The following is a 72089-nucleotide window of genomic DNA, read 5'->3' on the forward strand; positions in this document are numbered from 1 at the left end:
TGAGGACCAAGAAGGTTATGTTTAGCATAGGAACTCATGCTCTAAACGCAACATTTTCCTGCTACAATCAAAATACTAAAACGCGCGTCCAAATCTCCCGCATTTTCGGCGCCACTGACTTGGGTACTAAGTAAGTCATTCACCGGTCATTTTGTGTCCCATGCGCATTACAGATGGACGGACGTGAAATAATCAGTCAATCAAAATGACAGTCACTCAACCCGCGATGGGGTCACCTTCAGGGCTATTTACACCATTTGGTCGCTCGCTGGAGTTGTCACCCTGCCTGTGCGCGGTTGGTAACTGTACAGTTAGTTACCAACAGATAGTCACCAACCGTGCACAAGCACGGTCACAACTCCAGCGAGCGACCAAATGGTGGAAACTGCCCTGAAGGTGACCCCATCGAGGGTTGAAACCGGTTGGCGACAAAGTAAATAACGCGATTGTGACTGTCATTTTGATTCATTCTTTATAAGTAAACCAATCGCTGCTATCTCCACGCAACTATGTTGTCTAAAAATTAGACTTGAAATACTTGATTTACCAGACCTCCGTGGCAAACGAGGGAGACCTGCTGGAGCGCTTTATGGCGGCGGCAGGTTAGAGAACCGGGGAGAGATGATCACGTGTACATAAACATGCTACCGAGGTATACAGGGTGATTCAAAAAGAATACTACAACTTTAAAAATGTGTATTAATGAAAGAAACATAATATAACCTTCTGTAATACATCATTACAAAGAGTATTTAAAAAGGTTTTTTTTTCACTCAAAAACAAGTTCCGAGATGTTCAATATGGCCCCCTCCAGACACTCGAGCAATATCAACCCGATACTCCAACTCGTTCCACATTCTCTGTAGCATATCAGGCGTAACAGTTTGGATAGATGCTGTTATTTCTCGTTTCAAATCATCAATGGTGGCTGGGAGAGGTGGCCGAAACACCATATCCTTAACATACCCCCATAAGAAAAAATCGCAGGGGGTAAGATCAGGGCTTCTTGGAGGCCAGTGATGAAATGCTCTGTCACGGGCTGCCTGGCGGCCGATCCATCGCCTCGGGTAGTTGACGTTCAGGTAGTTCATAACTAACCTTTTTCGTAGGACTCTCCATACAGTTGATTGTGGAATTTGCAGCTCTCTGCTAGCTCTGCGAGTCGATTTTCCTGGGCTGCGAACAAATGTTTGCTTGATGCGTGCTACATTTTCATCACTCATTCTCGGCCGTCCAGAACTTTTCTCTTTGCACAAACACCCATTCTCTGTAAACTGTTCACACCAACGTTTAATACACCACCTATCAGGAGGTTTAACACCATACTTCGTTCGAATACTCAATAACACAAAAAGCTTTCTGTTGAGCGGTCGCCATCTTAGCATCAACTGACGCTGACGCCTAGTCAACAGCGCCTCAAGCGAACAAATGTACAACTAAATGAAGCTTTATAGCTTTATAGCCGACAGATTGTGCTTAGCTCTGCCTTTTGTCGTTGCAGAGTTTTAAATTCCTAAAGTTGTGGTATTCTTTTTGAATCACCCTGTAGTATCTGTGATGATGCGGATGGTCGTCACTTCAAGTCCTACTTGTGAGGGAACCCGGAAGACAAGCTGCAAGACTCAGAGAACAACGTGTATTATGATACTTTTCGTTAAGCGGGAAAACGGTACTTTCCCCGGACTTGATTTCATATGCCAAACTTAACCGTCTTGGTCCTCAAAGTCTGTGTAGGTAGTTTAGTTACACTCTTTATAAGTCAAGAGCTCATTCAACCTGTCGGTTCATGCACAGTGTTGTAAGTCTTATCACTTTACTAACACAGTTCGTATGCTGGAGTTGCATTTGCGATGAGATGAATTTTCAGTTCATCTGAGAATTGGTCTTGTGGCGCCCTAGTACGCATGATGTGTGATCATATGCATGCAATATTGTGGCGATTTGTGTACATAGTACTTTGAACTTTTACTTTTGATGTGCCAACACACCATTCGTGTCATAGTTTGTGCATCCGGAGGTTTAATGGAAAGATTTTGTGTGCATCTGGCACAAGATTTTTATAACAACCTATACGAGCGTCTGATGACGGTAACATAGTTTACCGAAACCGATCTTTCACAATACAGTGTTTTATGTCGATCTTGGCTAAGAAGTTTTTCTTCTCCTAAGAAAGTAAATACAGATCGCACCTTCATATTCACAAGGGAACCTCCCCATCGCACCCCCTTCAAATTTAGTTATAAGTTGGCACAGTGGATAGGCCTTGAAAAACTGAACACAGATCGATCGAGAAAACAGGAAGAAGTTGTGTGGAACTATGAAAAAAATAAGTAAAATATACAAACTGAGTTGTCCATGCGCAAGATAGGCAACATCCAGGAGACTGTAAGCTTAGGAGCGCCGTGGTCCCTTGGTTAGCGTGAGCAGCTGCGGAACGAGAGGTGCTTGGTTCAAGTCTCCCCTTGAGTGAAAAGTTTAATTTTTTATTTTCAGACAATTATGTGACGCACATACCGTTACCAGTGTCGTATAGAATATATCAGACGTGCTTTCCTGTGGAGGAATTGGTTGACCTATGACCTTGCGATCAAATGTTATCGGTTCCCATTGGAGAGACACGTCCTTTCGTCTACTAATCGCACGGTTTTGCGGTGCGGTCGCAAAACACAGACTTATTGCAGTGAACAGAGACGTCAATGAACGAACGGACAAATAATAACTTTGCGAAAATGAAGAAAGCAAACTTTTACCTCGAGGGAAGACTTGAACCAAGGACCTCTCGTTCCGCAAGCTGCTCACGTTAACCACGGGACCACGGCGGTCCTGAGCTCGGATTGTCCTTGATGTTGCCTATCTTGCGCATGGACTACTCAGTTTGTATATTTTACTTATTTTTTTCATAGTTCCACACAACTTCTGTTTTCTCGATTGATCTGTGTTCAGTTTTTCAAGACCTATCGACTGTGCCAACTTATAACTAAATATGAGGGGGGTGCGATGGGAAGGTTCCCTTGTCAGTATGGGTAAACTAATTTTTCCATCGGTTGTACTTTGAAACCTTGCTTCCTGTAAAATTTTGTGATTCTAGACGAACCGAGAGTACGCTATAGGTTTTGATGAGTGAGTTTGCAAGAGTCAAAATATGCAACATAAATGGCAATATCTTTGGATTTTATTGACTTAGAAGCTTCCATTATTTTACACTACCGAGGGACCGTAGACCTTAGTCTGTGAGAAAAATTTCAAGTTGATACGTCTAAACGTTCGAGAGAAAAGGAGTTTTTAATACCGTGATAGACAGAGACGGACAAAAAAGTTATCCTATAAGGTTTGTGTTTCTACCGACAGAGGAACAAAACCTTAAAAATTAAGTGTTTGCTGTAGTACAGAGTTGTATTGTATTGTATTGTATTGTTATATGGAACTGGGGCCCTAGAAACGACGGAGACGCTTCGTCCCCGCCGTAGCCCTCAGTGGTTCACAATCCCACAACAGGCTACAGCAGTCCACTCACCCCACCGCCGTCCCACACCGAACCTAGGGTTATTGTGCGGTTCGGCCCCCAGTGGACCCCCTCCGGGAACATCTCACACCAGACGAGTAACCCCTATGTTTGCGTGGTAGAGTAATTACGGTGTACGCGTTCGTGAAGAGAGTGTTCGCGCATCAATCGCTGACCTAGTGTAACTAGGCGGATTAAGGGGAACCAGCCCGCATTCGCCGAGGCAGATGGAAAACCACCTTAAAAACCATCCACACACTGGTCGGCACACCGGACCTCGACACTAATCCGCCGGGCGGATTCGTGCCGGGGACCGGCACGCCTTCCCGCCCGGAAAGCAGTGCGTTAGACCGCACGGCTAACCGTGCGGGCTTAGTACAGAGTTACTTGTTGTTCGCCATTCCACTCACACATAACGATTATGTGGTTCAGTAGCAAACTGCCAAGGATCCGTGGACCTTAGTAAGTGACATAAATTTCAATTTGATAGGTTTACTCCTTCTTGTTAGCGCACTGAATTCGCGGTCGAAAGGATGACTGTTCAGATTCGCGTCCGGCCATTCCGATTTAGATTTTGTGTGAGTTCCCTAAATCGCTTAAGGAACTTGCCGGGATGGTCCGTTTGAAAGGGCACGGCCGATTAGCTTCCCCATCCCTCCTTAATCCGATGGGACCTATGATCTCGGTGTTTGGAACCCGCCCCCAAATCAACAAACGAACCAACCGCTTCTTGATAAAAAGGGTTTTTAACAGTGAGACAGACTGATGGACAACGAAGTTATCCTATAGTATAAGGGCTCAGTTTCTGCGACTGAATCGCTTAAGGCACTTGCCGGGATGGTTCGTTTCAAAGGGCACGACCGATTTCATTCTTCATCGCTCCCTAATCCGACGGACCTACGATTCGGTATTTGAAACCGTCCCCCAAATCAACCAACCGCTTCTGGGGGGAAAGGGTTTTTAACAGTGAGACAGACTGATGGAGAACTAAGCTATCCTATAGTATAAGGGTTCCGTTTGTCCGACTGAATCGCTTAAGGCACTTGCCGGGGTGGTTCGTTTGAAAGGGCACGGCCGATTTCCTTCGCCATCTCTCCCTAATCCGATGGGACCTATGATCTCGGTTGTGGTGTCATCGCCAGACACCACACTTGCTAGGTGGTAGCTTTAAATCGGCCGCGGTCCATTAGTACATGTCGGACCCGCGTGTCGCCACTGTCAGTGATCGCAGACCGAGCGCCACCACACGGCAGGTCTAGAGAGACGGACTAGCACTCGCCCCAGTTGTACGGATGATTTTGCTAGCGACTATACTGACGAAGCTTTTCTCTCATTTGCCGAGAGATAGTTAGAATAACCTTCAGCTAAGTCCATGGCTACGACCTAGCAAGGCGCCATTAACCATTTCTAGAGAGAGTCTCACTTGTATCATCAAGAATGCTGTATAGAAATGATGGATTAAAGTTAAGTATTCCAGCAGCTACGTACTTTTCTTTATAGCATTCATTACGTATCCTGTTTCAGACCTAAGCAAGCCTGCGTGAATTAAGCGCGTGCCCTTTCGGCTTCCTCGCCCTGTGTCTAGACTGTCTTGTCTAGACACAACATCGGTATTTGGAATCCTCCCCCAAATCAACCAACCAACCAACCGCTTCTTGATGAAAAGGGGTTTAACAAGGAGACAGAGTGATGGACAACAAAGTTATCCTGTAGTATAAGGGTTCCGTTTCTCCGACTGAAGAAAAGGGAAAAAAATATACAAAAAGTACTTTTGTCGAGGCCCGAGTGAATCAGTACGTTGTTGCTACGTTCAGAACTCCTTACCTGCACTGAAATCTCCGGAGTTTGTACGATCTCGGTGATAAGGGCCGCTCGAGGGCTGGCCCTTAAAGCAGTGAGAGGCGACCCTCTGCTGTGGACGCAGCCAGCGAGCAAAGTAAAAAGCCGGCCGAGGATCGGCGCAATCTGTGCGGGCGATGAGCGGCAGAGGCAGCCGGTAAAATTCCGGCCGTGGCGCGGCTGGCGCGTGTGGTGCAGCTCTGGAGCTGGCCGGCGCCCCCCGCGGCGCATACCAAGGAGCCGGGGCGAGTGCCGGGCCGGCCTCGGCTTGGGCTTCGGGCTGCGGCGGCGAGGCGCGTCTGTAAACAAGAGCCGCGCCTGCCGGCCGGCCGGTATTGGAAAACTTGGGCCACGCGCCACTCCGCCCCGCCACGCCCCCCGCGCCGTTCCGTTCGGCGTTATGGAGTTCCGGCGCCCGCTCCTAACGCGTATTTACTGAGCCCGGCCAGAGTTACGACTTTAATTCCAGCGGCGGCGCGCCGATAATTTAAACACGGCCGACGCCGCCGCCGCTCCACGCCCCCGCCCCCAGTGTTCCGGAAACGTCTCTGTCGCAGATGCGCCGCCGCGGACGGCTGTGCGAGAAGCCGCGAACGTGCGACTACAAACCCAAAAGCCGTCCGCACGCGGGACGTGTTTGTCGTCGCGAAGAGCACCAGACGGTTTGTCCGTTGCAGTTGCTGCACGTTCTTGAAACGACCTGCTACCCCTCACTGACTCCTCGTCGAGATTTAATGGCCGCAGGGCGGCAGTTCTCGAATGCACGTCACGCGCTAATCACACTGTTTCTTTTGAAAAAGGTGCGTGTAAAATAACTGTATTAACTCTGTTAGCGATAGGAGAAAACTGCGAGGAAGAGTGAACAGTAGTTGGTAGATGAGCAAAACGCAATGCTTTACAGAGGTCTGAGATAGATATTCGTGAACTCAGTTGACTCTCCATCTCACTTTAGGTTTCAAATAGAATCTAGGAGCCGGCCGGGGCAGCCGAGCGGTTCTAGGTGCTACAGTCTGGAACCGCGCGACCACTACGGTCGCAGGTTCGAATCCTGCCTAAGGCATGGATGTGTGTGATGTCCTTAGGTTAGTTAGGTTTAAGTAATTCTAAGTTCTAGGGGACTAATGACCTCAGAATTTAAGTCTTATACTGCTCAGAGCCATTTGGACCATTTTAGAATCTAGGAGTATTAGGTTGCTGCGTAAGTTAGTAGCGTTCCCGTAAGTTTAATAAATACAACAGATACATACATAACAGAGACATTAGTCATCAACATCGTCAATGATATATTCTCTTTCACTACACTGGTGCCCACAAGTAAAGCAACAAGCCGCGCGGGATTAACCGAGCGGGATACGGCACGGTAGCTCAGCGGGTTAGAGGGTTAGCTGCCCTCTGTAATAAAAAAAAAACTGAGTTAATCGATCAACGACGAGCTTAAACTGATGTCTTACGACGTCCGCCCCGAGCAGATGCAACAAACAAAAGCGAACAAAATGAGATTTCAGAAAAAAAAGCGGTCTAAGGCGCTGCAGTCATGGACTGTGCGGCTGGTCCCGGCGGAAGTTCGAGTCCTCCCTCGGGCATGGGCGTGTGCGTTTTTCCTTAGGATAACTTAGGTTAAGTAGTGTGTAAGCTTAGGGACTGCTGACCTTACAAGGGAACCTCCCCATCGCACCCCCCTCAGATTTAGTTGCAAGTTGGCACAGGGATAGGCCTTGAAAAACTGAACACAGATCAATCGAGAAAACAGGAAGAAGTTGTGTGGAACTATGAATAAAATAAACAAAAAATACAAACTGAGTAGTCCATGTGCAAGGTAGGCAACATCAAGAAGTGTCTAACCTTACGAGCGACGTGGTCCCGGGGCTAGCGTGAGCAGTTGCGGAACGAGAGGTCCTAGGTTCAAATCTTCTCTCGAGTGAAAAGTTTAATTTTTTATTTTCAGACACTTATCAAAGTTCTGGCATTCACACATAATCAACTTCGCTCTCCAAAATTCCAGGACATGTTCAGATTTGCTTGGACATATGCAGGATTTGACGGTCTACACACGGAAACGTTTGAAAACGTAAAAAAAACATATGTTTTGAAAGAGCATAGGAAAAACTGTGCGACTGTGAAACTGTTGCATTCATTTGTTGCAGTTTATGTGACAAACTCTTATGTTTTCATCACTTTTTTGGGAGTGATTATCACATCCACAAGAAAACCTAAATCGGGCAAGGTAGAAGAATCTTTTTACCCATTCGCCAAGTGTGCAAGTTAGATGGGTCGACAACATATTCCTGTCATGTGACGCACATGCCGTCACCAGTGTCGTATACAATACATCAGACGTGTTTTCCTGTGGAGGAATCGTTTGACCTATGACCGTGCGATCAAATGTTTTCGGTTCCTATTGGAGAGGCACGTCCTTTCGTCTACTAATCGCACGGTTTTGCGGTGCGGTCGCAAAACACAGACACTAAACTTATTACAGTGAACAGAGACGTCAGTGAATGAACAGACAGATCGTAATTTTGCGAAAATAAAGAAAGTAAAATTTTCGATCGAGGTAAGACTCGAACCAAAGACCTCTCGTTCCACAGCTGCTCACTCTAATCACGGGACCACGGCGCTCCTCAGCTTACATTGTCCTTGATGTTGCCTATCTTGCACATGGACTACTCAGTTTGTATATTTTGGTTAGTTTTTCATAGTTCCACACAACTTCTTCCTGTTTTCTCGATTGATCTGTGTTCAGTTTTTCAAGGCCTATCCCTGTGCCAACTTACAACTAAATCTGAGGGGGTGCGATGGGGAGGTTCCCTTGTTAGAAGTTAAGTCCCATAAGATTTCACATGCATCTGAACATTTTTAAAGCAACAAACGGAAATTCTGCATGGTTGTTTTATGTCGTCTCGTTGTCTCTGTAGAGTTGTACGATGGGAAGCAAGGGGAGGATGTTGTTTGGTGGCCAGTCTCTTCTTTCTATAACACAAACTGAATGCAAACATTAACTGGGTGCTTTATTCGTAAGAATGGAAAGTTTACTTAAGGTATTCGTTGTAGTACAAGCTCTTCTGTATAGTCCACGTTAGCCTCATTGCTGTGAAGTACAAAGTCCGCTATGTTCACAGTTGTGGTTGTTATGTGGTGCCTGTCTCTGAGTTAGCGGCGAAACTAACTGATACTGCGATTCGCACAGGGCTGCGACTGATGACACTGGATCTTACTGCGACGGACTCGAACTAACTGGCCCTCCAGTTCGTGGCAGCTGTCTAAATAGTGGCGGCCGAGAGGGCGTTGGCGGCGAAATTCCTGCAAATCTGTTTTTTTGGCCTCTGTCGATCTTCGCGCAAACTCTATGCCGCATGGTGTGCTGGCACCAGCTTACGCCGGCACAGGTTGTGCACATAATAAAGTAAAAAAAAGTAAAAGAATACAAACGTATACAACTGCAGCATGCATGACTGTAGACAAAAATGTTCTTCGTTGTTTCCAACTTAACGGATTTGCACACACATTCCAAGAACTGGTTAATGTGCTCCGTATGGGATGTGACCACCTATGGCAGATTTACTGGACTGAGAGCCGGCCGCGGTGGCCGAGCGGTTCTAGGTGCTTCAGTCCGCAACCGCGCGACTACTACGGTCGCAGGTTTGAATCCTGCCTCGGGCATGGATGTGTGTGATGTCCTTAGGTTAGCTAGGTTCAAGTAGTTCTAAGTTCTAGGGGACTGATGACCTCGGATGTTAAGTCCCATAGTGCTCAGAGCCATTTGAACCATTTTTCTGGCCTGACAACGACGGGGCGTGCTCTGAACGGTATCGCCAATCTCATGCTGAGGCAATAACGCCCATTCTTCCTGGAGAGCTACTCGCAATTCTTGGAGTGATTGCTTGGTGGATGCTGACAAGATACAACCTTTCTCCCTAGTGCACCCCAAACATGCTCTATGGGATTCAAATGGGGAGAGCGAGCAGGCCACGCCATGCGAGCAATACCTTCCGCTTCCTAGAAAACATCAACCGCTCTTGCTCTATAAGGTTGATTTATTGCGAAGTCTGGGCCGGCACCATCTTGCAACAACCGCACATGAGGTCCCAATACCTGACAGCTGCTAAGCTCGCCGATTCATTCATACAATTTCATGAGGAGATATTCATGTGGTCAACATAATCCTTACCCGCAACATTAGGCATCCTCCTCGATATCGGTCTCTTTCCGTAATGTCTGCGTTCCGAAATCGTGTTCCACGTTACCTCCAGATGTGAATGCATCGACAGTCACTCTCTAGATCAAATCGGGAATCATCTGTGAAAAGAGTATTGTCCCACTGTTTGACCGCCCAGGTGGCATGTGGAAGACTTCACACTACACGTTCCCTTCTCTTCAGACGCATCAGAGGTACACGTCAGCAGGTCTCCGATAATAAAGGCCGCTCTGCCGAAGCCTTCTGGGCATCGTTTGTCTCGACACAACATGTCCAGTGGATGCTGCGAGATCAGATGCCAGGTCCCGTGCAGTACTAAGGCGGTACTGTCGTGCCCTTACATCAAAATAACGGTCCTCTCTTTCTGATATCAAACGTGGTCGGCCCTGCCGTGGTCTTTGGGGTACTATTCCGGTGTCTATAAATTGTTGCCACATCCGAGAAACAACAGAACAATTCACATTAAGCCATCAGGCCTTATCAGTTTGTGACTGTCCTGCTTTCATTCTTGTGGCCCTTTACAGCAGTGAATCTGGTAGGCGTCTTGTGTGTACCATACTACACCGTCAGCGATTGTGGATGTGGGACTACCTGACAAATACTATCCCGTTTGATAGGTGCCCTGGCGTCATCGTTCATGTGGTTGTCCGTTGACCGGAACCCCATTTTCCGTGGAGAACACGATTGTACGGAAATCTATTAACTGCTTGTGTGGTTACATTGTGAATTAGATACAGGATGGGGAAATAACGCTTCGTTGCTTTAATCTTGAACGCCTGTGTATTTACAAAGTTCTAGCGTAAGGGTTGTAAACTGTAAACAGAAAGGCGGCAGGTTCGTGTCTAGGTTCATCTACTTTTTTTTATCTTTTGCTTTCTGAAGGTCTTCGGACTTTCTTATTGAGTTAGTAGACGCATCGTCTGCAATCGTCGACTTCATTTATTGAAAATAACGTAATCTGTCGCAATTCTTCTTGCATAGGCCAACGACTAGAATGTTTCCCCTATGACCGGTATTCTTAGCACGACTACCAACCTATGTCAGAAAGTAAAGAGAAGTTACACACTGGAAGTTGTTGCTCTAATGAAACTTTGTATAGCATAGAGTACCTCGTCTCCTACCTTCCAAACTTTAGAGAAGCTCTCCTGCGAACCTGGCAGAAGTAAAGCTGTGAGGACGGGGCGTGAGTCGTGCTTGGGTAGCTCAGATGGTAGAGCACTCGCGTGTTCGGTCAGAGGGTTAGCTGCCCTCTGGAATAAAAAAAACCTGAGAAAAACTGAGTTAATCGATCAGCAACGAACTTAAACGGATGTCGTACGACGTCCGTCCCCAGCAGATGCAACGAAAAAAAGAAAAAAGAAAGAAAAACGGAATCCGGTTTACATTCTTACCATGCCCCTACGTATTTTCGACAGGGAGTGAGGGAGTGACAATTACTTCTTCGACGATATGAACTTTGTAGCGGTTTTGGAGGCACGTAGTTCGAGCATTTTTTGCAAGAAACGCGACTGAAAAAAACGTGTGATCTGGAACCTCAACCTGGGACCTTCGTTTTTCGCAGGCACGTGCTGGTCCCGTAATGTATGCAGGAGAACTTCAGCGACTTTTGGAATTTGGAAGATGTGGTATTGAAGAAAGTAAAACTAAGATCAAATCGTGATTCCCGCTTGGATAGCTCAGTCGGTAGAACATTTGCCCACGAAAGGCAAAGATCAAAGGTTCGAGTCCTTGTCCAGCACACGGCTTTAATGCGCCTGGAAGTTTAAAATCCGTGCACACTCCGCTGCAGAATGTACATACAGTGTTACTAGGAAAAAAGAGTTTAAAATTGTATACCCGTCTTCTTTTTTGCCATTGTCTTATTTTACACTCACTGACCATACCGTACTTGTTAAAGTTCATTAATACTCACTGTACATTAGCAAAAATTAAAACATTTGGTCTTCAAATTCCGTTATTAATAGCATTATTACACCTTACAGCATCGCATGTTGATTATCTTACTGCAGGGCCATTTCTGCCGTACCGCTTATTATGTTAATAAATTAATGTCATTACGGTAATTTTAGCGTAGTTGATTTAATAGCCAAGGTTTACTCAGGAAACATAACAGAAAATTGACATCTACCATATCCCGCCATGGATATGAATTAAATTTTGCTTAGCTTTGATTGTTCAGCTGAAACCATTACCTTCAGCTAATTTAACAGTTATTAGCAGTGGCAAGGTAGTTTGAATGTACACTCTTACGTGTGGTCATCGCTGATTGAATGTTGTTTTATGACTGTAGCTTCATAGCGGTGCTACATTCTATATCTCATACCTGCTTGCGATACTACATTTATTTTGTTAGAGAATTAACTCAAAAATTAAAATTCAATAAACACTTTCTTGCGATTTTCTGTTTATCCTCAAAAGGAGAGTGCAATGGAAATTACATTCTCTCTGTACAGGAGTAGCTTTGGGCCAGGTTAATTTTAATGAACCGCCTTGCAAACTATAAATATTGGTCGTTACCATGATGGTGGTGACCATTAGGACGGCATGAACAAGGATGCCAGCTGCGTAGGGATACTATCCTGAGATATTTGATGCTTAGGACCAATCAGATCCAAGTAATGGCAACCTAAAATATCCAGAGTATTCCTTCTAAACTCTGGTTCTAAGTCCTCACGCTCTTATGACGAGTTGGAAGAACCTTTGAAATTCAAGAATGACGTTTGCCATTCGCGAGACTTACATGAGGTGACAAAAGTAGCGGGATAGCGACATGCACATATGTTACAGATGGCGGAATTATCGCATACACAAGATTCAAATGGCTCTGAGCACCAAGGGACTTAACATTTGAGGTCATCAGTCCCCTAGAACGTAGAACTACTTCGACCTAACTACCGTAAGGACATCACACACATCCATGCCCGAGGCAGGATTCGAACCTGCGACCGTAGCAGTTGCGCGATTCCGGACTGAAGCGCCTAGAGCCGTTCGGCCACCGCGGCCGGCACAAACACAAGGTATAAAAGGGCAGTGAATTGGCAGAGATGTCATTTGTATTCGGAAGATTCTTGTGAAACTGCTTCTGACGTGACAGTGCCCGTAAGATGAGAATTAACAGACTCTGAACGCAGAATGGTAGTTGGGGGACATTCCACTTCAGAAATCGATAGGGAATTCAATATTCCGGTATCCACACTTTAAGGGTGCGTCGAGGATACCAAATTTCAGGCATAACCTCTCACCACGGACAATGCAGTGGCCAACGGCCTTCACTTAACGGCCCAGAGCAGCGGCGTTTATGTAGACTTGCAAGCAGTAACAGACAAGCAACTCGGCGTGAAATAACCGCAGAAATCAACGTGGGACGTACGACAAACTAATCCGTTAGGACAGTGCGTCGAAATTTGTCAATGGGCTGTGACAGCAGACGACAGAGCCATTTCTAACAGCACATCACCTCCCAGTGCCTCTTCTGAGCTCGTGAATATATCGCTGAACTCTAGATGATTGGAAAACTATGGTCTGGTCAGATGAGTCGCGACTTCAGTTGGTAAGAGCTGATGTCAGGGTTCAAGTGTGGGGCAGATGCCATGGTCAACAAGGCACTGTGCAATCTGATGGCGACTCCCTAATGGTTTGGCTGTATTTACATTGAATGTACTGGGTCCTCTGGCCCAACTGAACCTATCGTTGACTTGAAATAGTTATGTTCGACAAGCTGAAGACCATTTGCAGACATTCATGGGCCTCATGTTCCCAAGCAACGATGGAATTGTAACTGGGCCACAATTGTTCGCGATTGGTTTGAAGATCATTGAGGACGGCTTGAGCGATTGATCTGGCCACCTAGATAGCTCAACGCGTATCCTGTCGAACATTTATGGGACATAATCGAGAGGTCAGTTCGTGCACAAAATCCTGCACCGGGATCTCTTCCGCATTTATGGACGGCTTTAGAGGCAGCCTGGCTCAGTATTTCTGCAGGGGACTTCCAACGACTTGAGTCCATGCCACGTCTAGTTGCCGCACTACAAAGGACAAAACGAGGTCCGACACGGTATCAGAAGGTATCCCATGGCTTTTGCACCTCAGTGTAAATGATCTACGTGAATCACGCGAATGGGCGACAACCGCCGGCGGCCTTCTGCAAAACATGGCGAGATGCTACTGCGTATAGGCTAGATAACATGTCACCACCCTCCGTTGTTGTTGTTCACTGCTAGCATTTCTCTCTCTCGTTAGTCTGAATCTTGTACTGGTTTCCTTGATATAATGCTGTAAGGTTTTTTTAACTGCTGCTGAGTACACGTAAAATCCGTTATTGAACAGTAGTGCACTCTTTCCTCCCAATTTCAGTGCTTACTATTAGTTTTCCTGTTTCTTTGTGAATCTGAAATGCAGATTATATTTAAACTGAAGAGTCAGATTTGGCAATCTCTTTTTCATTACTGTGGTACGAGCTTTCGCTGTTCACCTGGAAGCTCTGATTAATCAATGTTCAGATTGATTAATGCAAGCGTGTAGGTAGGATCGAGTTAGATGTTTCTAAGGCCGTACAATACGGCATCAGCTTCTTCGGGTTCCACTCGCAAAGGTGAGAAAGTGGTAGTCAGGTGATGTGTACCAGGACAGGTTCTGATCTTATTATCAGGTTCCTTTTCCACTCCCTGCATCCGAGACTGGCACGTGTAATATTAGTAATTTTCGCCTCACAAACATTAATATACGCTCAATAGTAAACGCCTGATGGCCTAAAGTTATCGAACAATTGTAAAGTAAAAGAAATGAACCATCGCATAGCAGTGACAGAATCTATTATTCTTTATCTTTGCCGTTCTTGCGCGATGCCAGTAAATCTCTATGTACATGTATCGATTAATGGTGTAAAAAAAAAAAAAAAAGAATTCTGTTGTTTCAAGACAAATGAGGCTTTTGGGGCCTCACCTTTTACTGTTTGTATTCCATGAGAGGCGGACGCGGACTTGCTGCGTTCCGCAACTGTATTTTATATTCTATGTGAAAGTATTGAGTGAATATGCTAATTGTTATTTTTTCCAATCAGGAAACATGTAGTTTCTTGTAACTGATATCGAACAGACAGCGTCAAGAGGACATTTTGCCTGTTATGTATAAAGTATCTAACCACAATGGTCATCTATTGTAATTTAATATGAAAAGGTACGTAGCATTAAAAAACGTGTGTTAAAGATAAGTGTGCTTATTTTCGTAAATTAACCTTGATGATTCCATCTCCTTAATTAACTGAATGATAATTATTGTTTGTGTTACTTCATCATCAGAAATTACGATCACGCTGATGGGCCGAACGCAGCATGAGGCAGAAGGAACATTATCGTTTTCCTATTATTTCTGAACCAACTTTTTTTGTGTAGTGTTGCATTTTTTTAAAAGTCTATAAATCTTCTGGTCCCTTAGTGTTGATCCGGGTATGACTACATCGCGACTATAAAAATGCACAGAAATGATAATGTTTCTTCCGAACGATCTCAAATATATATATCAATATGCTGCTCTTATTCAGGTATATAATGGTCAACGTATGTTATTATAATAGCGTAATAAATCCCAGATTCTGTTGCCAAGTGGCCCACCAAAATATTCACTTTTTCGACATTAAAAAAACGTAACAGTTCTTTTTATTTTCGTCCCCCAAGAGCAACCCTACACACGAAGAAGGAAGGGCATTTTCTGCAAGTGACTCTGTTGTGAGAATACACGCACTTTGCGGATCCGCTGTGACGAAGGGCAATGCAGATGTTCCAGCCAACTTAGTGCAGCCATTTAGCCAGTGCCTGGAGCCTAGCTGACACACTTACCATGCACTGCGTGTTAGCGAGCCAGGTGGCGCAGTTGTATCACAGTGTATTCGTATTCTGGAGGTCGTCGGTTCAAATCCTCTTCCGGCCATCCAGATTTAGATTACTCTAAACGTGCATTTGCAATTTCTTGGCAATACGTGGCCGCAGTAGTGTTGATGACGTCAACCTTGCTGCAGTGTGGTTGCAATACGGACGAATATTGCCGTACGGCCCGGCAGTACTGCTGATGGAGCAGTCTGTTGCAGGTAGATGGGGCCGAGGTGTTGCCAGTGTTGTCCGCCTGGGATACAGAATGTCTTGTGTGGCCGCGACGTACCTACTTCTGTTGTTTCACGACTAAAGAGGTCATTCGGATTGCCCTGACACAGGTGCAACACTACCGCTGCTGCCGAAAACAAATAATCGCAGCATACTCTTCTTTATCAATGGCCTGCGCAATTTTGTTTGGGCTGCTCTAACCGATCGCTGAGGTACAGTGTGAAGTATCACAACGTACTAGAACCAAAACCACCAGCAGTGAACAGCAAGAACTCTGAAATGGCAAATTGGTTAAATTCTCGTGATACCCAATTCGACCAGGAAAGCATGGAAACTGAGTTACACGCCGTATACTAAAAGACAACAAGCCTGAAAAAGTATTTATTATAGACGAAGTTCTGCCGCACTATGGACATCATACCGTATTCATTGGTTGCCACAAAATCACTCATAGCTAAACGAATTGCAAATATCTTAAACACAAGAAGAGAACCTGGTGACTGTCAACAGTGCCACTTTGAAGCTCGAGGATGTCTGGAAGCCATCTAAAGAAAAGTTTTAGTCCATTACTGAGCTAGGATATATGATAGTTTGCAACCATGTGGAATGCGTCGGAAATAAATATAGTGAGCATTGTAACTTAACGGACGAATTACTTGCTATTGCTCTTCATGTTAGCGATAGTGGTTTCAGCCACTATATTCTGATGAGAGCAGGAAACGGTAGGTCAGTAATTAATAAAATGGCTCTGAGCACTATGGGACTCAACTTCTAAGATCATCAGTCCCCTAGCACTTAGAACTACTTAAACCTAACTAACCTATGGACATCACACACACCCATGCCCGAGGCAGGATTCGGACCTGCGACCTGCGACCGTAGCGCCTAGAACCGCTCGGCCAATCCGGCCGCCTGTAATTAATACTCCATATATTGTTTATTTTACACTGACAGTGTCACTTATGCGCTATGATACACTACATTTTCGCCTATTTTTTGTTATGTGAGATTTCCTTGTTGCTTTGATCGGTCCATCATTTATGCAATGAATTTTTTCAGCACGCTAGTCAAAAACTATTTATCCTGACATTTTGTCCACAATTTTAGGTGGTAATGACATAACCAGTTAAATCGACCGTTTTGCAGTCACTAGCTGTAGCTTGGAAGTTCTTTGAGATATGCGTTCGTGTGGAGACTTCAACTGCCGCCGCGCGGGGTAGCCGCGTGGTCTGGGGCGCCTTGACACGGTCCGCGCGGTTCCCCCCCGTCGGAGGTTCGAGTCCTCCCTCGGGCATGGGTGTGTGGGTTGTCCTTAGCGTAAGTTAGTTTAAGTTAGATTAAGTAGCGCGTAAGCTCAGGAATTGATGACCTCAGCAGTTTGGTCCCATAAGACCTTACCTCAAATTAAAAAAAAAAAAAGAAAAAAAATTCAACTGTGGGACCGCACCTTCCCCAACGCACGGTGGCCGCTGACGACGGAGCCTCTACTTCTAGGGTTGTCCCCTCCCTTACTGAATCGTCTGCTCAGACAGGGTCCAAGTCGTTTCGAAGTTCGTGCCGGTCTTACAGAGTGACAGAATGTGTTGTTTCCACGGACCCAACCAACAAACCAACTTGCGCACGCGCGCCCTGACCGTGACATCGCTGGCCACAGTTCCTGTCGCGGCCGTCGGCGTCTCAGGGCGTTACGGCCGACGGAAGAGGTCGCGCCATGGCTGAGCACGGGTCCGGAGCGCCCTCTGCCTTTTGCATATAAGGAGCAGCGCTGGCCCCGAGATGGACAGTCTATTGTCGATTGTCTATTGCTAACCTTTCGTGGAGTTTGTAGCGGAGCCATTGCAGTGTGATATTTGCTATTGTATTCGACTAGGCTCAGTACACGGACTACTCTTGGATATTACTTGGACTTGTATTGCTGGTGCACGTTTCGTCACAAATAGAGATAAGTTATCTCTTCATTCTAGCTGGCGCAATTCTTGTCATTAATTATTTTTCGGCCAACGGAAATAGCTACATCCTGGTCACTACCCACGCTTTATACAATTTGTGGTGGCTGCCCCAAAAGAACCGCCGAGGACCTTGGGTTTGGGAGCCATCACAAAAGAATGTGTTGAAGTTTCTGAGGGGTCACGACATTTCAGGAAGTTATCTGCTGTCACATTCGTTGGCTTCGCCATGTCACAACCAAATTGTCAAATTTCAGTTTAACTGACACCTCAAGCTAAGCTTCAGATCAGTCTGTCACCACAACCAGGTTTCTTACTTCCTCAACCCACAAACCTGCGAAAAGCTGCTCACCCCAGAAAGAGCTGCTGGCTCCGCAGAAGTGTCACTTCACATAGTTCTTGCAACCTCATTATTTTGTGTGTACGATACGAGGACTGCAGAATGTACTTTCTAACAAAAATATTAATTACGTATTTTTCTGAGGTGCTAATTAAAGCTTTATGACTACACCTCGTAAATAGCCGAACATTATTGTAATATCCCGAAAAAAAACTCATTTTTTTAGCATCGAAGCGGGATATTTATTACTGGAACGAACTGCAGGTACGTCGTTTATCTGATCCTCGGACACAGCCTTAACGCCGTAGAGAAGGGGTTGTAACGGACATAGGAAGAAGGCAGCTGGCCTCTAACCCCTCCCCCACCACCACCTTCCCACACACACACACACCCACGGCGATAAGCGGCCGCGGCTAGCTCCATCAGCGCCGACCCACCCACGGTCGATGCCTGGCAGCGCCTCTAAAACTTCATGGCACCCCACCCCACCCCACCGCACACCATCCCTCACCCTCACCTCCCCCCCCCCCCAGCCATCGCCCTGGCCGGCGTGGAGAGGGCGAGACGCCAGCAGCCCTCCGGGGCGTGACGGAAGCCCAGCTTCCGTTGGCTCACACTCTGTGGGCATTCTTATGGCTTAGAGCACCACGACGCAGAGGAAGTTACGCTTCAACGCTCCATAGAAACTATAGCGTCACGGCCTAATTGACAGTAACCAAAACGTGTTGCTTGGAGAAATGCATGGTACACACTATGTTGTCTTACAGTACATTTCTTCACTACCGGTTTCGATCATGGACCATCTTCACAGTGGAAAAACATCTATTGTGACATGTTCACAAGGCATACAAATTCTATTTAACCAGGAAATTATGTTTCATTACTGACTTGAAGATGGTACACGGTCAAAACCGCTAGTAAATACAGTCAATTCCACAAGAAAGTGTACACCATTATCTGTGTGAAATAAAAGACGCTATTATAAACATATGTTTTCATGAAAATATATGTTATTACTTCAAAATGAAATTTTCACTCTGCAGCGGAGTGTGCGCTGATATGAAACTTCCTGGCAGATTAAAACTGTGTGCCCGACCGAGACTCGAACTCGGGACCTTTGCCTTTCGCGGGCAAGTGCTCTACCAACTGAGCTACCAAAGGTAGGAGACGAGATACTGGCAGAAGTAAAGCTGTGAGTACCGGACGTGAGTCGTGCTTCGGTAGCTCAGTTGGTAGAGCACTTGCCCGCGAAAGGCAAAGGTCCCGAGTTCGAGTCTCGGTCGGGCACACAGTTTTAATCTGCCAGGAAGTTTCATATGTTATTACTAATTGCACAAGTAAAAATAAACTAAACTCCTCCCGAACAGGCCATAAAGGCCCAAGGGTACCGACCGGCCGCCGTGTCATCCTCAGCCCACAGGCGTCACTGGACGTGGATAGGGAGGGGCATGTGGTCAGCACACCGCTCTCCGCCCGCATCTCGTGGTCGTGCGGTAGCGTTCTCGCTTCCCACGCCCGGGTTCCCGGGTTCGATTCCCGGCGGGGTCAGGGATTTTCTCTGCCTCGTGATGGCTGGGTGTCCTGTGTTGTCCTTAGGTTAGTTAGGTTTAAGTAGTTCTAAGTTCTAGGGGACTGATGACCATAGATGTTAAGTCCCATAGTGCTCAGAGCCATTTGAACCATTTGAATACCGCTCTCCCGGCCGTATGTCAGTTTACGAGACCGGAGCCGCTACTTCTCAATCAAGTAGCTCCTCAGTTTGCCTCACAAGGGCTGAGTGCACCCCGCTTGCCAACAGCGCTCGGCAGACCGGATGGTCACCCATCCAAGTGCTATCCCAGTCCGAGAGCGCTTAACTTCGGTGATCTGACGGGAACCGGTGTTACCACTGCGGCAAGGCCGTTGGCAATTGCACAAGTGCCTACTCGTTAATCCAATCACCGCCATTATCGGTTATAGCTTGGCAACTTTTTGGCATGCTTTTCACGAGATTTTCTGCATATTCTCTCGGTAACGATCGCCATATCGTCCGATTTTATATGATAGCTGCTTCAAAGTAAATATTGGCTTTCCTTTAAACTTCAACCAAACCATCGTGGACGCCCTCACTGCCTCGTTTCCACGCTGTACCGAGACGGCTGCGATGTTTCGGATCATTATCCTCTTGAAGCACCTAGTTCCTCGTTCGAACCAAGTTTTTGATAATTGCTGCACATTTTTTCAGAGTTTAAATTGGCTGTAAGTAATTGCAAATAGCCAAAACTCCATCGACAAAACAAGACATTAACTCTCACACTGTTTATCTATACATCGTGCAAAAGCGCATCAACTACAGATTCGAGACCACTAACAGAGATGTCACTGCAAACTTTACATTTAAAATTATGGCATACACCTACTTGTGGAACTGACTAAATGTATTGTGAGACAGAACTGTGGTTATCACGCATTCCTTCAAGTGTATCGATGCTGCTGTCAGTTGCCTGAAAAAAATTTCAACGCATGTTGCCCGGCTAGATGGGGACATACATCCCAATTGGGCGGATAGAAACGTATATCAACATACGGGACAACGTAATAGTGACGCGTTTGCGAAGAATGCCAATTCAGGATCATAAAAAAGACTACAAACCAGTGTCGTCGGGAGACTTTATCCATTGTATCCTGTACGATGTTTACTCACGCTCGTTCAAACAACAGCTCCACCACGTCAATATCAGACCATCTCCTCTGTACAACTGCGTTCAAGACGAGGCCCAATATTACAGTTTTTTTGCCTGGATATACCGGAAGGACATCAGAACATAGAAACCATATTGATAAAGGGTGATTTTGTAATATGGGGACAACCTGCAGGGAAACCATCCCTGAGAGAATAGGGAATAAAATATTTCATATGGACTTATTGGCTGAAATGCGTCGCAAAGGAGATACTCACTCTTGATCGTGGAAGTAAAATATCTTTGTCGTTAATCCCGATTTGAGCACCAGGTAGGTGGCATACCAGCGTGGGTGACGATGAAGGTTAGTGGTTTAGGGCGCTGAGCGGCGAGGTCATCAGCGCTCTCGAGTAAAATAAATACAAAGGGCGGTGAAAATGTATTACAAATAACATGTTAAACGTAAGTCGTACCCTCATACAAGTATTGAAAACACAACCCTGGCATTGTGAGAGCTATAAAAGAGCAACCATAAATTCAGACAATACACAGGAGAATAACTTGATAAAATGAAGGATAAAACGTAAGTACAGACACAGTTAAAAGGGGGGCACATAACTGTGGCTGGGTGACTGCTTGGAATTAATTGGTGATCGAGGTTCTCTGCGACACATTAAAATCTCACACCCCATAGCTAGCAAGGGATAAGCCAAACTGCCGTGTGAAAGATTGTCCACAATTGCCACTGTCTGATCACTTACAAGAGGTGCTGGCCTTACTATCTATGACCTCCGCAGCGACAGTTTTGTCTCTGTTCATCACAAAGGCCACCGCGGTGCTGGGATATCTGTTACCTGTCATATTTACAGATGAGGTTACCTTGGGGGTGGATGGTATCGTCAACCTTCACAACACCCACCAGTGGGCTATGGAGAATTGTCATGGTACGCTGGCTGCGAAGCATCAGCACCGGTTCAGCCTGACTAAAAGGTCAATAACTATTGGCGACCACCGCATGAGACCATTCTTCCACAACGCCTCACTTGCGAGCCGTATCTGCACTTCCCGTGGGTGAGCCTCCGTCCCCTGCTGGAAGGCTTGTCTCTGGTAGTACGAAGGGTAATGTAGCCACCATACGACGGTACGCCAACTTACTGCCGTGTTCAGTAGCTGAAAGACTAGTACAAACAGAATATTCTCATTTACCTAGTTTGTTCTCGAGTGTTCTTACAACCACTGAAAGCTACACTGTCGATGACGTTTTATCTCCTCCTTTAAGTGGGTGTACCTCCCTTGGAACGCATTTCTTGCCAGAAGTCCATACGATATTTTTTTCTGCTTGTCCTCTCAGGGTTGATTTCCTGCAGTTTGTGCCCATTTAACAGAAACACCCCGCACCGGCACGTGCGACCAATTTATGTGATTGGAGCCAAGTGTATTTGAAAGGGTACGTGATTCATTGCGATGAAGAGCTCAAGGATGATTGAGGATTTGTAGTAACCAAGTTCAGCGCTATCTATAGTGTCTGTTACTATGTCACAGGCAGAAAGTAATGTTCAAAAATGGTTCAAATGGCTCTGAGCACTATGGGACTCAACTGCTGTGGTCATAAGTCCCCTAGAACTTAGAACTACTAAAACCTAACTAACCTAAGGACATCACACACATCCATGCCCGAGGCAGGATTCGAACCTGCGACCGTAGCGGTCGTGCGGTTCCAGGCTGTAGCGCCTTTAACCGCTCGGCCACTCCGGCCGGCTAAGGTTCAAAAATGTGTGTGAAATCTTATGGGACTTAACTGCTAAGGTCATCAGTCCCTAAGCTTACACACCACTTAACCTAAATTATCCTAAGGACACCCATGCCCGAGGGAGGACTCGAAACTTTGCCGGGACCAGTCGCACAGTCCATGACTGCAGCGCCTTAAACCGCTTGGATAATCCCGCGCGGCAGAAAGTAATGAGATGAAAAGTTTGCCTGAAACATCATTATAGGAACTTTTGTGTTAGTTTTGCCAATCTCGAACCGGAATATATGGCAGTTTCATTAATCACCTTGTATAACAAAAATGAAATAATTCATAAAACCATCACAGGCGCAGCACCTGCAGTACCTCAAGCAGTGGCTTGTGTTCAAACTTTCATGCTTAAAATTTTCGTTACTGTCACTTTAATTATTTACGGTTCCTTGAACATTGCATTAATCTGAAATGAAATAGATAACATTGTTTGTTAAATTTGGAAACGGAGGACGGAAAGAAATTGGTTGGAGCTTCTGTTATTCTAGTTTTGTTACCGTGATATGACTGACCCCTTGGAGTTATACGCCCTCAGACCGTCACCGGAAATATAACGATGGGAAATTCCGCGCTACAGGCTTCGGCTCGGAAATGAAAAGGGAGGGAACGGTGGGCTGAAAAAATCCTTTGTCAGCAGAAATCTGGCCAGCGAGGACCGATAGCGGGGGCGCCGACAGCAGTGCGCGAGATTTAAGAGTCGCGTCGACCGACTCGTAATTTACGTACGCCAGCGGACCGGGTCGGGCCGTCCGAGGAACCCCCCTCCCGCGACTGGGTGCAGTCGGCAGCCGAAAGCCGCAAACATAGCGGGGCTGTTCGGGGGCGGGTTCGCCGAGGTCGGCGGCGTGTGTGTGTGTGTGTGTGTGTTTGTGGGAGGGGGGAGGGCGGTAATCTGGCGCACTTGATTTGCGGCGGCGGCGGCGGCGTGCCTGCGTTGCAATCAGCGGAACGCAAGTCGCGCTCTGCCAGGGTAAATAAAAGGGGACCGCGAGAGTGTGCGGTCCGTCCACGTCTGCGTCGTGAGCGCTCCGCCTCTGCCGTGAGCGGACACGAGCGAGGCCAGCCCGGCAGTTTACAAAAGCAAGCAGCTACAAAGGAAATTCGTGTCCAGGTACATGAGTTCCCGTGCTGATAACACCCAAAACAATGTAATAAGATGTCTTGGTTGAGCAGGTGACAGCTAATTAGACTGAAAAGCCGGTCGCGGTGGCCGAGTGGTCCTAGGGGTTTCAGTCCAGAACCGCGCGACTGGTACGGTCGAAGGTTCGAATCCTGCCTCGGGCATTGATGTGTGTGATGTCCTTAGGTGAGTTAGCTTTAAGTAGTTCTAAGTTCTAGGGGACTTATGACCTCCGATGTTAAGTCCCATAGTGCTCACAGCCATTTTTTTAGACCGAGTAATCGGCTGCAACATTGTGCAGTTTATTGTTCAGTTCAACCATATACATTCTGATGAGCCAATACACTATGACCAGCTGCTCGAGAATCCACTATCCGGAGGCAGCCTGTATTACAACCCATTTTAGGCCTTTGTTTGGAAAAAGTAATGAAGCAATGAACGTAAATCTTTTTGGAATAGTTCAGCCAAATCTCTAAGAGATATTTCTGTTAGTGTGCCCACAGTCCTTTCCAACAGCTTGAGTTGTTTGTTGTTGTTGTCTGGTTTTTGCGGCGCTCAACTGCGCGGTCATCAGCGCCCGTACGAAGTCCCAATTTTTTCACACTCCAATTTTTTACGCAGTCCAAACTACCCACTATCACGAATGGTGATAATGATGAAGTGATGGGGACAACACAAACAGCCAGTCTCCGGGCATAGAAAAATCCCCAATCCAGCCGGGAACCGAACCCGGGACCCCGTGATCCAGAGCTAGCCACTAGACCTCGGGCTGCTCACCCGTATTTCTGATACTCCCAGAGCATGTCCACAAGGAGTAATAGGACAATTTGTTTTAAATTTTAATTCATTCATTAGTTATTGCAAAAAACGCGACCAAAGCACACGACAAAACTACACCTTTGTATCTGAAACGTCCCCTTAGAAAAATTAATGAATTACCGTGCTGATAAACCTCTACGTTATTTAATTTTCAAACAGCTGAGCAAAACTGAACGTACTCAGACATTACTCTCTTTACTTATTCTGATCATCACTAAACTGACACACAATATTTTTAGCGCAACGTAGTCTAACTTTCAAAAATTCCTACAAAAGAATGGCACTGACTAACAATAACCTATACGTTTCATGAATCACTTACCTCACAAAAATCTTCGTTACTGAAACTACTGCAATACAGCGAGCGCCAATACTGCCAGCTAAATAAAAGATTCTAACTACTGAAGGCACTAACTACTGATAGGCATATTTAGCAAATGAAAGATTTTGATAGAGAACAAACAATGTATTTACCTTAATAATATTCAAAAGTCATCATATAAATATATCTGTTCATGATATCCAGTATTACAAATTTACTCTTTCTGATGGACACATGTTCAGATCGTCTTCTCTCAAAATTCTGCCAATCTCTCTCCCCACATCCACCACTGCTGGCGGTTCACCTCCAACTGCCCAACGCTACGCGATGTTCACATCCAACTGCCCAACACTACAATATCGAATATTACAACAATAACAATCAGCCACAGACTGCACACAGCACAGCCAGTGATTTTCATATAGAGCGCTACGTGGCGTTACCAATATAAAAACCTAAACAGCCTACTTACATATCAAACGTCCGATCTTATATTACTTTTTAAAAATTTTTCAAGGAACCGTGCTATTACTCAGTGCTCAATATTCTATAAAGAAAACTGTTTGTTTTTTGGTTTCAGATAAGATTTGCAGACTGCAGGATTTCGGTCTTGGACACACAATTTGTAGGAAGTTCCTATGGGAGCAAACTGCTGATGTCATCAATCCCTAGGACTAAACACTGCTTGATCTAACTTAAACTAACTTACGCTAAGGACAACACAAACACCCAGGCCCGAGGGATGACTCGAACCTCCGACGGGGGCAGCCGCGCGAACCGTTTCAAGGCGCCCTACACATCGCGGCTATACCGCACGGCGTCTCACTTGACAAAGCAACTTTAACCCCCCGGACGGTAGGCTTAATGATGACCGAATGTCCTTAAAACATCAGAAAATCTTCTCCAAGAACCAAGAAATGAATTGCTTCATTAGTTTTTCCAAAAAAAAAAAAAATGGTGGCCGGCCGCGGTGGTCTAGTGGTTCTAGGCGCGCAGTCCGGAACCGCGGGACTGCTACAGTCGCAGGTTCGAATCCTGCCTAGGGCATGGATGTGTGTGATGTCCTTAGGTTAGTTAGGTTTACGTAGTTCTAAGTTCTAGGGGACTGATGACCACAGTAGTTAAGTCCCATAGTGCTCAGAGCCATTTGAACCATTTTTTGAAAAAATAGTGGAAGTCGTTTATTTTTTAGGCTGTCTAAGAGTAACTAACACTTAATAGCGTTTTGGTGCACCTTTGGAACGTAATAGTGTAGTGGTAGTGCCTGGAATCGATTTGATAAGTTCTTAGTAGGTTTTCGGAGGTGCGTAGCACCGGATGTCTATGCACAGGTCACGCAGTTCCCGTAAATCACGGACTGGTGGTCTGTGAGCGCGGCGCAGGTGCTCGATAGGTACCCAGACGTGGTGCATGTGGTCCGTATCAGGCGGATTTGGTGGGAGACTTCTCACTTGGTGGGAGACACTATTTTCTCGTAAACTCTACTCGCTTACTGTGTGTTCAGAACTAAAACGTGCGACATTACGCGATGGACGGGCACACTAGAGACACTGAATACTGGATCTACGCAGAGCTTTACTGGATTTTCAATCTGGTTTCAATTTCGCGATCGATTGGATGTTGATAAAAAAAAGAAAGCTCTCGTAATGATATGTCTGGTGAACCAACGTTAGAGCCACGAATCCACGAGTGCTTCTTACGGTTTGTCCGTGACAGCATGAGTGCATGATTGTCTAATACACTACTGGCCATTAAAATTGCTACACCACGAAGAGGACGTGCTACAGACGCGAAATTTAACCGACAGGAGAAAGATGCTGTGATATGCAAATGATTAGCTTTTCAGAGCAATCACACAAGGTTGGCGCCGGTGGCGACACCTACAACGTGCTGACATGAGGAAAGTTTCCGACCGATTTCTCATACACAAACAGCAGTTGACCGGCGTTTCCTGTTGAAACGATGTTGTGATGCCTCGTGTAAGGAGGAGAAATGCGTACCATCACGTTTCCGATTTTGACAAAGGTCGGATTGTAGCCTATCACGATTGCTGCTCGCGTTCGTCGAGATCCAATGACTGTAGCAGAATATGGAATCGGTGGGTTCAGGAGGGTAATGCGGAACGCCGTGCTGGATCGCAACGGCCTCGTATCACTAGCAGTCGACATGACAGGCATCTTATCCGCATGGCTGTAACGGATCGTGCAGCCACGTCTCGATCCCTGAGTCAGCAGATGGGGACGTTGCAAGACAACAACCATCTGCACGAACAGTTGGACGGCGTTTTACAGCAGCATGGACTATCAGCTCAGAGACTGTGGCTGCGGTTATCCTTGACGCTGCATCACAGACAGAAGCGCCTGCGATGGTGTACTCAACGACGACCCTGGATGCACGAATGGCAGAACGTCATTTTTTCGGATGAATTCACGTTCTGTTTTACACCAGCATGATGGTTGCACCCGTCTTTGGCGACATAGCGGTGTACGCACATTGGAAGCGTGTATTCGTCATCGCCATACTGGCGTATCACGCGGCGTGATGGTATGGGGTGCCATTGGTTACACGTGTCGGTCAGCTCTTGTTCGCATTAACGGCAGTTTGAACAGTGAACGTTACATTTCAGATGTGTTATGACCCGTGGCTCTACCCTTCATTTGATCCCTGCGAAACCCTACATTTCAGCAGGATAAAGCACGACCGCATGTTGCAGGTCATGTACGGGCCTTTCTGGATACAGAAAATGTTCGACTGCTGCCCTGGCCAGCAAATTCTCCAGATCTCTCACCAATTGAAAACGTCTGATCAATGGTGCCCGAGCAACTGGCTCGTCACAATTCGCCAGTCACTAATCCTGATGAACTGTGGTATCGTGTTGAAGCTGCACGGGCAGCTGTACCTGTACACGCCATCCAAGCTGTGTTTGACTCAATGCCCAGGCGTATCAAGGCCTCTATTACGGCCAGAGGTGGTTGTTTTGGGTACTGATTTCTCAGTTTTGGGTGCATACCCAAATTGCGTGAAAATGTAATCACATGTCAGTTCTAGTATAATATATTTTTTCCAATGAATACCCGTTTATCATTTGCATTTCTTCTTGGTGTATCAATTTTAATGGCCAGTAGTGTATTATAGTATTCACATAGGTACTATTACAATGTTGTTATTGATATGCCGCCGATGCGATAGTTGGCGAACGCGCTGCGCCCTGGCGGGCGGATTACGTAACGCCGTCCCGAACCGGTGTGGGGTCATTCCGGAGAAGGCAGCGCTGCTTCCGCCGCCGCCACCGTTGCCTGTCGACATCCGCTTGGCGGCGCAAGTTTGCTTTAATCACTTAATCGAACGGGCGGCGGGGCGACCCAATTAAGTGTAAGCTCCCGAAAAGAGTCAGGAGAACCCAATTTCGCAGCCGGAACCTCGAGTATGCTGATAATGACATCAATCAGATCGCTATAATCGAATCCTTCCGCGGCGGTGCCGGCGGACGCCCAAGTGTCGCGCGACTCGAAAGCGAAAAAAGGGGAAAGGAAGGGGAAAATGGGCGGGGGTGGGGGGCAACTCGTCGATAAACAGCGCGGCGCGATCTCCGTTTAATTGGCCGGCTAAAACTGTCGGCACCTCCACTTCCGAGGCCGTGCCGTTTAATCAGCAGGCATTACCCTACCTAAGCCGGCAGAAGCAATTTAAAACTTTCTCTACCGCTTGCAGCAGCTGCGATCAAGGGTAGCCGCTCCTAGCCACTTGTGCCGTCGGACTATCTTCCATCTCTCCCGAGGGCAATTTTTTGGTCTGTCGTAGTCCGTTTACGAAACTGGCAATCGCCAGTGGAAAAGTGGTCTGTAAGTAGATTCCCTCCATCACAAATACACTGTTTATTCCGTCTCCCTTACTCCTCCTCTCACTTCGGCTGTATGAGTCACACTAGCACACACATGTTAAGTTCAGACACGGAGTGGGAGAGGGAATAAACACTTTTATCATAAATGTGGCACACCGTGGATCAAATTATTGCTTTTCCACATCTGCTCTGGATAATCATGTAGGAAACATTCACTTGCTACTGTAACGTAATCAGGAAAGAAAACTGTATCTGAACTCACTACCTTGCATCGTATTCAGAAAAGTCAGTAATGAAATTCAAATGATCGTCACAGCACTGAATGTTGGTTACGTTATGCAGTGGATTTTTGAATACTGTTAATTAGAACAGGCGCGCGGCTAACACGCGTTCTCTTAATCTCAGGGAAAAAATGTATAATATTGCTTTAGTTTGACAGAGCAGACCTTGCCACAAAATGTGAAAATAATAAAGTCATTGTAAGGTGTCAGGCAAATCCAACACTTTCCATGAAAACCCTGACATGATAAGCAAATCCACTAGTATGTCACATAGCTCCGAATAAATCGTGACATTAAATTAACCAAAGTAATACGAGTAACGAGTGAGCAAATGGAATACCACAGACTAACACAAGAATGCCTAAATGCATGTCATACCTTCCCACCGTGAGACAGATGCAGTTCCGAGGGGAGAAACGAGAACAGAAGCCGAGAGCAGAACCGTGTTAAGGGAGAAGGCCCTACGATAAGGGACGGACACCCACGTCGGCCAGCTAACCGCTAGGACCACCCCAGCCGCAAGTTTTAGCGTGAGACTTTTTCACGTCTCTGTTACGTTGCAAACTTTAAAAACATTGCCCCACCACGAAAAGTATAACGTTTCTCATTGGATAGACAGAATTTTTGTAGGCGGAGCTTAAGGTTAACATTGATACCCTGATTGGTCAGATGAATACACAGCCAGATAGTTTTTTTAAACCAACTTCGGTAAATTGTAGTAAGGAGAAGTTAGGAGAGAGTTGCTTCCGAGACGGCGAGGTGAGCGGAGCTGTGCTACCCGCCGCCCCCTGATGAACACCGACAAGGTAATGAACGCACGCGATGCCGCATAACAGCGCATAAAGCTTCACTCAGAACTGCAGGAGTCTCATCTGTTACACCCCCTTTTTGCGTAATACTAGTGTCGATCGTCAATTAAAGCTCATGGTGTTCACATTTGCCACTTGAAGTAAAAATCTGAAACGCGATGATTTTTCTGTTATATAGTTATTGAGAAGCCACATCAGCCACTGTAATTTACGACAAGTTAGATAAGTAATTAAAGATAATTGAGGGTCACTGTAGACCATTTTGATAGTTTTCTCTGTTGTGTAACTTAAATTAAACCTAGATTATAGATGTGATATGGCGTAGGTCATCCTTCAATCCATTGTAGAACTTGGAAACCCATTCAGGGAATATTCGTTCACATTTTGTTGAACGCAGTTGGTTTTTATCACCCTGTATTAAAACATTTCCTTTTATCAATAGTGCAATTTATAAACAATGTTTTGTGAGTAGAATAAAATTTCCAATGGTAAACTTAACTGATTTTTCGACGTTATTTTACCAGCTAACTAAAAGTAGGAAAGCCTTGAACCCCTTCCACTAAATTTAGTTAGTATTAAGATTATTTTACAGGGAGTGCAGTGGAGCTGACGCTGAAATCATTAAGTATTTGGTTATATCATCGCTAGTGTCACTGAACTCTTCTGAACTCTACATGTCATGTGTGGTCTGGCGTCTCCTTACCAGCAACAGGTCCCAGGTTCAAACTAGTCAATTCCCTAAAAAACACGCTCAGAGCGTCGTTGCGCGAAAGTGGTAAGGAGACACGACTTAGAACAAACAGACACCACGCAGAATGTTAGATCATAATACAGTTATTCGTTATATTTTGTGCCCGCATAGAACATGTCGCACAATACCTTCCAAATCAAACTGAGAAATGCACTGAATAATATGATATAGTCTGCGGGCACTGCTGGAAGCTGTAAGAAAATGTTAAATATTATTACGTTACCTCGCTTTACCGGCGAGGCGACTGCGATGCCTGAAATAAATATTTTTTAAATGTGCCGCGTCTGCGGCCGTTGCCCTCGCAGATTGGTACAGTGGCTTCCGCTAAATTAAATGTCTAAGTTATTTACGGGGCGAATGGCTTCCGCTAAATTAAATGTCTAAGTTATTTATGGGACGAATGGCTGGCAACTTTACAGATAATTTTAAAAACATATTTGCTCAAACTCTATATATTCAAACAAAAACGCATTAGTTTTACACACCTTTCTACAACAACTCGCCTAATGGCGGATCTCAAGCTTCATGAACAGAAGACTCACGGCCAGCATACACATTTACTTAACACGCAAGTGTTACTCGTAACGAAACCCAAAGAGAACAGAGAGATTATTACAATGCTTTTTACTGTTTATACATGTACTGAATTGTCCTTTTTATCTGAGGCACAGATACATTTAACAAGAATACGATTTTGAAAGATAATAATATGTCATGGATTCAAAGTTAAAAAATGCATAAAACGTCAAATAATTATGAATGTGAAATGCTTACACAGTCTTGCTTTATTGCTTCACTTGGTCATGTTTATTCGTGTTTAAATTATTTCTCTTTCGCCGTATGCGTGGCGCTATATCGATACATGTTAACTGGTCTTACACACACGAAAAAAATTCTATCACACGCTTTTTATGACGACTGGCCAGGAGACGCTACATGTTCCAAGACAGTAAAGGCTCAATTCTGATACCCCTGAGAAAAACTATACAAGATGAAACAGAATTCGTGCAGTTAGAGCCACAGCGTGATTCCTTGTATACTAACAACACAAATATGTCCGTAAGAAAATTTCGTCCAGTCCATAAAATGGATGTAAAAGGAAGGTATTTTGGCAACACTGTACGGCAAGTAACTTCAATAAATACCATCTAACTGTCCTGTTAGTACAGTGAGGAGAAATTTGCAGTAGAATATCTGAATAGCAGGGTTCGATTCCGGATGTGGATATAATTTTTTATTTTCTAATTTTGGTCTGTCCAATGAAACTATGATAAACTTTGTTCCCTAAACGATATACACTCCTGGAAATTGAAATAAGAACACCGTGAATTCATTGTTCCAAGAAGGGGAAACTTTATTGACACATCCCTGGGGTCAGATACATCACATGATCACACTGACAGAACCACAGGCACATAGACACAGGCAACAGAGCATGCACAATGTCGGCACTAGTACAGTGTATATCCACCTTTCGCAGCAATGCAGGCTGCTATTCTCCCATGGAGACGATCGTAGAGATGCTGGATGTAGCCCTGTGGAACGGCTTGCCATGCCATTTCCACCTGGCGCCTCAGTTGGACCAGCGTTCGTGCTGGACGTGCAGAGCGCGTGAGACGACGCTTCATCCAGTCCCAAACATGCTCAATGGGGAACAGATCCGGAGATCTTGCTGGCCAGGGTAGTTGACTTACACCTTCTAGAGCACGTTGGGTGGCACGGGATACATGCGGACGTGCATTGTCCTGTTGGAACAGCAAGTTCCCTTGCCGGTCTAGGAATGGTAGAACGATGGGTTCGATGACGGTTTGGATGTACCGTGCACTATTCAGTGTCCCCTCGACGATCACCAGTGGTGTACGGCCAGTGTAAGAGATCGCTCCCCACACCATGATGCCGGGTGTTGGCCCTGTGTGCCTCGGTCGTATGCAGTCCTGATTGTGGCGCTCACCTGCACGGCGCCAAACACGCATACGACCATCATTGGCACCAAGGCAGAAGCGACTCTCATCGCTGAAGACGACACGTCTCCATTCGTCCCTCCATTCACGCCTGTCGCGACACCACTGGAGGCGGGCTGCACGATGTTGGGGCGTGAGCGGAAGACGGCCTAACGGTGTGCGGGACCGTAGCCCAGCTTCATAGAGACGGTTGCGAATGGTCCTCGCCGATACCCCAGGAGCAACAGTGTCCCTAATTTGCTGGGAAGTGGCGGTGCGGTCCCCTACGGCACTGCGTAGGATCCTACGGTCTTGGCGTGCATCCGTGCGTCGCTGCGGCCCGGTCCCAGGTCGACGGGCACGTGCACCTTCCGCCGACCACTGGCGACAACATCGATGTACTGTGGAGACCTCACGCCCCACGTGTTGAGCAATTCGGCGGTACGTCCACCCGGCCTCCCGCATGCCCACTATACGCCCTCGCTCAAAGTCCGTCAACTGCACATACGGTTCACGTCCACGCTGTCGCGGCATGCTACCAGTGTTAAAGACTGCGATGGAGCTCCGTATGCCACGGCAAACTGGCTGACACTGACGGCGGCGGTGCACAAATGCTGCGCAGCTAGCGCCATTCGACGGCCAACACCGCGGTTCCTGGTGTGTCCGCTGTGCCGCGCGTGTGATCATTGCTTGTACAGCCCTCTCGCAGTGTCCGGAGCAAGTATGGTGGGTCTGACACACCGGTGTCAATGTGTTCTTTTTTCCATTTCCAGGAGTGTATGTCTTACAGCTACAGTCGTTTTTAACATGCAGCCTAACGATTGTTGGCCAGACATGTCAGAAACCTTACTGAAGAATACGGACAGTTAAAAATAAATTACCTACCACACTGGTAAGTACAACCGTTGGCCGACAGAACCAGTGCCTTAAACATATACCAGATACTGGGGTCGAACGTAGTTGAGGAGCAAGATGACGGCTCTGGGGTACACAGAATGAAATACTAATTTTAATTTTAATAATCAACAGCCTCAGTTGCACCGTTTACCTAGAATTTACCTAGGTTTCAGTCGGGATAACCCAACCTTCTTCAGAATAACAGTAACTACCGTTTGTCCATAGTGGACATCGTCAAGCTAAAACTACAAATCCATAAATTATCGTCAGTACAGCACTCGTGGCTGCCACATCGCGGTGACGAAGTGGGGCCGAGGCAGTTCCAGATAAGTTTTATAGTCTGACGATAATTTATGGATTTGTAGTTTTAGCTTGACGATGTTCACTATGGACAAACGGTAGTTACTGTTATTCTGAAAAACGGTTGGGTTTTCCCGACTGAAACTTAGGTAAATTCTAGGTAAACGGTGCAACTGAGGCTGTTGATTATTAAAATTAAAATTAATGTTTTTACAGTTGCTGACAGGGCCGCGAAATGAAGATATTTAAGAATCCAATACGAGAACAAAGATGGCAAAGCAGGGGTCAGAGACCGAACTTACGTGATTTTGGCGCCAAGAGCTGTACATGGAACGAACTACGATAGTAAAGACGGCAGAGCAGGAATGAGAGAGCGAACTTCCACGATTTTGACTCCAAGTTTGTTATACAGAACGACCCACGAGAACTGAGATGGTGGAACGGTGTTCAGAGATCGAATTGGCATCTCGTGGTCGTGCGGTAGCGTTCTCGCTTCCCACGCCCGGGTTCCCGAGTTCGATTCCCGGCGGGGTCAGGGATTTTCTCTGCCTCGTGATGGCTGGGTGTTGTGTGCTGTCCTTAGGTTAGTTAGGTTTAAGTAGTTCTAAGTTCTAGGGGACTGATGACCATAGATGTTAAGTCCCATAGTGCTCAGAGCCATTTGAACCATTTGAACCAGAGATCGAATTAACAGAGCAACATAGCAGCTCTGGAGTACATACTTATTGGCTGTTTCATTCTCTACATCGTGATTAAAAGAGCAATATGTGTGTGTGTGTGTGTGTGTGTGTGTGTGCGTACGTGCGCGTTTGCCCCCCATAAGCCACCAACTTCCACTCCACAACTCTCCTCCTTGCAACCCTGCCATTGCATGTAGGCAATACGGGCATGGGACTAAGGACTACGAGCCTTAAAGCCTTACAAGTGATTTATCAGCCTATGAGTTTTGTGCAACCAACAGCGCCTTCAAAAACCACATGCGATATTTTCATAATCTCTCGCTTACTACACGCAAACTATGAGTCCCACCTCTTAACCGTAAATTTTACGTAGTTAAATTTTGTACTGGGATACGTTATTCAAGAAAAAGGTGTTCGAAGGTAACTTGTGTGAGTTTTTCTCGAACAATTTAAAAAAACTATGGCCTCTAGCGAAAACGTATCCCAGTACCAATTTTAACTACATTAAATTTCGTACAAAGAGGTCCTGATCATTTTTTTTGTAAGTGTAATAGTTTGTGCATAGTTAACAAGGCAGTATGAAAATCTTGCACGTGGCATTTAAAGGCATTGTGGGTTGCGTAAAACTCATAGGTAAGCGCAACTGAATCTCCCAGTATAATTTGTAGGTGTAGATGCAGAAGGTAAGACGCTATTTATACTCTAGAGGGGCTGTCTTGTATGCAAAGGGCGTAAGTGAAATGCCACATGTATAAGCAGCGCATCAGAGCCATCACATGGTATAATCTATTTCGACTCAGTGTACCTCGTAACTGGTTTAATTTCAACCTTATCGTTCTTTTCTCTCGTTGAAATTAGTGTAGAGTCATGTCGTAAGAGAATTCCAGTAGATACTTATCACTCAACAGAAGGATGGGCGAGATGGCGAAGAGATCGAAGCACAGGATGCATATTAAGGACAGCGCGGGTTCAATGCTCATTTCGATTTATAACGATTTTTGCGATTCTCAGTTTCACACTATTACCAGAATGGTACAAACAACTCCCGCATCAACAGCCGCGCCCAATATGTTTCCATAATAGTGTAAGGTGAGTACGCCCTAGGGGACCTCAAATGTCATCTTACATTGATCTCCAGATGCTTGAAATACTTTATACGTAAATGAGTAAATTCGTTAGTGAACTGAATGCCCCTCCGATTCAGTCTGGAACCGCGCGACCGCTACGGTCGCAGGTTCGAATCCTGCCTCGGGCATGGATGTGTGTGATGTCCTTAGGTTAGTTAGGTTTAAGTAGTTCTAAGTTCTAGGGGACTGATGATCTCAGATGTTAAGTCTCATAGTGCTCAGAGCCATTTGAACCATTTACCCCTCCGATCTAGCTGTTTGGCTGCAAAAGAAACGTAAAAAATTAACAATCCGGAAGAGCACTGCACTTCTCTGACGATTACGTGAAATGCGCACGTGTTATTGCTGTCAGCCCCTGCGTGGTGTTCACGTGATCACAGCGTGCGACGTTGGAAGACGCACACGGCGGAAGGTACGCCATCTTAGTATGAGTCGGGTGTTGTCAATGGAGAGAGCGAGGACAGACGTCATGTGAGTGCGTGCATAGTGAAACAACACTAGGGACATAATGTCAGGAATGCAGGAAAAACGAGAGTATTATAAGTAAAATAATGAAACAAGTACAGAACTGATGTCAATGTTCGACCAAAAAATCTAACATGTTTAATCAAGGTTGTGACGCCTGGAAAAACTTACAGCTCAAAATGACTAATTGTTGGTTTCTTCTTTAATTTAATCATCTTCTCACAAAAAGTCGCCATGCAAGGACTGACACACTTATCCAGTGCTCGCTGCCATGTTGCAGGTAAAGCAGAACACATTTTTGGCATGCTCAGAAACCATCTCTTCAAGCGTAGAAGACACATTTCGACGAAGGCTTTCACACACGGACTATGGCATTCGGGGTCAATAATAAATACTGCTTGTCACAGATTATCTCACTAACATTTTCTTTTGCAGATGCAAAAATAAAAATGTTGCACAAATAAAAAGTAAAAAAAAAGAATTAATTGTACAGTGCATAAACATTTTTATGCTGTTCTATTCTACAGAGTAAACATTCAGAAATAATGTAATTAGTTACTTACAAATGATTTCAGAAAAATTTCACAGCGCAAAACTGCACTCATAGCATAACTGCAGTTCACTTGGTTCAGACGTAACTGTAAACCTGAACTGAAGGGATTCATCTGTTTACGCACCTAAAACCATTGCATGTTGTTTTTGTACCGGTGTGAGCGTTAATTAGGAATTTGTGCTTTATATCTCTCGTGAAATAATTCACGCGCTGTAAAAGTTACCTGATTACCAATTCAATTATTAAACGCAAAATATATTTCTGTCGTTTTCAGAATCAGTCCATCGGTAATTATTTTGAACGCAGTTTAATGCCGAATGTGTGTAGGGGGTAGAGTTCTCTGTACAACGGATCCAGACATTCTGCCGTGGAATTCCATTTATTTTGTCCCTTTTAATGCTAGACTGTGACGCTACTTCCGTTTTAATGAGGGTTGGAGAATTTAACTATCCTCAGTATGTAAATTAGAGTGACATTAAACCGTCTTGCAAGTCAAAGTTTCATGATGGTAGTCGTCAATAGCCTTATCCTCTAAATGACCAAAGATTTTTTTCCAGCACAGCAATGAAATACGTGTCAGTATGTAGTCTCTGGGAATAGCAGCGAATAAACTTGGTCAATTCATTACTCATTTTTAGGTCTTCCATTGAGGTATGGGGTGGTAAATATTTATAGCGATAAATGAGGAGAAAAACCATTATACATATTAAATCCAGTTGTTTACCAGTGGTATATATAGGCTTATTTTCTAGTGTCAGTTCAAGCGCGATTGAATTTAATAATAGACTTTCTGAAGAAACAGAATAGGATGTACGCGCAAAGCTAATTTAAAACTGTGGAGCCAAACTGTCTCCGAAATTATTGGTCATTATCAAGTGCCTCAACACAGAAAAGTCTACATGAATACTAAGTTCATGTTAGCCTGTGGTATGAAGAAGTAACAGATATATTGCTTATAGAGAAAAGCACAGTTGCATTAGAAATCACCAAGTGCATCCCAAGTAGTGCTATATGTGAACAACTTTCATTGACAAATAACTCGAATCTCAAATACAAAAACTTAAAACTACATAACAGGGAGGCACACACCGTAATTTGTTATGTTGTCTGTATGTGGCTCATCTGTGAAAACAAAATTCACATCTCTTTTTTAAGTTTCAACTTTTTTCTGACAGGGAACCAGCCACTTTATTAAATTTCTTAAAACGTTTATTAACGATTCTATCAACAGGTGCAGTATTTATATTAGGCGACTAGTTTCGAACCTTACTGGTTCATTTTCAAGCCTGGCCTACTCACGCTGCAATGAAAGTGCCTGATTCTGATAATAAACATCAAAGTGGCATCACATGCTATATAAATGTTTGCATAATGAATGACAAATCCACACGCATATTTTACCAAGTTGACTAATATAAATACTGCAACTGTTGAAATAACCGTTAATAAACGCTTTATGAAAGTTCATATCTATCAGAAAAATTCTGTGCTTCACATTCTGAAGGAACGGTGTCAGAAAACTTGCCTCACTGTTGTTTACGTATAATTTGTCGGAAATGCCGAGACGGCTACGATACGACGTTTGGAAAACTGTGGTCTGGTCAGATGAGTTTCAATTTCAGCTGGTAAGAGCTTACGGTAGGGTTCGGGTCTGGTGCAGGCCCCACGAAGCCATGAACCCAATTTGTCAACAACGCACTGTGCAAGCAGGTGGCGGATCCGTATTGTTGTGGATTGTGTTTACGTACAATGACTGGGACCTCTGGGCGAATTGAACCGATTATTGACTGAAAATAGATATTGATGGTTTTGCCATCGAGGGCGCCCAACATGAATCCCATCGAGCATTTACGGGACATAATCGAGAGGTCAGTTCGCGCACAAAATACTGCACTGTCAACACTTCCGCCAGTTATGGACGGCTGTTAAGGCAGCATGGCTCAGTTTTTCTGCAGGAGACTTCCAGCCAGGAGACTTCCATGCCACGTCGAACTGCCGCACTAGACCGTGCCACAGAAGTTCCGTCATGATATTAGGAAGTACCTCATGAGTTTTGTCGTCTCAATGCTTGTGTCCTGCAAGGTACAGGACTGGACTGGTGCACGACTTTCCGGGTGTGAGTTGTTGGCAATGAGCTTCTGGTCTGTGGTATTTGCTACGCGACTTAAGATTATTCGATCGTACAACTTAAACGAGTACGGATGGCACAGAAGCGCTACTGGGTGGTGAGTAGTTCCTTGGTCGGCTTGCGTCTTTGCCAGGTTTCCTACAACGCCATGAATTTGTGTCTGTTAAGTTCCCTGGTGAGTTCGATTTTGCACGACGCTTGGGACTGATAACATTTCTTTCTTCAGTATCGAATCTAACGTAAGGGCTTCGCTCTGAGACGTCCTGTCCCAAAAGCCTCCATTGTTTAAATTTGCCCCGACGTGCTAGCAAGGGCCAAGTGTCGCTAAATGTGCGCCACGCTACTCAAGTCGCCAAGAAACTGACAGTTTAAAAATGTAAATACCTAACACTGCTTCAGTATCGCAAGTCCAGTTTTCTTTTAATGAATCGAAAAATTCGTAACACTACTGTTAAGTATTACAACAATCTGGTTTTTGTTTTACATCAAGTCGCAACACTATATTTTAGGCTTCTGTAAGGAGATCAGCCCCTGTGAATGTCAGCAGATGGTACATGGAGGCGAACGTGGTGCTTACGCATTCCCTTGGTTACAGAATGGAAGACAAGTAGCTACTGCCAGCGTTGGAAAGGAACAAGTGCACTATTTTTAAAAAAAATTAAGAAGAAGGAAACCCACGCACCACACCGCTAGATATGATTACAACCAAGGTCACACATAGGATTATAATTTTAGAAAAAATGGATGGTTCAAATGGCTCTGAGCACTATGGGACTTAACATCTGTGGTCATCAGTCCCCTAGAATTTAGATCTACTTAAACATAACTAACCTAAGGACATCACACACATCCATTCCCGAGGCAGGATTCGAACCTGCGACGGTAGCGGTCACGCGGCTCCAGACTGAAGCGCCTAGAACCGCACGGCCACACCGGCCGGCAAAAATGGATGATTTATTTAAGAGAAAGAGCTTGAAAAATTGAACACGTCAATAACGCGTTGTTCCACCCCTGACCCTTACGCAAGCAGGTATTCGGCCTGACATTGATTGAGTTGTCGGATGGCTTCCTGAGGGATCTCATGCTAAATTCTGTCCAATTGGCGTGTCAGATCGTCAAAATCAAGATGTAGGTGGAGGTCCTTGCCCATAATGCTCAGCTGGGGAGAGACCCGGCGACCTTGCTGGCCAGAACAGTGTTTGGCAAGCACTGTGGGCGGGTGGGCATTATCTTGCTGAAATGTAAGTCTAGGATGGCGGGCGAAAGTCAGGTCGGTATACCATGACTGTCTGGTGCGTTTCTTTGCTGGTCATTGGGGCTCAGTTGGAAGCGGGACAGTTCTACTCCAGTCAATGAGATTCAAAGCCGAAGACGTGTCTGGAGACGTCCCAGTATACCAACCTGACTCCGCCTCTATACAGCCCCACAACCAGGAGTGATGGCCTGGGTGCCACTGCTTTTCATGGCAGCATCCCTTTGGTTATTATTCGCGGCAGCCTTACCGCACAGCAGCACGTCGACGATATTTCATTGCCCTTCATGGCAAGCCTTCCTGAACATTTCAGCAAGGTAATGCCCGCATACTCTGCTGCCTTGGCCAGAAAGGTCGTCGGACCTGTGCCCAATTGAGAACATTTGGAGCATTATGGGCAGCGACCTCTATCCAGCTCGGGATGTTGACGTTCTAACGCTCCAGTTGGACCGAGTATGGCACGGTATCCTTCAGGAGGCCGTCCAAAAACTCTGACCCTCATGCAAGCAGTTATTCAGCTTGGCAATGATTCACAGAGGTGCACCAATTTTCAATTTGAATAAATCATCAAATTTTTCTGAATTCGTAATCATTTGTTTGTACATGTAGATCATATCTACGGATTTCCGTCCCATTCAAATAATTCCTTCGTTGTGCGTCGCTTTCGTTTTTGTCTTAGAGTGTATCTGAGAGGCTGAAGAGCTAATACGCCAGTGCACCACCCACTCCATCAAAATTGCGATCCGACAAAAATGTCCTGATTAAAAACAGTCTGCTGTACCCATCCGTGACTGGCGCAAACGAAACAGTAATTAATGCGTGGCGGACTGGACCGGACATCAGACTGCGGAATGAAAGCAGATCGGCTCCTGAATGTCTCTGATTACACTCCGCGCGCAATGATGGCCGCAAAATTGCGCGATTCTATTGTGGCAAGACCATGTACGAGCCAACAAAAGCTGCAGTGCCTTTTTATGGCTCTCAGGGAAGCTAATACGTGATTACCGCATTCATTGCAAACAAACGTTCTTGATTAACGTCCACGTTGAACTTCCACAACTATTCACTGATTCTGCAGTTTCATTGCCTCAGAGGCATGTTTCCTTTGAAAAGATATCGAACTGTTGGCTCTGTGTAAAATTACAACCAAATAAGCTCTCGACCGAGTACAACGGCAAATTTCGTCGGACGAATAGTTTCCTTGGTCATTCATGAAATACAAAGAGAAACGTACGCGTGATGGTCATTATCGGTGGTAATCTGTTACGGGCATGAACATTCCGAGCCGCACACGGACTACAGAGCGTCGTAAAACCTGTAACTACCGTTGCCATTATCACTTTCAGTATCAATGAGCAGACTGGGCCTAAAAACGAGAATAATGCTTGCATCAAACAGTCTCTCAAACTAGCTTCGTAGCAAACGTTTGGAAATTCGTAAACATACTACTTCGACGGTGCTCCTTTATTCGCAATGATTTCTATAATTCGTCCAAACAGCTAAAACTGAAATAATTGTGGCAATTAAACAAACTAAATTACTCAGTGGAACAATGCATTTAATTTTATGAACTTCGTGCCGTATCTCTGCTGTAAGGTTCTTACCCGTTAAAAACAGTTGTGAATTTAATTTTTTGTAAGACCTCTTTTGTACCTAAATACGTAAAATACGTTCCAATGTTAGTCACACACATTTGTTTCGATTCAATAACGTCGGTGGTCTAACATACTTGATTACAATTTAATATAAACGATACGTACAGGGTGTAGCAGAGGAAACGCGTTTCCAGTACTGAATGCTGAAATTGATTTCATTTTTTAAAAAAATGCTGTATTCAGTAACATAGCTTTCATTGCTTTTTTAAAGATCTACATACCTTAATTAGGTTCCGAAAATAATGTCGTTGAGACGACGCCGTTCTTGTTCGGACACAAATTAAGATCCACTCCTGAAAGTTACGCACGGCTCTCTCTAACATTTGTAAGTGGACTGCTTGGTGTTGGCAGCGCTGTGTAGCGCTTTGCATTGGATCTCTGACTTAGCTATCTTTGTAAGAGATTCTGTGGCTGGTTGGATTCGTTGTATGAAATTAGTCGCCAGCAGTGATGGAAGTACTGTTAGCCAGTTGGAGGTGAACAGCCAGCAGTGATAGATGTTAAATGTGAGAAGTTAGCATTGATGGAGGGTAGAGGTCTGAAGTGTTACCGCAGCCTAAAGATCTGGAAGTATCCGACTTGGAGACAGAAAATTATTCATGATTATATATCTTTGTACTGGATGTCAATGACGATTTATATTCGTGTTTGAACGGGATGTTATATTATTAAGGTAAAAAATAGATTACTTGGTTTGCAACAAAATCTTTCCTTTGCTAACCACATGCTTATTAGTAGTTAATGGCTTTAGTAGTTAGAATCTTTTATTTAGCTGGCAGTACTGACGGTCGCTGTATTGCAGTAGTTCGCGTAATGAAGATTTTTGTGAGGTAAGTGCTTAATGAAATGTATAGGTTATTGTCACGATTTTTCTTATTCAGGGCCATTATTTGTATTAATTATTTGAAGTCAGGTTGTAATTTTTTTTTTTTTTTGAGCAGTCAGATTGCGTTGCGCTAGAATATTGTGGGTCAGTGTTGACATGATAAGAAAAAGTAAATAGAAAGTAGGCTCAGTACGTTCAGTTTTACTCAGCTGTGTCAGAATCAAATAACGTAGAAGCTTTAACTTCTCAGTCATTCAGAAATTTAAGTACAGATTCACACATTTAAATAAAGACGTTTCACATTTCATTTGACAAAGCTTTAATTTCCTGATGTATGGAAATCTGGAGGTCATCGACTGTCCGGGGCTTGTTCACGTACACTCTTGATTTCAAGTAACCTCACAAAGGGAAGTAACAGATCAATAGAATGGCTGAACGTAAGGGCCAAGGAATATCGTGAAACGTCATGTCCTCGAAATATTCGTCGAACCGCTTCCATGGTTGCTCTCGCCGTGTGAGCTGTGGCACAATCCTGTTGGAACTACTTTTCTCTCATGTTTACTCGATGGTTTCAAGTCCTGGAAGGAGAAAGATGTTTAACTTTTGGGCGTAGTGCGTTGATGTCACGGTTACTGCGGTTCATCTCTCTTCAAAAAAGTAGGGTCCAATAATCCCTGTCTTGGAGACACCGCACCACACTGTGTCTTTCGTGCTGTGGAGAGGTTGTTGGCGTAGGTAATGTGGTTTCTCCGACGTCCAGTACCGACTGTTCTGCATATCAAGATAACCATCCAGATGAAAGTGGGCTTTATCACTTATGAATACTGGGACAACTCCATCTTCCGTTAGAATAGCGTTCATTACGCCACGAAATTCTCTGCGGTGCACAAAATCCGTTTGACATACCTTCTGGACAACATTGTTTTCTACGGGTGAGCCGGCCGGAGTGGCCGAGTGGTTCTAGGCGCTACAGTCTGGATCCGAACGACCGCTACGGTCGCAGGTTCGAATCCTGCCTCGGGCATGGATGTGTGTGTGATGTCCTTAGGTTTAAGCTAAGTTCTATGGGACTGATGACCTCAGAAGTTAAGTCCCATAGTGCTCAGAGCCATTTGAACCATTTGTACGGGTGAAATCAGAGACGGTCATGTAAGATGCGATGAAGCGAACGGCGTGACATTCCCAGCGATACAGCCTGTAGTCTAGAGGATCGTTTCGGACTGGGAAGACCAGATGGTTTCTTTCTCATCACAGATCCAGTACTTCTGAACGCTGCAACTCATCGGAGTACACTGTTTCGATCTGGGACTGCATCTCGACGTCCGACATTAAACTTTTGAAGGGAAAAACGTGAACCATGACCACAGAATCATTATTTCTACAGAACTGCTAGACCCCAAACACAGACGCTCTACGCCCCAACACTCCATAGCGGTCGAAACTGCGTCATCGCAGCTTTCTGCCACCTGTCGTGGAGTACCAGCGGTTTAAGAATCACGCGTTTTCTCCGCTCCACCATGTATGTGGAGAAAATAATTTTCTTCAGTTCTTTATACACTTTCTCATACGAGAGGTCACAAATACCTTATGGTACCCATGAGTCGCGGGGTGTTTAAATGTTACCAATTCCATTTTCGATTTTCCGCGATCGTTTGCTACGACTGTGGTGCGTTGGATCTGGTTTTTGATGAAATCCTTTGCGCTGAAGTTCTCTAATAGTCAGTCAAGCAGCTTGAGCAAAGACGTACGTGCATTGTACTTCACGCGTAACATAGCACTCGTTGCAAGAAGTGCTGAGTGAGCGTAACAGAAATAAAAGATGAAAAGTGGTGAGTTTAGAGGCAAAAGTGCGAACAAATATTGTTCAGGCGACGACAACGACGACGAGGAAAATCTATACGTCCTCACTATTAAAAGTAAGCAACAATCATATAACAGGGAGATGCCGTCAGAATCAATCCCAATTATCAGTATACTGCAACTGTAGTGTCGGTTCACAGTGTTTTGCTTTAATTTCTGCATTTTGATGATTTTTGCAACTTTAATTGCAGCTCCTCTAGTATGAACTGGAATGAAATATTTTTTCCCGCCCTACAATATGTAGACTGATAAATCAGGTATATTCGTCGAAAATTTAGGATATGTTATTCAATCAACCTCTCTTAGCTCCCTGACATGTTCCCTATGCAAGCATTTCTCGAGTATTAAAAAAACTAAACTCTGCGCAAACTGGCCATGAAGACCGACCGGCAGCCGTGTCATCCTCAACCACAGGCGTCACTGGATGCAGAGATGGAGGGGCATGTGGGCAACACACTGCTCTCCCGGCCGTATGTCAGTTTACGAGACTGGAGCCGCTACTCCTCGATCAAGTAGCTCCTCAGTTTGCCTCACGAGGGATGAGTGCACCCCGCTTGCCAACAGCGATCGGCAGACCTGATGGTCACCCATCCAAGAGCTAGCCCAGCCCGACAGCACTGAATTTCGGTGATCTGACGTGTATCGGTGTTACCACTGCGGCAAAGCCGTTGGCGTTTCTCAGTTACCGGATCTCTGTATTTACTCAGTAGGTTTCCATGAGAATCATGTCGCATTTCTTCCAAAGATTCAAATTTAACTTCAGAGAACATCTCTTTGCCACTTCCGTGCGGGTAACACCATTCCGCTACAGTTCTAGCATTATGACTCCAAACATTGATGCAGTATACCAAGCGGTGTCCACACTGGCGGACTGTATGCAATTTCTCTTTCAGAAGCACTGCACCTTCCGAGAACGAAATCAACAATAGAAAAAAGTCTCGCGAAAAGCTAGTGGGAAAATTTCCAAAAAGATTGCGAAGCAAAATTAGATTAATAACAACTAACATAGAGCCAATTCAGTTACACGCGTTCTATCCACGCGGAAAGAAACCCCAGAGTTCGGAACAATATAACGTACACCTTACCATACATCATTTAGTGATTTGCGGAAAATATATTAAAGTTTATTGTTCCACATTGTAATAGTTCTTTTTCTCTCGTGGATCGCCACGTCCGATACTGGTGTAAACTACTCTCTTTCTTTTTTTTATTTTTTAAAAATATTTCACGACAAAATCACATGACCCTTCCACAACGTCGTAATTCGTTCCATCCAGCCAGTGACCATATTAGAAAAGGGAGGGAAAGAACCATTGTAACTGTCAAATCTGCCGAGTAGCTATCCACTTACTGATAAAAGAAGAATAAAATCATTACGTAGATCTACGCCTACATGACTTTTTTGCAGGAAACACTTGTGTGCTTGGTAGAGGGTTCATGGGACCAGCTTGATGTTTCTCTACCGTTCCACTGCAGAATTGCGTGCGGAAAAAAGAACACTTAAATCATTCAGTGAAAGTTCTGATTTCTCTTATTTTGTTAAGATGATAATTTCTTCCCGAGTAAGTGGGCGTCAACAAAATATTGTCGTATTAGGAGGAGAAAGTTTGTGATTTACGCATTTTTTTAATTTAATGGTATGGCTAAGGCCCCCCCGTCGGGCAGACCGTTCGCCGGGTGCCGGTCTTTCAATTTGACGCCACTTCGGCGACCTGCAGTCGATGAGGATGATAGGATGATAATGATGAGGGCAGCGCAACACCCAGTCCCTGGGCGGAAAAAATTTCCCGACCCAGCCGGGAATCGAACCCGGGCACAGAGGTCTGACAGTCCGTCAGGCTGACCTTTTTTTTTTTTTTAAATCTCATTGTGTACGTTTTCGTTCGTTGTATTTGATCGGGGCGGACGTCGTAAGACACCCATTTCAGTTCGTAGTTGATCCATTAACTCAGTTGTTTTATTACAGAGGGCACCTAACCCTCTGACCGAACACGCTGAGTTACAATGCCGGCACCATTCAGCTAGCTGGGGTGGACATTTACGCAATGAATAACTGCCACTCGAACGCGCGTATCATATCCGTGACACTCTCATACTTATTTCGCGATAATATAAAACGAGCTGCCCTTCTTTAAACTTATTCGATGATCTCCATCAATTCTACCTACTCACAGCAATACTCGACCAGTGGACGGTCAATCGTAACGTAGCCAGTGTCTTCAATGGATTTGTTGCATCTTCTGTTATGCCAGTAAAACGCTGTCTTTGATTTGCTTTCCCCACAACATTTATATGGGATCGTTCCAGTTTTTAGTTGTTCGTAATTACAATACGTAGGTATTTAGTTGAATTGACAATCTTTGCATTTGAGTGATTTATCGTGTATCAAAAATTTGACCAATTCCTATTGGTACTCACGTGGATGATTTCACACTTTTCATTATTTAGAGTCAACTGTCACTATTCGCATCAAACAAATATCTTATCTAAATCATTTCGCAAGTGGTTTTGATCTTGTGATGAGTTTCCTAGACGGTAAATCACAGGGTCGCCTGCAAACAGTCTGAAAGGGCTCCTCAGACCGTCTCCTCAATCGTTTATGTAGATTGCAGACAGAAGAGGGCCTACAATACATCACTGGGGAACGCCAGACATCACGTCTGTTTTACTCCATGACTTTCCGTCAGTTATTTCTAACTGTGACCTTTCTGACAGGATTTATGACTCAATAAGCAAGCGATCTGATTAGAAGCCGCTTGTGAGGAACAATGTCAAAATCCTTGTGAAAATGTAGAAGTATGGAATCAATTAGAGCTCTCCTGTCGATGGCAGTAATTACTTCCTTTGACTAAAGAGCTAGTTGTCTTGCACAAGAACGATATTTTCTGAATCCATGTTGCCTGTCAATAGATAATTTTCTTCGAGGTAACTCGTTATGTTGGAAAACAGTATGTGATGCAAAATCCTATTATTACTTGGTAGATTTTATAAATCCTGTGGGTAACAACTGGCAGGTCGAAACGGGTCACGGTTCTAGGTGCTTCAGTCCGGACCCGCGCTGCTGCTACGGTCGCAGGTACGAATCCTGCCTCGGGCATGGATGTGTGTGATGTCCTTAGGTTAGTTAGGTGTAAGTAATTGTAAGTCTAGGGGACTGATGACCTCAGATGTTAAGTCTCATAGTGCTCCGAGCCATTTGAAACGCGTCACGGCATTGTGGAATGGTCATCTGAATGTGTCGAGCAAAATATAAGGAGCGATCAAAAAGTTTCGTTCGAAGGCCGGACAATCCAGAATCTGTATCCCAATCGGGCAAAAAAATTGCCGTGAATCTTGAGACAATCACCCGTTTGGTAAAACTCCGTGTCCTATTGCATAAAGAAGTTAGTAACTGCTTACTGCACATCCCCCTCCGACAGGAACCATCGACCCGTCCAGGCCTTTTCTAAGGGACCGAAGGCGCGGTAATGGCGTGGGGGGAGATCAGGATTAAAGGGCGGGTGCTCGTGTGTACTGCATTTGAGTTGGCGTAACGTCTGCGTTAAGGCATTTGCGAAATGAGGACGCATTCTGGCATGAAGCACCAGCATCCCCTGTCGCAGATTTCCCATGCGTTTCACCTTAACATCACGTCGTAATTCCTCCAGCGTTTCGCAGTACCGTTCCACGGAGATGGAAACGCCAGGTTCCTTGAAATTAATATGCAATGGGCCCCGGTAATCAAAGAACATGGTGAGCCTAACTTTTTCAGCTAGCTCTTTAACTTTTCGTGACGAGAGGACATTGGATGAGACCAATGGATCGGTGACGCTTTCGACTCTGGTTCCCACTGGTAGCACCAGGTATCTGATGATGATGATGATGATGTTCGGTTTGTGGGGCGCTCAACTGCGTGGTTATCAGCGCCCGTACAATTATCCAATCTTTGCTCAGTCCAATTTCGCCACTTTCCTGGATGATGATGAAATGATGAGGACAACACAAACACCCAGTCATCTCGAGGCAGGTGAAAATCCCTGACCCCGCCGGGAATCGAACCCGGGACCCCGTGCTCGGGAAGCGAGAACGCTACCGCGAGACCACGAGCGGCAGCACCAGGTATCATCACCTGCAATAATGCTCTCAAGGAAGTGTTCAAAAATGGTTCAAATGGCTCTGAGCACTATGGGACTTAACATCTATGGTCATCAGTCCCCTAGAACTTAGAACTACTTAAACCTAACTAACCTAAGGACAGCACACAACACCCAGCCATCACGAGGCAGAGAAAATCCCTGACCCTGCCGGGAATCGAACCCGGGAACCCGGGCGTGGGAAGCGAGAACGCTACCGCACGACCACGAGATGCGGGCAAGGAAGTGTTGCCTTCAACACTGAAACGCAACAGCTGCTTTAGACTAACAGCTATCCTGTTTGCTTTTTGTTCGTCATTCAACATCAAGGGACCGAGCGAGATGGCGCTGTGGTTAGCACACCGCACTAGCATTCGGGAGAACGACGGTTCAAACCGGCGTCCGACAATCCTGATTTAGATTTTTTGTGATTTTCCTAAATCGCTTCAGGCAAATGACAGAATGGGTATTCTGAAAGGGCGCGGCTGACTTCTTCCCCCTTCCTACCTTAATTCGATAGGGTCGTTGGATTCGCTGTTTCGTCAGCTCCCCCAAATCAACAAAACAACCAACGCCAGGGGTATCCAATGGCTGCAAACCTTACGCTAGCCTAACACCTGCTGGACAATGTGTTCCACGCAAGCGAAGCTGATTTCGAGATCCTTTGCTAGCGCACAAATGGTTATGAGCGGGTCCGCCCAAATCGCATGATCAACAGCTCGCTTGTTGTTGTTCGTAGCCGGCCTGAGTGGCCAAGCGGTTCTAGGCGCTTCAGTATGGAACCGCGTGACCACTACGGTCGCAGGTTCGAATTCTGCCTCGGGCATGGATGTGTGTGATGTCCTTAGGTTAGTTAGGTTTAAGTAGTTTTAAGTTCTAGGGAACTGATGACCACAGATGTTAAGTCCCATAGTGCACAGAGCCATTTGAACCATTTTTTGAACGCTACAAGACAACGCATGTGGTTGCAACATGACGAGGCGCCGGCACATTTCAGTCGTCGTGTGCGTCGATTCCTGGACCGACGGTTCCCAGAAACGTGGATTGGGAGAGGTGGTCATGTACCATGGCTTGCTCGATTTCAAGATATGTCCCCTCTGGACTTTTTTGTGTGGGGAGAGATGCGCAACCTTGTTTACGCTACTCCTGTTGCATCAGAAGAGGATCTGGTTGCCCGGATAGTAGCAGCAGGATGAACAATTCAGGATACTCCTGGGGTTTTTGCCCGTGTCAGACAGAACATGATCCGGCGGTGGAACCTTTGTTTTCGTGTGAATGGAGGCATTTTTGAAAATCTACTGTAATTGAATTTGGGTTGTGTTAATGTGTTGTCTCTTGGTCATAAGAAAATGGAAAAGTGTTTGTTGGTTTAATTAATTTGCCGCCAGAGAAATCTTCCTCTACAGGTTTAAATACTCCTCATAGGAAAAAATATTGGGGAAACATATTTGTATTGATGTCCCCCACAAGCTCCCAGAGTTTGTCGATTTAAGAACTTTTCACCCTGTAGAGACAAAATGAAAGAAGATAATCAGTCACTCTATCCCCAAAACAAACTATTTTGAGCTACAGACCGCTTGTTCGGCTCTACCTTGCCTCATTAACTAGCGCTCAATTAGTGTGAAGGCTGCAAAGTATAGAACACGAGCGAAGACGAAGGTCAGAGCTTTGTAGCTGGCAGCGGCGCCAGGGAGAGCCCTCGGCGCCAGCCGGTATTCGCGGAACGGGAAGTTGCAGAAGCGAGGGGAGCGCAAGTCAGGTGCTTGTGGCGAAGTATCCTGTTAGGTTGTGAGCCGGGATCGGCCGACAGTAAGCTGCTCAGGGCCGGGACGAGACGAGGCGCTCGCAAGATAAATGGCCCGAGTTGGCCGGCGACGGCAGCGCCACGCGGCGCGGCGGTCCGCGCGCCAACTATGCGCAGGTCCGCGGCCCCGGTCAGGCGCCCATCCGTCAGCGCGCCCTCATTACGCCGGCCGCGGCCGCGCCGTGTCGCAAAACCCGCCGCCACTCTGCGTCCGCAACTTCCTGCGGCTGCTCGTCCCGCGTCACACAGCGTCCGCAAGTGTCGCTGCTCATTTCCCTCCAGCATTCTGCGTCTCCCGTCTCAAACTTCTGCTCCTTGGGTGGGTATTGGGGACGCTTGCGTGCCGTTCGTGTATCGCGTTAGTGATCCGGCATGGCAGTATTAATAGTAACGGTCAGACTTCTTACAGATTATGGTGCTGACTATAATGAAGTATTGTCTAAAGAAAGGTGAACAAATTATCTTGAATAATGCTTTTTAGTACACGCTACCAGTTTCGGCACCACATGGTGTCATTTCAGGGTTAGAACACAACCTAGCATTCACAATCGTTTACATGTGCAATGAACAGAATCGTATGCAGCCGGCCAAAATTAACTGAATTCCGTGGTAAAAACAAGCCCAGTATGGGCAGTCGCCAAATCGTTGTGGATGGCAGGTTACGTTTGGGGCCTGAAGATGACACCATGTGGTGTCGAAACTGCTAGCGTGTTTCAAAGAGAATAAAAGACCTTAGATTCAAGTACAGCCGCTGGTTTTGTCATCATTTTTCACGTACTGCGTGTCCGGGTGCAGGCCCACTTCATGGATTACCAGAGACTGAACAAATTGTGTGTCAGATATTTGCATCATTTCAGGGTGGTCCAAATACTGGCAACTTCCTTCTAATCTCAGAAATGTGAAATTGTACACTTCAGATTACACAGAAAAGTAGTACCCTATGACTACAGCATCAATAGGTCACAACTGGAATCAGACAAATCATTCAAACATCTCATTATATCTATATCTACATCGATGCTCCGTAAATCACATTTAAGTGCCTGGAAGAGGGTTCATCGAACCACCTTCACAATTCTCTATTATTCCAATCTCGTATAGCGTGCGGAAAGAATGAACACCTAACACCTATATCTTCCCGTACGAGCTCTGATTTCCCTTATTTTATCGAGGTGATCGTTCCTCCCTATTTAGGTCGGTGTCAGCAAAATATTTTCGCATTCGCAGGAGAAAGTTTGTGATTGGAATCTCGTGAGAAGATTCTGTCCCAACAAAAAACGCCTTTCTTTTAATCATGTCCAGCCCAAATACTGTATCATTTCTGTGACACTCTCTCCCATATTTCGCAATAATACAAAACGTGCTGCCCTTCTTTGAACTTTTTCGATGTACTCCGTCAGTCCTATCTGGTAAGGATTCCACACCGCGCAACAGTATTCTAAAAGAGGACGGACAAGCGTAGTGTAGGCAGTCTCCTTAGTAGGTCTGTTACATTTTCTAAGTGTCCTGCCAATAAAACGCAGTCTTTGGTTAGCCTTCCCCACAACATTTTCTGTGTGTTCCTTCAAATTTAAATTGTTCGTAATTGTAATACCTAGGTATTTAGTTGAATTTATGTTTCAAATGACTCTGAGCACTATGGGACTCAACTGCTGAGGTCATTAGTCCCCTAGAACTTAGAACTAGTTAAACCTAACTAACCTAAGGACATCACAAACATCCATGCCCGAGGCAGGATTCGAACCTGCGACCGTAGCGGTCTTGCGGTTCCAGACTGCAGCGCCTTTAACCGCACGGCCACTTCGGCCGGCAGTTGAATTTATGGCTTTTAGATTAGATTGATTTATCGTGTAACCGAAGTTTAGCGAGTTCCTTTTAGCACTCATGTGGATGAAGTCACACTTTTCCTTATTTAGGTTCAACTGACACTTTTCGCACCATTCAGATATTCTTTCTAAATCGTTTTGCAGTTTGTTTTGATATTCTGATGGCTTTATTAGTCGATAAACGACAGCGTCATCTGCAAACAACCGAAGACGGTTGCTCAGATTGTCTCCCAAATCGTTTACATAGATAAGGAACAGCAAAGTTCCTATAGCACTACCTTTGGGAACGGCAACGATTTGGATAGATATTGCAAACAGCTCTACTGAGATGCAGACGTGTGGAAGGTTGTAACGACCTAAAAGTTCACATGAGAGATGCCGGTGGCCATGTACAACATCAGGCGCACGCCGGTAAAACTCTAGTAGCTTGAGTCCCTACGGCAGAAGATAACGCACGGTTGTGGATGGCTCTGTTGATGATTTAACTCTGGGAAACCGTTAAGGAAATGCGCAGGTCTATCTCACAGTAATTTGTAGAGGGATACTACGAATTTGTTCCACAGTTGCAATGCATGACGCAACACTTTTCATACTTAGTGATACAATCACTATTACCTACTGCTAGACACTTCCAAAAGATTCCAGTCATCACGTCGAGAAAACTACGGTACATAATTAATTTATTTTTGTTTGACTGCAGGTATGCGTGTGCAGTTCTGATAGATACTGAAATCCTGCACCAACAGTACCGCAGCACGCCACTAGAGGTACTAAAACGTCGTTCGAGATCAAATTAGTGACTTATAGGCTATACCTAAGGAGTGATGTCGTTAGGAATGTCAGTGATCTTCTATTTGAGCTTTTTTGTCTTTTTGTGTACAAATATTACGACATCGTTAAAAAACATACTCAACTATACCGGTCTTTATGCAGGGCAATTTTTACTGGACTGGAACCAATTGCAACGAACAAGGCCGGTGAGGATCAAAAGCAAACATGGTCATAAGGACGTATGGCCCGTAATGTGTTCCAATGGAGGCACGCCGACTAGAAGGTGGAGATAAAGGATCTTTCACAGTGTAGATTTCAATGATTAAAGCACACTTGAGAACATACCAAGCAAGTCGGAATGTTCTATCCATGGTAATGTTTCACCTAGGAATGTTGATATCGTTAAACTTATCGGGAATCTGTTATATCGATATTTAAAGGAAACTCACAAGCGGCTCTCGATATATCGAAATTGTATGAATACAACGACACATCGGCGAAAAAATATCGACGTACCTAGCTAACAATATTGGCTCTAAATTGGAAATATATTGCCGGGTTTAGGACTATACATTTAAGTATTGATTTATTATTAGATATTCTGTAACTCAAATTAGCAGCCTGCTTATCCCTCTTGGAGCAGGAATTGGAAGGAAAACGACGTCCATTCAACCTTGGCTCTACCACTTTACTAACAATGGTAAATGCATGTAAGTGGCACGAGAAAAGGTGTCTGATGGGTCCGCCGCTCGGTTTCGTCGCGTATCAAGTTTGTCCAGAACACTTCACGTTGACTTCCCGGCTTTTTTCATTTCTGCAAATGCTAGCGACCTAGCAGTCGTATTGTCAAAACTGCGTGGTGAAGCAAAGCGTTGCAGCTTCTGTTGGTAGCGCCGAGCGCCGATTACGTCAGCATTTGCCCTCACACGTTTCCGCCCAATGCAACGACCAATCTTGCCATTTAGACTTTTGCTAACGATTTTCAGCAACTGTTTTTGAAGAATTACAATGTGAAGAAGTAACACACGAGGTGCGCTGAAAATTGTTTTGTAATGGAACAGCTGTGCTGTTTCTCCACAATGAGAATCTTGTCATTCCATTCACACCGCCAACTCCCCGTGCAGTCGGAGTTCTTCTTTTGTGCCACAGAGAAAGACTGGACGTGATGAAAGCTCAAAAAATAGTAAGACTCCTTCACACAGTGAAAGTAAAATTATGTCCTACTATAATTTCAAAAGAACTTCAAATATTTTCAGAAAATCGTGAAAAAATATAAAATTAAAATATCAGCACTCGATATCACTATTTTAATATCGATAAATCAATATATCTGGGAAAATATCGCCGATAAGGATGAATGGTCGCCGGCCGGCCGTGAAAGGATGAATGGTCACCGTCCGGAGTGGCCGAGCGGTTCTAGGCGCTTGTCTGGAACCGCACGACCGCTGCGGTCGCAGGTTCGAATCCTGCCTCGGGCATGGATGTGTGTGACGTCCTTAGGTTAGTTAGGTTTAAGTAATTGTAAGTTCTAGGGGACTGATGACCTCAGCTGTTAAGTCCCATAGTGCTCAGAACCATTTGAACAATTTTTTTTTTTTTTTTTTTTTTTTTTTTTTTTGTTCCCACGAGGCGGTCGCCAGTAACGTTGAGACACTAAGGCTGAATCAGTGTTGGCTCTGCTCTGTCACATCCCGTAGTAATGGTAACCTCATGTGCGGACAGAGTGGGTAACAGAAATCCTAGCACCACGCTGGCTTCTGCGAGGAACCAGCAACAAAACCATAGCGCATAGGCAAGTCCGTATGCAATAAAGCCTGTAATACGGATGGTGGTAGCTGTGGAGAATGTTCCACCGAGTCGCTGGTGGGCCACCTACCTGGTGTTGATTTCGGCGTCGTTGTCGAAGATCTTCTACCTCCACCTTCAAGTGTGTGTAACTGCTACAGAACGCATTTTCAGACGTATATCCATATGATCTTTTTTGCTCCTTGGTCTCTGAGGAATTGCTTCCTGTAGTTTCTCCCCATTCATCAAAATCACTCTGTTCTGTAGAAATATGTGCTGAAATTTATGAAATATTAATTGCAAGATTTTTCTGTTTCTCTGTTCTCGACATAAACTATTACATAATCTGAATAGTGGTGGCACTTTTACCTCTAATGAAGTGTGAAGAAATGTTTGTACACTCAGACTGAAAAGGAAGAATTTAAAAAAAAGACGACCACCGAAAGTCAAGCAATAAACTGTTTTCGCCTGAAAGTTTCGTCATTTGAGGTGTTTGGTATCGGGAGGAAAAAGAAGCTATATACAGTACTTTGGTTTTTAGGACTTCGTACCTCGAACGGTAGAAACAGCAGCCTTACAGAATCACTTCGTTGTCCGTCTGTCTGTCGGTCTGTCCGTCTGACTGTGCAAAACTCTTTTTCCCAGGAACGTGTAGATGTATCAAACTGAAATTTACGTCACGTATTACGGTCAACAGTTTCCTTGTGATTCAAAAAAATGAACCTTCTAAGTCAAAAGATACGGACATTTATGTCACATATTTTGATACAAACTCATTCACTGGAATCTGTGGGGTATTTTCTCTTGACGTAGAATTATGAAACTTTCAAGAAAAAAGGTTTCACAGAATCAATAAAGGAAAAAAAACACCTGAAAATTGTTAATTTGTAGTTATATATCACTAAACAAATATTTCTTTTGGCACTTTTATTTGACTTCAAATCTGAAATTAAGACATTCTCCACAGTCTTGAAAACCCTGGGACCACTATCTTGCCAACACCAATGTCGATAACCGGCAAAAATTGTCAAGAGCCTCGATTCCTGGAATTGATGAACTCTCTCTATATATAATTAAGATTGTACGGAACCCTCAGTTCTCGAGTCTCACTCCGCATTGGGCCAATGTCTTTTGTTGTTACTAATTTCTTCCGCAACTAAAAAGTAAAAAAGGAGACCGTCAGTTCAGCGATGTACGATCTGAATCTACTAAATGTAGAGTAAGATACACTTACTTCCGTTTTTATCGATATGACGTGGTGGATGAAATTGGATTTCATTTCTTGTAACAGCATGAAAATATTGCGTACTTAGTTTCAAGGAACTGGCTGAAAGCAAAACGCTTTCTATCAAACTGATGTTTTCTCATCCATATGTGGAAACGGTGAATCAAATGAAGCACAGTATAGCAAAAAGTGGAATTCACACAAGAAAATGTAATTCTTGTAAAAAATTATACAGTGATAGAACAGTAAATACAATGTTTCAAACTTTGTTTCTTGCTCTTTCCATTGACGGGAATATATCAATAATAGTGAAAATAACGCAGGCATTACGTTAATTCCATTGCTAAGCACTAACACTATTACGGAGGACACTGCGCTGTTGAAAACAGCGCTTGGTTTCAGCTATTAATGAGAAAAAATACGAGTGGCAGCTCTACTTTGGTCAGTGCGTAATGACAATGAGTAGGCTCTATTTCATCCGTCATGTGATTTAGTGTTGATTTTAAAACTGAACACAATAGAGACACACTGAGATGACGGGAGTCATATCATCTCACACTCCGCTGCAGAGTGAAAATCTCGTTCTGGAAACATCCCCTAGGCTGTGGCTAAGCCATGGCTCCGCAATATCTTTTCTTTCAGGAGTGCTAGTTCTGCAAGGTTCGCAGGAGGGCTTCTGTAAAGTTTGGAAGGTAGGAGACGAGGTACTGACAGAAGTGAAGCTGTGAGGACGGGGCGTGAATCGAGCTTTGGGTAGCTCAGATGGTAGAGCACTTGCCCACGAAAGGCAAAGCCCCCGAGTTCGAGTCTCGGTCCGGCACACAGTTTTAATCTGCCAGGAAGTTTCATATCAGCACACACTCCGCTGCAGAGTGAAAATCTCATTCTGCATGGGATACCTCCTAATATCGTGTCGGACATTCTTTCCCACAGTGTAGTGCAGCAACTCGACGTGGTACGTACTCAACAAGTCTTTGTAAGTCCCCTACAGAAATATTGAGCCGTGCTACCTCTATAGCCGTCCATAACTGTGAACGCGTTGCCGTTTTAGAAGACTGTGCACATACTGACATCTCGATGGGATTCATGTAGAGTGATCTGGTCGGTCAAATCATTCGCTCGAATTGTCCAAAATGTTCATGGAGAACAATTGTGGCAAGGTGACATGGTGCATTGTCGTCGACAAAAATTCCAACGTCGTTTCGGAAATCGATGAATGGCTGCAAGTGGTCTAGAAGCAGGCGTACATAACCATTTCTAGTCAATGATCGGTTCCGTTGGACCAGAGGTCCAGCCCACAGAATTACGGAGTCATCACCAATTTGCACAGTGCCTTGCTGACAAGTTGGCTCCGCGGAATCTGCTTCGCACTCGAACCCTACCATCAGGTCTGGTGTCATTCGCCTAGGTTCCAACCGGTATGGTAAAGAGACCAGGAGAGGCGCTGCAGGCGATATCGTACTCTTAGCAAGAGTATTAGCTTCGGTCGTCGCTGCCATAGCCCTTTAACGACAGATTTTGACGCCCAGTCCTAACGGGTTCTTTCGTCGTACGTCCGACGTCGATTTCTGCGGTTATTTCACGCAGTGTTGCTTGTCTGTTAGCACTGACGACTCTAAGCAAACACTGCTGCTGCCGCTCGTTAAGCGATGGCCGTCGACCATTGCGTTGTCTTCTCTGAGAAGTAATGACTGGAATTTGGCATTCTCGACACGCTCTTGACACTGTGGATTTCGGAATATTGAATTCCCTATCGATTTCCGAAATGAAATGTCCCAAGAGTCCAGCTGCAACAACCATTCCCCGTTCGAAATCTTAATGCCGGTCGTAAGGCTGTGATCACGGCAGAGGCGATCCTCTGAGTACAAAAGACGTCATCTGTATACCTGGATATCGCTATCCGATAACTTATTTTACTTTTTTTTCACCTCAGTGTAGTTGCACGGGAGGCCTACATATATCTATGATTTGATGGTTTGAGGTGTAGAAACTGTTGCAGTCAAACCGTAGCTAGGCGTTGAGCCCATCAGCAACGTACAGCTTCTTGTAGAGAGTGGGTTAGCACTCGAGGCAGCGGCGGACAAAGTATAGGGGCCGCGTGTGAAGGGGCAGGAGAAGGGAAAGGGCGCGGCAGGATGTGCGGGCGGTGAGCAGCCTGACGGGACGGCAAAACTTGTGCGCGGCAGCCAGCGGGCCGTGACGTCACAGGGCTGGCTATCGCCGGTGGGAAACCCGTCGTGTGCGCCGGCGAGCGAGCCGGGGGGGGGGGGGGGGGGGGCGGGCGAGGAGTGGGCGGCCACGCGGGGGCGGCGCTATACGAGATTTGCGCCCAGTGAATTCGGCACCCATACAAAAATCTGCGAAATTTCCCGGAAACTACGTCGACACTACGTCGCGGCCCACCTACGCTCCGAGGGTCTTCGTCCACTGGAAACGCCCTATAAGCCTGCAGTAGGGTGGCGTGCCACCACGTCCGAGCCGGTTCGACGCCGCCAAAGATATCGTCAGGAGCGTGAACGTCACGCTGCAAAAAGAAGAGCAGTGGTCGACGCAACGTTCTGTTCAAATGGTTCAAATGGCTCTGAGCACTATGGGACTCAACATCTATGGTCATCAGTCCCGGGGACTTAGAACTACAAAAACCTAACTAACCTAAGGACAGCACACAACACCCAGCCATCACGAGGCAGAGAAAATCCCTGTCCCCGCCGGGAATCGAACCCGGGAACCCGGGCGTGGGAAGCGAGAACGCTACCGCACGACCACGAGATGCGGGCCTACGTTCTGTCATATGCTCTGTTCCATAAGCATACTGCACTGGATGCAGTGGTTTTAAGGTTTAAATCCTGCTTATTCTTCTTTTGTAGCGCATACGCAGCCCTAATATGAAAAATCATGTCACGCATTGTCATCATAAAATAGAATTCTTTGTTCTTAAGTACGTTATTTTGCTATGAACACGTTGTCACTTTTAATATTATCCTGTTTAATAGACACCGTCTGTCCAACAAGTTCCGAGACTGATTTTATTCATGGGGTATAAGCGGCGTCAGCGTCAGTTACGGCGACACCTTGGACCACGAACTGTAAAATACCGGTGTGCATTAGACCAGTCCGACGTGAACAAGCAGTGGATGTGAGGCCATAGTACGTCAACGTTGTTGTCACAACGGAGCAGCATCTCTAAACCAACTGTTCGAGATACTGTGCAGAATGTTTTGAAGTTGAGAAAAGTGTGTGCTAAGTAGAAACAAAAGTGTCTTGCTACTACGGAGCAGTCAGAGGAGAGGTGTACGCTAATTTCTACAGAAAAGCAAGGCGTAGAATACCAGAACACTAGCATCCTGGGACATATCGCGTAGCTTAGTCAGGTGACAGAGAACATAGGGGCCTTGTGAAGAGATTTTGATGCTGAGGATACGATAATTGTAGCAGAAGGAGTAGAAAACAGCGTTGCTAGTAATTTAGAATATGTCATTAAAGATGAGCTGAAAGAAAGTGGCGCTCTAACTGCAGTGCACATCCCTGATAACTGTAACAGTCTACAGATACCCTCTAGGAAAATTTTAGCTATTTATGAAAAATCTAGATGCACTATTGATCTGTCAGACAAGAAGAAAACGTTAGCAATTTGTGGAGATGTCGATGAAGATTCCTTGAAAAAAATACGGACAGAAAAAATGAACTACAATTATTACGAGTATCTGGGTGTTTCAATCTAACTTCAGTATTCAGTTTTCCAAATCGTGTGCAGCAAAATGCACTAACTGATAACACTTTTATAGACAGTGCTCAGGCTGAAACAATTAATGTGTACCCAGTTACTAATAGACTATCTGATCGTGATGCACAATTAATGGTAATAAACAGTGTGGCATCTTACAAGTTAGAGGTGGGTTGAGACAAAGCAGTGACTCTCTTTAATGAGAACAGGAACAGTGTTTAAAGAGTAAGCTGAAAGGGGTGGTATAGGACGAGGTAAACGTAGAAAGAGATGCTAATGTCAGATTCAAATTTTTCCACAGTAAATTTATGTCAATATTTCAAAGTTGCTTTCCTAAAAAAATATCCAGAACATTCATTAAAAATCAATTAAGCCGTGGATTACTAAGGGAAATAAATCTCATGTAAGAGGAAGAGAGAAATTTATGTGTAGGTCAGAGTAAATCAGGATGTGACGTTACGAACTGTGCATGTCCTGACAGAAACAAATAACACAGATAATAAGATTAACTATGTGGGACACTGTCAAATGGGAGACATAACAGGCAGTCAATCTACAAGATTCCATAACAATTAAACTAAATGACGATGTCGTGCCTGATAATTCGCAAGTTGCAAATACTTTCAACAAGTACTTTATACATGTTGCAGTAAATATGGGATTAAATGTTCAGTTGAAGAAGTCAGAGACTTTATTAGAATGTCAATCCACAAAAGTTAAACAACTACAAACAGCACCAACATCCTTCACTGAAATTAATACAATTGTAAAAATTCTATTAAACAAAAGTTTTCGTGGGGTTGATGGAATTTCAAACACAATTCTGAAAAGTTGTTCTAGCTTAATAAGTAATGTTCTTAGTGCTATATGCAGCGCATCACTGGCGCAGGGAATAATTCCACACAGTTTAAAATGTAAAATTATTAAACCACTTATCGTCCAGATTCCCTAGTGCCATCATTCTCCAAAATATTCGAAAAAATAATGCACTCAAGAGCAGCTGCACACTTGAGTGGAAACAATTTGCTTAGCGTATCACAGTTTGGATTTCAGAGGGGTTGCTCGACTAAGAACGATATGTGTACATTCACTCATCAAACAGAATAAGCGTTAAATAATAATATATTGTGAGTTGTTATTTTTTATGACCTCGACAAGGCGTTTGATTGTATAGATCATGTTACTCTCTTCGAAAAACTCAAGTTTTATGTAACTGATGGCATTACACAGAACTGGTATGAATCATACATCACAAACAAAATGCAGAAGGTTATGCTGAACAATGCAAACAGTGTCAGAAATGTAGAAAATCTTAGTGACTGGGGTAAAATAACAAAGGAAGTTCCACAGGCTTCAATTTTGGGTCCACTTCTACTCCTTGTATATGTGAATGACTATCCACGCAACATTCAGCAAGCAAAATTGGTATTTTTTTGCAAACATACTATTGTGAAAGGGTCCTGTAGCCACCTTTCATTAGTCCGGTAGCCCATTTCCACTAGTATTTCTCTTTCTTTTCCTTGTTTCTCTTTTCTCATAATTATCATAGTGGCGTGATTGAATGAATGTGGTTGTGTGTCACGTTGCTAGACGGTGGCGTAGTCTGCTGCAGAAAGTCTGCGATAGTCGTACAGATTCAGCAGGAGTTGTACAGAATAGCCAGCTCTCGTAGTGGTCGAGTAGCAAAGAGGTTTGCGCTACTTGTGAGAAATCCATCTGCGTTAGGTTGGTGGCGGAAATGGCATCTTTGGGCTTTCCGGTCCACGCGGAGCGTGGAGGAGGCTGGAGAGGAAAAAGGGTGGCAGTCGGCCGCCGGTACGGGAAGCGTCCACAGCTGTGCTCCAGTCGGAGAATGGTGAGTTAGACTGACCGCGTGGCGCTTTGTTACTTGGCGAGGGGAGAGCTGTTAGCTTTTGGTCTCGCTTTTCGACTCTGAAAGACTGCTTTGCCTTGTCGCAGCAAGGAATGCAAAACTTTGGCAAATGTTTCATTTAGTAAATTTCTATAGCAGACTTGGATCCACCGGAAGAGCGCCACACAAAGGTGTCGATAAGAAGTGAGCACTCGCTTCTGTATGAATATCTGTTTGCCTTCTGCTGTGACTGTATAAGCTTTCATTTTTCTAAATATTAATAGCTTTGCCTTCTCGTAAATTTTCCTTGCTTTATATGTCTTTCGTCCGTGGGGAGCCGACCACGTGGTTAGTTACACATGGCTTACCCTGCTCACGGATTTCGGTAAACCAGAGATCTTCTGATGCGCAGTGAGGATTAGTTATTTTCAGTTGGATGTGCTAACTGGTATATTGTCTTTCTGTAATACAGAATTTACGTGAATTTATGATATAGGTGTCCATTTTCTTACATGTTTTATATTGTATATGTATTACTGTGTAGACATTGTCATTTAGTAGTCAGTTGTGTTACAAGTGTGGGTTGATTCTTGTCCTGTGGCGTGTATCGGTGTCATAAATCTTGGGTGCTTTGTGGGGACTGTGAGTCCATTAAGAAACTTTGGCACTATTCTTGTTGTATTTTGGAGCACGGAGTAACTATCCTTATGATGGAGACGCGTAGCTGTTCAGGGAGCCGCGATTGGAAAAACCTGCCAGACAATAACCCTGAAGAAGGACGAGGTCAAAACGTCGAGTCCGACCTGGAACGAAACGCGGAAAACGCAAGTACAAGTGTTGTCCATCCTGAGCCCGCTGTAGTGATTTCGAATCATTCGATAGATGCAAATTCATTACAGACAGTGCTACGACAATTACTAGACAGTAATAGGAGACATATCGAGGAAGTGAATAAAAAACAAGCAGAAGAAAATAGGAGGCATATCGAGGAAGCAAATAAAAGATTGACTATTGAAATAGGACAGGGTGTTGTGGAGAAACTGGCGATCATTGACCAACGCATCTCCGCCTTAGAAGAGGGGCAGCAAGTCATTAGTAAGCAGGTGATGGAGCAGGAAGAAAGGTTCGCTGGGAGTATACGTATGCTAGCAGAACAATGCCAGAGTGAACAAGCGGCTCTTGAGTCCCGAGTAGGACAAAATTCCGCCAGGGATCTCCACGCGTTAGCAGAACAATGCCAGAGTGACCACGCGGCTCTTGTGTCCCGAATAGAGGACAACTGCGGCTAAGTGCCAGGTCCACCTTAGTGCGCGGGTAGAAACCCTCAGCCAGGCGATAATAGCTCTCGAGCGAGAGCAAGGGCTTACGCAAACACAAGAAGACACGGCCCACCGAGAGATGCGAGAAGAAATAGCAAGGATCTGAAACGCAGTGGCGCGTAAGCCTGACAATAATAGGGAAACGATTACCTCGTCATCAGCGGATCCAGACGAAATACTGTCGATAACGAAATGCCCGCGTGGACAGTGTGAAATAAAAGTACAACAAAGAGGGGCTACCGAGGGAATATGTGAGCGCATGGCCCGTTTAGAACTTCACCTAAAAGGGTTAAAGGCCCATGGAGTTGAAAGAAATGAACGAAAGGGCCATTATTCCGACGATGATTCCGGGAACGATGGCGAATTTGATCATCGTCACGATCACGGATCTCGTACCAGGTGGGAACGGCGCAGATCCCCTCCGGAACGTTTGCCAAGGGAAACTCACCAATTTGTAAGTAATTTTCTGACGGTGAGGAAGTTTGAAGTCTTCCGTAACTCGGCCACGGGGATTCACCCGCGGGCCTGGTTACAGCAGTTCGAGTTCTCCCTTCCTCCTACGTGGCCCAGTGCGCACAAGATAGAGTATATGTGCGGCTACCTCGAAGGTGAGCCAGCGGCGCGGATGAGGTCAATTGCACGCAATTGCTACACTGTTGGGGAGTTTCGACAACAGTTCCTGTCGATCTATTGGTCAGTGGCAGCGCAAAGTCGTGTAAAACACGGACTCATTATGCTACCAGAGTTAAACAGGTCAAAATTCTCCAGCCCTGTGCAGATGTTCGAGCACATGCTGCAGGCGAATGAACATCTTGACGATCCTTATGGACCTACGGAAATTATTCGTATTTGCCTGGGAAAGTTTCCAATGCAGTTGCGGCACGTTATCCTTGCAGGACGATGTAAGGATGACGTAGAGGGGTTTCGCAATTTCCTTTTAGAGCTTGAGTGCGATGCGAATGGCACCTCGCAGAATTACCGTCAGAGTGCCAACGAGCAGCGGCCGCGCGAACGAAGCCGCAGCCGCAGAGACAGGTGGCAATACAGACGTAACGGGTCGCCTGGGAGTTACAGAGCGCGCGAGCGTTGGCAGCGTCGCGACTCCTCACGGAACGCGGGCAGAACAAACGATGCCAATGATCATCATTCGGCGAGAGGAAATCAAAGACACCCCCGGGAGTTTAGAAGATATGGTAATGAGCAGAGATTTAGGGCCAATTATAGCGGACCTAGGAACGGTAGTCGTGACCGACCACAGAATAATTATCGAACAAGCAACAACAGAGGTGCCGTAAACAGTACGGGTAGTCCGGCAGTGGGTGTTGAAATTCGTCCCGCAAACCCGCGGCACAATCCGACAAATGCCTCTAATCAAAGGGATCAATGACTGTTGGCTGGCTCGGTTGGCGTCAACTTAATGAGGACCGGTGCTATTGATGATATTGATGTGCATTTGATAAAGGAAGACGTTATTATTTGTTGAGGGAGGGCCACAGTATTGGTGTGCCTGCGGTAAACCCAGTCGTGTCTGTTTAGTGCAATTACAGTGTATATTTTCCAATGTTTTGATTCACTCTGGAGTGATTAAAATTAAAGTGTATATTTTCTATGAGTTGTAAAGGGTCCCCCAATATATGTGTAGTTATTTCTTCTTCTGAGCAGGAAAGAGTAATGTTGTGCAGCTTTATAACGTCTGGATGTGAATGATTATGTGGCTCATATGAAGCGTTTCCTATTAGAGTAAGATGGATTTTGTTTTTTGATGACTAAAAAGGTATCGGGTGTGTTGGCGTGGCGAGTCATTGGACGTAAGGTAATTCTTGATGATAAATTATAGTTGTAATGTTCTTATTCCCCTTAGGTGAGCATGATTCGGTGAGATTTTGCAACTGTACTGCGATGTTGATGAAGCGACTTGGTGACTTGTAGGTGAAGGATTTGTGTATGAAGGGAGATTAATAGTTTTTGATTTTCAGAGTTGCCACCTTATTAGATGTTTGGAAAGTGTAACTTGCCGCCAGATACTACTAGGTACGGTTGAGGGCACCAGAATGTGAAACCCCAGAAGACGTTATGGAAGCAGCTTATTAACTCAAGCAACTTGATATTTAATAGAGAATCAGTGCGACTACCTCCAAGCTGAAATAACATGACGGTAGGTGAGGACCCCTGGGGACATGTGAGTAATTGTGTAATCATTGTGAGTATCTTATGACAGCAGTAAGTTGGGTACTCATGGCCCTGGACAATGGATTTCTTTTGACAGTATTTTTTTATGTATTTATAGGACGAAGTGTTTATGTGTTTGCTAATAGGATAGGATGATATTTATTTCCATTTTTATGCCCACTGACCTTTTGCATTAGTCTGATGAATAGATGTTGAAACATTTACCATTCCAGATTGAATGAACCTTCCGCGTCTCATTAATCATAACTTTTATTATGCAATGTCCATAGAAAAGAAGTCTCGGAAATTTTCCACAGATCAGCAAACGTGTGCTGCAAACCTTGGAGGAGCAGTCAATGAACAACGGTATGGGTATTGGTGTTGAAAGGAATATTTTGTTTGTATGTAGGAATTGTAGTCGGGCTATATGGTGATGGTGACTAGTACGAGCTGTGTAGATTGTGTGTGAGAGCGTAGTTAGGAGTAAGTAGAGTTTTGTGTCTGTAGTTAGCAGCGGCGCCAAATCCTATCAAAATCCTGACCAAACCTTGAACAAGATCTACCCTGAATGATTGACAGCAGATGTAATGCTGGAACTATATTTTATAAAAAGGATTTTTTGTATGTTTGACTATTGGTTATGTAATTTTCCTCATTGTTTTTTTATTGGTATTGTTAACAAGGCCCTTCTTGTCAAGTTAATTTTGGGAAATATTCCACGTATTGATCAGGAGTAAGAAACTCCGCTGATTTTGTGGTAATCTGTACACATGATATTTTGTAACGATCTCTGTGAGCGCAGTTCTTAAGTGGGTGCAAGGCTGTCTAGGGAGCCTCAGTGTCAGAAAGCACAGGGCTTGGTCCACCGGCAGGCGTTGCAGAACGCTGCAGTGGTGCGCCGAGCAGTCACAGCTGTTTCCCCATCAGAGGGGAGGGGATGCTGGACTTCCCCCAAGCCCAGGCTCACACCGGGGCCCGCAGGCGTGTCACCACGGCAGCGCCAGCTGATGGCCGGCGTTCCACTCCGTGCGCTAGTCATCTGACAAGCGAAAGAGAAAGTATGACGCACGCCAGGCGAGGCCGCCGATCCCTGAGCGCCGCTAGTCCAGACGGCCGCTGCGGTGAGGTAACGCCCACTGCCCGGAGGGACACGGGTCCCACCACTGACGCATCAGCTGAGACGGTGTGAAGAGGCGATAAGCGGGTCTCAAGCCCGACACCCGCACGAGTTTACGTCGACCTCGATGCGACGGAGAAGAGCACGTGTCTCTCCATTGACACGACAGGAGACAGGTGCGTGTGTCGTAAAACACATTCCTCCGCAACACACGGACGACGACCGCCAAGCCGCCTTCTCGATGATGAGGCAGGGCCCACAAGCGGCGATGTCCTGCAAATCTGCAACGTCGAACCATCCCACAGTATGGACGCAGAGGGTGGAAACGGGCACGAGGCAACGTCGCGGGGTGCTGTCTAGGATGAACAACCTGGGTACCAACGGACGTTACAATCAACGCCGCTGTGAACTCCCCAGTTCAGTGTTGTGGTCCCCTAGTAGCTTATCCTCCAAGTTGCCTTTAGAAGAGATGCCCACCCCAGCACCTAAAGAGAATACCCAGTGAAACAACCATGTGACGAAACAAAAATGACAGCGTGTCAACGAGTTGATTCCTGGATGTGTTTTTGTACTCATGTCTTATTTTCCATAGGTGATTATTTACCAGCTGTCATTCCATTGGGTTCATTAATGATTTTGTATCACTGTATTTGTTGTGGATATTGTATTTTGCACTTTCACTTGCATGGTTTTTTGCTTTGGTTCGTGATAATGATTTTGCATCATTGTATTTGCTTATATATTTATAAATATTGTGTACCTGTTCGTCTATGTCTCTATGTTAACTTTTGATAATTGGTTAAAGCAATTTTAAAATAATATCTCATGGTTGTGGTCGTAGTAGGTCAGATGACATATTGTTAGCGTAGAATATCACGCTTAATTTAATTTGTTGTGTTTGCTTTGCGCACCGCATGAGGTCACAATTATTGACTAAGGTCAGATAAAACTCACTTGGATATAAGAGATTAATCAATTCTTTTGTGCTGCTGTTTGCCTGTTGCAATTGTTGCTCGTTAGGGTATGTTTGTTTCGAAGACTGTCGGCGAATCTCCTAGCATGGCGAGAAAATTCGTGGCACAGTCCTCTCCGGGACGTTTGGGGTGATGAAAGGGTCCTGTAGCCACCTTTCATTAGTCCGGTAGCCCATTTCACTAGTATTTCTCCTTCTTTTCCTTGTTTCTCTTTTCTCATAATTATCATAGTGGCGTGATTGAATGAATGTGGTTGTGTGTCACGTTGCTAGACGGTGGCGTAGTCTGCTGCAGAAAGTCTGCGATAGTCGTACAGATTCAGCAGGAGTTGTACAGAATAGCCAGCTCTCGTAGTGGTCAAGTAGGCAGAGAGGTTGGCGCTACTTGTGAGAAATCCACCTGCGTTAGGTTGGTGGCGGAAATGGCATCTTTGGGCTTCCCGGTCCACGCGGAGCGTGGAGGAGGCTGGAGACGAAAAAGGATGGCAGTCGGCCGCCGGTACGGGAAGCGTCCACAGCTGTGCTTCAGTCGAAGGGTGAGTTAGACTGACCTCGTGGCGCTTTGTTACTTGGCGAGGGGAGAGCTGTTAGCTTTTGGTCTCGCTTTTCAACTCTGAAAGATTGCTTTGTCTTGTCGCAGCAAGGAATGCAAAACTTTGGCAGACTTGGATCCACCGGAAGAGCGCCACACAAAGGTGTCGATAAGAAGTGAGCACTCGCTTCTGTATGAATGTCTGTTTGCCTTCAGCTGTGCCTGTATAAGCTTTCATTTTTCTAAATGTTAATAGCTTTGCCTTCTCGTAATTTTTCCTTGCTTTATGTATCTTTCGTCCGTGGGGAGCCGACCACGTGGTTGAACATTAAAGTTTTGTTGGGCTACCGTCATTACTAACTGTCCGGTCTCCTGTTTGTTTTAAAGAACGTTAACCGCTCATGATTGTGTGATGTGATATTGTTGCAACTTGGACAAGATACCTACGAAGTGCGTCTCCACAAACCACGTGGGCACGCGGGTGTACTGCGCAACGTGTACCGCTTTACGAGTTATTGCGATCAGACAACAGCAGTGGTATGAATGATTCACACCAATGATTTTAGCTGTTGATTATAACGGTGAATGTATCGATGCTTTTTTTTAATGTCTTAGGAATAAATGATTTTATCCACGATTTTCTCTTGTGTTCCGAGGTTACGTTTTTGCACCTAAGCCACTCACCTCGTAGCTTTCCCGTTAGCACATCCAACGCGTTTCCTTACGTACAGGTCCCGTGATTAGTTTCCTCTTTTATTTTAAAACAAGTCTTATTTTCAGGTGTGTTGCTGGGAGCTGATCTTATGCAGTGTTCATGCATGTTCTATTTTATTTTAAATGTTTGATTGTCGTGAACAGTGCACAGTGCACGGGCAATACTATTAATTACATTGTATCCGCTATGAGCGACATCACAACGTATGCATTTTTGTGTGTTTTTGGTCTGTGATCAAATTAATTTATTTTCCGACTCGACCAAACCTTCGATTAGTTGTATGGTTAGAGTCGGTGGCGACCCTAATCTTCTCACGTTAACTTCCCAAGCAATAAGTATTTACATTCCCAATAATAAAGTAATAACCCGTAGAAACAGGTTAGTTACAATTGTTATAACAAATTCCGTTAGAACAAAAGCAACAGAAGGGTCGGTAAATGATATTTTACAAAGAACTATTAAGTGGTTCTCTGAAGTTGGAGTCTCCCTTAATTTTGAAAAAAAAAAACAACCACACACTAAACTCCGTTCTATGTAACAAATATCCACACGCACAATTGATAATGCACGTGAGCAGGAGTCAGTAAGTAGGGGAGAATGGTCTAAATTTTTGGGTGTACACACTAATGAAAACTTGAACTGAAAGAAACATGTTACGGAGCTTCTCAAACAATTAAATGCAAGTACCTTTACTCTTCCTGTAATTGTATTAATCTCCTAACATATTTTGTATATTTGCACTTAATAATATCGTACGAAATAATTCTCTGGGGTAACTCATCGCTTAGAAAAAAGCTATTGATTGCACAGAAATGAGCAGTAAGAATAATATGTACTGTCCACCCGCGGTGGTTATGTAAGTACCTGCTGAAGGAGTTGGGAATTTTAACTGAGGTGTCAAAATGAATATATATGCAAATTAAATTCGTCATAAATAATTCATTGCAATGTGAGAAGAACAGTGACGTACGTACCTACAACATAGACGGAAATATGACACTTATTACTCATTGCTAAAGCTGTTAGTGACTCTGAGAGGAATTCAATACGCAGCAATAAAAATTTTTGATCAATTGCGGAATAATATGAAATGTTTGACCGGTGGAGAAGAAATTATAAATCTAATTTAAAGTCATTTCCCCTGGACAAATGACGAATTTCTACTTAAAACTGCTAGCCAGGAAAGAAACTTGTTTTTAAGCATAGCTACATGAGTAGGAATAGAATAATGTGTTTATTAACGTGGACACTAATCATTTATACGTCTCCTGTACACTGACTCGTTCCACATCATTTTGATAAAAGAATCGATCATATAATCTAGGAACAAGTAACTAACTAAGTAACTAGCACACACCTCCCTCTCGACTGCGAACTGATTGAAATGCAGAAGGATGGTCAACCGTTTTCCTGACAAAATCATCACGAGTGACGCGACTTGGTGTTATCTGTACGAACCTACCAAGCCACGACAAGGAAGTACAGTGGCGAAGGAGCACAGTGACACAATGACTTTTACAGGTGGATTTACAGTGTTCGGAGGTTTGGAGGTCAGTACGGCCATGCATCATTACGCTTTCCCACATTATAACACCATTACCATCAAAAGGATCGTGTTCGACAATGTTCCTGCATGCATTACATATTCACATATGGCGACGAGTGGGAAAAACCAGGAACACTGTCGAACTTGATCATTTTGGCGTCGAGCTGTCATATTGTGGGGAGGCTTAAAGCTGCATGTGTGTACTGACCTCCAGACCTTTCAACGCAGAACACACATCGGTCAGCGTAACTGTGCAACTGTATTTGTTCCCCAAGAGCACCTTTTCATGGATGACAAAGGCGACCACATAGAACATTACGGGAAGTCTTGGAACGCGACGGTACGCGGCGAATGGATTGGCCTACCAGTTCTGCTGACTTAATTATCATCAAGGACGTATTGGATGCGTTGGGGAGACGTATTTTGACACATCCGCATGCTCCAAAGTCCATCCAGCAGTTTTCAAGTTACGCTGTTGGAAGACTGGAATGCCCGACAGTAAGAACGCCTTACCTATCTTATTGTCAGCATAGGAGCACATTGCAAACCAGGCATTGCCCTCCATAGTCATGGCAAACCCTTTAAGAATCATGTCCTGCCGTTTGTAATGTCCAGGGGACCATCGTAAATCGGGTTGACATCAGTGTAATTATTGTCTTTGAATCAATGTGCCATTTTTGTTCGTCGCTTTACGTGTTTCTTTCGGTTGTCTTCTAGTGTAGCAATTCTTTCTGTGTCTCATCAAGCTATGTTACTTGGCACTGGCACATAATGCGAAAATTACTTTCGTCCTTAAGTTCTGCACATCAGAGTATACACATATTGCAAACTTTAAACGAAATTTCAAGATTCAAACTAAACCAAATGTTAACGCTATTATTGAAAAGGGTCTATTATAAATTCGTGAATTTGCCTGCAGATTTCACTGACATTAATGGAAGCTCCGCATGCAGAAAGGAGATAATATTAAGAAACTCATTTTCTGACAATCAGTTCTTGGAAACTTTATAGACCCTCGAAACGCGCTATGCAGACAATGGACATACCGATTTCTCAGAATTACAGACTCGCATTGCGACATTACAGCAGTTTGCTGTGTTTATGGGACTGGGTCGTCTACGAGACCAGAAAAACCGTTTCAAAAGTTAAGCGTTTGTCATTCGCATCGGAATCATTCCGAAGCATTTCACAGCCATATTTAGTGCTCATTTAGCTTCCCCTGTTGTTTGTGACATTCATAATTAATCGCAAAATACTGCAGTGGTGGAACTGTCGATAAAATGCAACTTCATATTTTATGATTTGGAGCGGGAGGAAGGCCCTCAATCCATTATTATCTGACGAATGCCAATTACAGCATTTTAAATACGCTGTTTAGGATTCGCCGGACATATATTTGCGGGGATAAGATATAAAAAGTGGCCTCGCTGCAATGGGCCAATTTCCATAATCTCCTTCGAATGCCGCAATACGAAAATTTCAATGTTCAAATTAATTATGTAACTCCAATTACTGAGGAAATGTTGTCGGCAGAACTTTATGGCACTGAGATATTATTAATTTTCTGTGAATATTATAACTCTTCGTTCACCAACTTCCTTATCCGGATAATGTACACTGGGTAATATGCACACTCACGTTAGGAAGCAACGGAGCACCTTGGACAACTAGAGTTAGGACGTTCATACTCACAGGACACGTACGTTAGTTTATTCTGCATAAATTATTAGCATTTCAGTCACCTCAGTTTAGCATGTGTCCTGTTGTGTGATCTGAGGTTTTCCCGGCGTACAGAAATCTTGAAAACTTCTCGGGTATTCAACCGGGTAGCGTCGTCCAAAAGCGCGATATTTCCGCAAGCCGATTTCTTGCCATCTTCAGGTGTCTGACACCAAGAACGCCTGAAGATGGCAAGAAGTCGGCTTGCCGAAATATCGCGCCTTTTGGACGACGCTACCCGGCCGAATACCCGAGAAATTTTCAAGATGTGTCCTGTTGCCTGAGAGGCATAGGGTCCGTCATGGGCGCTGATAACTCGTTCCATGCGTATATGACGCGAATGGCGCCCTGCGGTATAGCCATCCATGCTGCATTCACCTGGTTCCGAAGTTCATCTGGGGTTTGTGGCACTGGCTCACAGCACTGGGCTCGATGTTTCAGTGTATCCCACACATTTTGGATGGGCGTCAAGCCTGGTGATCTGTCGGTCCATGGCAAAGGACTGACATCCAGTTACAGTAAGAAGGCAAGTGTTCGTGCAGCAACGTGTGGTCTTGCATTGTCTTGCTGAAAAATGGCGTCTGGGGTGTTGTGCAGAAAGGGTATGGTTACGGGTCGCAGGCTGTCATTCACACTGGTCAAAGAGCCCCTGACACCCACCAATTGTGATTTGTCGTTGCAACCAATAGCACCCAGCACCGTAAGGCCTTGAGTTGGTGCTGTATGTCTCGTGCGATTGCAGGGACTGATGCCGCTCCAACTCCTCCTGCAAACCCAAATGCGGCCATCATTTTCAAACAAACGGGACCTGGATTCGCCCGAAAACACTATCTGATGCCATTCCTGTCCCCAGTGACGTTGTTCCACACAATACTACCGTATAGCATGTTCCCGCG

At 45.0% G+C, this 72089-nt stretch overlaps 1 pseudogene; it reads right to left on the reverse strand.

Moving 5' to 3' along the window:
* Positions 1 to 19709: 19709 nt before the first annotated feature.
* LOC126089539 (5S ribosomal RNA) lies at positions 19710 to 19827 on the reverse strand (annotated as a pseudogene).
* Positions 19828 to 72089: the final 52262 nt, after the last annotated feature.

Source organism: Schistocerca cancellata, chromosome 6, assembly GCF_023864275.1.
Source record: "Schistocerca cancellata isolate TAMUIC-IGC-003103 chromosome 6, iqSchCanc2.1, whole genome shotgun sequence".
NCBI lineage: Eukaryota > Metazoa > Arthropoda > Insecta > Orthoptera > Acrididae > Schistocerca > Schistocerca cancellata.